Source organism: Lampris incognitus, chromosome 14 (genome assembly GCF_029633865.1).
Source record: "Lampris incognitus isolate fLamInc1 chromosome 14, fLamInc1.hap2, whole genome shotgun sequence".
Lineage (NCBI taxonomy): Eukaryota > Metazoa > Chordata > Actinopteri > Lampriformes > Lampridae > Lampris > Lampris incognitus.
In genome coordinates, this window is record NC_079224.1 from 11166558 (window position 1) to 11233319 (window position 66762).

General features: G+C 49.0%; 1 protein-coding gene across 1 annotated transcript; it reads left to right on the forward strand.

Moving 5' to 3' along the window:
• The first annotated feature begins 2847 nt into the window (after positions 1-2847).
• st6galnac5a (ST6 (alpha-N-acetyl-neuraminyl-2,3-beta-galactosyl-1,3)-N-acetylgalactosaminide alpha-2,6-sialyltransferase 5a) lies at positions 2848-57156 on the forward strand. Its single transcript, XM_056293782.1, has 5 exons — positions 2848-3046; positions 3792-3971; positions 25586-25998; positions 47612-47719; positions 56898-57156. The coding sequence occupies exons 1-5, from the start codon at positions 2894-2896 to the stop codon at positions 57154-57156; spliced, it is 1113 nt and encodes a 370-aa protein (XP_056149757.1). The 5' UTR covers positions 2848-2893.
• The last annotated feature ends 9606 nt before the right edge of the window (positions 57157-66762 follow it).

A 66762-nucleotide genomic window follows, 5' to 3' on the forward strand; every position in this document is an offset into this window, starting at 1 on the left:
TCTCACCTTCACACGGTAATACTTATACTCACCATTGTGGACCGATTTTCTAAACCGTACACTGTGACTCTCCATAAGCTTCCCACAGCCTTAAACAGCTGACCTCCAATGGCTTCCACCTCAATGGTACCCCCACAGACTCTGTATCCGACCAGGGTCCCCAATTTCTATCAAGTCTTGAAAGCCTTCTGCCAAGCTCTTGGAGCTACGGTGAGTCTGTCTTCTGATTATCAACCCCAGACTAATGGTCAAATAGAATGGGTCAACCAGAAGCTTGGAGCAGTGCTTCACTGTGTGGCCAAAATCCAGCCTCCTGGAGTACTCCCCTCGCCTGGATTGAGTATATGCTCACAACTCCCAGTCAAGCACAGCCTCTGGTATGTTACGCATTGAATGTGCCATGGGCTTTCAACCACCTCTATTCCCAGCAAAGAGGAGGAAGTCTCTTGTGTCCTTGGTTCAGGACCACCTTCGTCACTGTCAGAAGACTTGGAAGGATGCCCGTGCTGCTCCACTGACCACAACAGACACATTGCTGGGCCCCATATACCAACCAGGTCAAAAGGTTTGGCTATCTTCTAAAGATATTGATTTTGATATACTTTAATGATCCCCGTAGGGACATTTTTCTCTTCATTTAACCCATCCTAGCTGTGTAGCTAGGAGCAGTGGGCAGCCGCAGTGCAGCGATCGGGGACCAACTCCAGTTTGTCTTGTCATGCCTCGGTCAGAGGCACAGGCAGGAGTATTAACCCTAACGTTCTATCCCATTAGTCTCCTAAGAAACTCACACCCCATTATATTGGCCCCTTTGTAGTTCACGCTGTTATCAACCCCACGGCGTTTAGAATCAAGTTGCTGCCTCACATGAAGATTCATCCCACGTTTCATGTCTCCAAATTGAAACCCGTGTTGGCCAGTTGTGGCCCCCCTGCACTGCCGACGGCCATCGGGCCTACCCCGTCCGGCGGTTGCTGGATCTACGTTGCCAGGGCTACCAGTATTTAGTGGACTGGGAAGGCAATGCACTGGAATAATGCAGCTGGATTCCCCGCCGGCACATCCTGTGCCCATCCCTGGTCAGGGACTTTAATTGGGAGCACCAGACAAGTCCAGTGGGTCAAATGGAGGTGCCCGTTGGGGGGGGTGGGTACTGACTGTCTATTCTCAGTTCCGGCACTCATTTACCCGTTGTGTTTTGTTTTTTTTCTTCAATTTTATTGCCTTCCTGTTTGTATTTCAAAATTCTTATTGTTGTTTCCGTTCCTGCCCCTGCTTTTGCCACCAGTCAGCCCCATGTCTTCCACACCTGTTTCCTATTCCCTGAGTAGCTCCTGCTTACTCCCCCGGTTTCCTTGTGTCCTTGCCTGATTGTGTGTTCTGCTATATACCTAGCAGTCCAGCATTTTTCTCCTTGTGAACTTTTTTTTTTGCTTTTTGTCTGACCTGCCTGTGTTTTGGACTCCGTTTGCTACCTGCCCCTTGCCTGATCTCTCAGCCTGTTTTTGGACTGACTTCCCGGTAACCTGATGTGTATCTGAAATAGTTTATCCGCCTGTCTGCTCCTCGTCTGTTTGATGGCACATTATACTGATTCCCTGGTGTTCTGGCCTCTGCCTCCCTCTGCTCATTACACCACATTTTACCATATCAGCCTGCGTTTGGGTCCCCCCTGAGTTTGTAATGGTTAGAAAGGCTACAGCTTATCTACATTTACTTATACACCAACATTTGGATTCTGACTTTAATTACTATAAACCTGGGTTTATGTTAATCAAATTCATTCAGGACCCCCCCCCCCCAAAATAGCAGATTTCTAGCTCTAGTAGACAGGTCTTAACTGTAGACATCTCCCATTTTACTGTGTGCATGCAGAACTGCTGCAAAACCTAGTCCTCAACACAGTAGCAAGTGTTGGGCAAAATGCAGTTGTGCTCTGTTCTTCCTGCTTTGGGCATTGGATGAAATGGTCTGGGGAAAAGGATGGACATCAGAGTTTTGTATAATGTAATACTGTTATAGGTTTTCATAATTACGATCAGAATTGTCTGCAGAGCTTGTGCAAAATGCAATCGGGGAGAATGCATGAAAGCTATACATGACATACATGCCTGTGCATCTGCAGCCACCTATTGCCTCTGTTAAATCAAAAGTTGCACGTGTTTTCTCTCTCACACATAAAACGGACGCAGGCCTCGTTTACCCCTGGTAGTGTACTCGGTATGTTTACTTCAAAACGCTGCTTTGGTTTGAAACTGCTCTTCAATAGGCCTTCTGTAATCTACCTCATGGCGTGTTATTTCACATCATTCCCTTGTGACGTAGTGGATTACTGCTTCTAGGAAGTCTCTCTGGCCTCTCCCTCAGGAGGACTCTTTTCTTCTTCTGCCGTCAACAGATTATACACAATCACTGGCAATAGGGGGAAGCATTCAACAACCCCCGTCTCGATTTAAAGCGTTGTCAGAGCTGAAGGCACGTATGACGAGATACCAGGAGATACAACCGTTTACCAAAAAACGAACAGTGACTGTAGGTACACGTGCGCGCGCACGCGACGCACACATGCACCGCCTTGCGTTGGAGTTTGGGCTCCGCGGTCTGTTCGTACGTTAAATCCCAACTTGGTGCGAAAATACCCAGAAGAAGAACAACATCCTTATCACACTCTTGCAGGTAGTCGCTTTAATTAAGGCGACTCCCACCGCTTTTTGTTTTGTTTTGTTGTTTTTGCTGCTGCGCGTACCCCCAGACCTCAAACACGGGGGGCATTACGACCATGTGGAGAGAGCGCGCGAGAGATATAACAGTCAACATCTGTCGCCTCGGTCTCCGCTGTACCACTCGCGCTCGGGTTCTGAGTTTTTAAGACGCACGGGGCGGCAGTCTGTGCATGCTGCTGCAGGAAGCCGTGCGCGTGGATGGCGTGAAGCGGACCCGGACCCGGCGGGATGCGCACTGGCGATGCTCGGCGCAGGACAAAGTGGACCCGCACGTGCCGACCCGGAGAGATAAGACGGTCTGCCGCAAAATGAAGACACCTATGGTAAAAGCGCTCGTGCCAACATAACGCCTCTATTCGCAACTGTTTGCATTCGCTTTTTATAGGGGGGGGAGAGGGGGGGGGGGACAAAATCAACACGTCGTTTGTCAAAGTGCGCTCGCGTGGATAGTGTAACGCCGCGTGTTAACATGCCGGATCAAGAGATTATCGGATCTTAACAGCACGCGTCCAGATGTGCGGTCTCTTTTGTCGCGGGGCTGTGAATGTAAAGAAGAGCCCGTGCGCGCAACAGCCACGCGTGGAGCACCCCGACAGCGTTACATTGTATAGGCTGTCGTTTGGTTTCACGGTTAACTCGGATCAATCAGAATGGTAACAGCGGGTTAATTGCGCTGCTCAAATAGAAAATGCCGGCTCCGTCTCGGAGCACATCGATCCAATCAAGGCAGATTTTTTCTCTGTTTATTGGCTTCGGGAGAAACACGCGTTCCGCTTCTCCTCGGAGGTGCGCGAACTGAACCCAAAAAGTGTCCGAAGCCGACGGTCCACCTGTAACTTGACGGGGAATCGCACGGAGACCGTTCTCCTTATAAATAACTTCGCCTATCGGTAAACTTGAGCGCGTGGAATCTTGATAGCGTCATCGGTTTTCTTTTTTTGGGGGGGGGGGCTGTTAAGTTTCTGCGACGTGGGATGGATAAAGGTAATATACTTAGTTCCGTGCCAACGCGGCTTTTTCGTGGTCCCCTTGCCGGCTTCAGCCTCTTGTCCCTGTGCTTTGTTTCAGCGCCATGGAGCGGCCGTGGTGTTAGTCGTCACCCTGTGCGCCAGCTTGTTCCTCGTGTACAACGGCAGCTTCGGCAGCGCTTCGAGGGACGCCAACGACACCGCCAAAGCTTACGTCAAGGTGCCCACGAAGCCTCAGCCTCCGGTCCTCCAGGGATACAGCAGCATCATCGACCACACGGTACACACGCGCACGCACGCACGCACGCACACAGACACACGCGGAGATGCGTGTGCATCTCTCACGGGACCATAATGGATGTGCGCGCGGCTGGCGTGGCCCGCACCAGATTCAGACACAAAGCCCCTCCAGAAGTGATGCTTTTCCTCTCTCGCTCTGCAGAAAAACACGTTTGTCCTGCTAATTGTACCGCCACTCCCCCCCCCCACTCGCTCGCCCGCGGAGACGCACGAACGGCTCCCCCCCCCCCCCCATTTTCGTCTATCGAGCAGCAGTCATCTGCTCTGGCTCTGTAGGGAGAGACCCTCCCTTCTGCCATTCATCTCAGTTTCCCCCAGTGCAGCGTTGCGCCGCACTCGATACCCACCTGTCGTCCCCAATACAAACCCAGTGCACCTCTACTGAGTGACAGGCTCGGGAGACGCGTGTGCGTATAGGTAGATCCTGACGTCAGGGTATATCGACCACCATCAATTTACCAAGCCGGGGGGAGGGGGAGGGGGGGAGAACAGTGGGAATAAGCAGACTAATCATGATGAAAGATCACTTAAGGCTTCACACGTGAGAAGCGTTTCTATTTCCATCCCTCCTCCGTGCAGGTATTAAGACCCCTCTTTTTAAAAGTGAGTCACCGTGGGAGCAGAGATCGGCTCTGTGCAGAACTGTAGTCCAGTGACTTCCGGTTTCTACTGCGGCGGTCATACCAGTTTCCTGTTTGTTGGCGCGCGCTATGGACAGTGGCGTATTTTTCGCGATGCCTGCGAGATTTACCAGGGATAGATGTCAACCACATGCACACAACTAACTGTCCACACACTTTCACCTGCGGACGTAACTTGATCTGCACAACTTGACACTTGTCACACGTTTGCTGGTAGGTGCAGGTGAAAGTTTGTCGACAATTCTGTCCCAGATAGCAGACACATTTGGTCCTAATCTGGGGCACTTTTGGTACTTACAGTTCAGTTACGGCACTGGCAACTGTTGTGTGGGCCAGACGTGGCCCAAATGTAATGAACCGGGCTTGACTTGGGTTACAGCACATACTACGTGGGCCAGACGTGGCCCAAATGTAATGAACCGGGCTTGACTTGGGTTACAGCACATACTACGTGGGCCAGACGTGGCCCAAATGTAATGAACCGGGCTTGACTTGGGTTACAGCACATACTACGTGGGCCAGATGTGGCCCAAATGTAATGAACCGGGCTTGACTTGGGTTACAGCACATACTACGTGGCCCAATTGTGGCTGAGTTGAGGCAGCCACACTCACCCTGAGTCAACGCCGTCATTCAAGGCCAAATGTGGGCCGTAAGAGAAGTGCAGATGTGGGCCATGTCTGGGCCATTCTTTGCTATCTGGGGGGCATGTCGCTGACATCTATACACGGTTAAATATCGCAGGCCTCGCGAAAAATACGCCACCGTCAGTAGCGCACTCCAACAAACAGGAAACTGGTATGACCGCTGCAGCAGAAACCGGAAGTCAGTGGACTACGGTTCACTTTCACACCGTTAAATTCTTTAACGCGCGGATCTTCACGGCGAGAGTTTGCTCGGAGCCCGAGGAGTCGCGCTCCGCTAACGCGAGGGAGGAGCGCGGGCCCGGCGATGGATGGGGGAAGCGTCATATGGACGGGTAATTAAAATCTGCTCCACATTTGCATAGAGGTGGGCTCAGACCTGCATAAACTGGCTTGACTTATGGGCGCCCGTGGAGCGAGCCGGAATCAGCGCGCGGCTGCACTTCAGCTGGTGCTCGAGAGGCAAACAAATGGCTATGAAATGATTCAGGCATATATTAAGACAGCCGAGGAGGCGGGCAGCAGCTATTTTTTATTCCGCGCACTGCTTTAAACGCCAATAATCAGTGACCACGTACATTTTTATTCATTGAAGAGTCCTCCGTAATGCGCCGGTAAACCCAGCTCTGAATAGAAATTGGACTCTCCCTCCTCCTCCTCCTCCCTCACCCCCCCCCCCACACACACACACAGATGGGAGCAGCGAGGCATCAGAAGCAAATCACCAATTTATTCTGGGCTGTTTTTCTCTTGGCAATAAACTTATTGACATTTCGGCGACAAGGGACATCAATTAGGGGGCCACGGCGCCAATGAACAGCCCTTATTCTTCATCCAGCGCGATTACACCGCCATCACAGCCGCGCTGCGCGATCAATACTTTATGATGGAGACTCCCCCCGCCGCCACAATGCTTTGTCGGGGCCGTTATACAACAAACCCCTTTGACATGCCGAATACATCGCGCCGAGTTTTCCTGCCCCCCCCCCCCCCCCCCCCCCCAGAGCTTCACATCAACCGCAGCATAAAGGCCCTGAAAGGAAGCGCACTATGTGCCCTGCTAAAGATGCTGTTTGGTCTGCACTGTGGTCTTCTGCAGCATTCCCAAGTCAGCGTTTGTTTTTCTGCAGCTTCCCCCCCACCCCCATCCCTTTTCTCCCCAATTGTACCCGGCCAATTACCCCGCTCTTCCCAGCCGTCCCGGCGGTCGCTGCTCCACCTCCTCTGCAGATCCGGGGAGGGCTGCCTCCTCCGGTACGTGTGGAGTCGCCAGCCGCTTCTTTTCACCTGACAAGTGAGGAGGTTCGCCAGGGGGACGTAGCGCGTGGGAGGATCACGCCATTCCCCCCAGTCCCCCCCCCCTCCCCCGAACAGGTGCCCCAACCGACCAGAGGAGGCGCTAGTGCAGCGACCAGGACGCATACCCACATCCGGCTTCCCACACGGCCAACTGATACCATACAATTCCCAGACGGCAGACACCTCTGGGGCTAATCCGGGGCACTTTGGGTACTTACGGCTCAGTTACGGCACTGGCAAGTGTTGTGTGGGCCAGACATGGCCCAAATGTAACGAATCAGGCTTGACTTGGGTTGCAGCACATATTATGTGGGCCAGATGTGGGGCCATATAAGGTGGACCTGTGGCTGATTTGAGGCGGCCACACTCACCCCCGAGTCAACGCCGTCATTCAAGGCCGTAAGAGAAGTGCAGATGTGGGCCACGTTTGGGCCAAAGATTCTTTGCTATCCGGGTTGCGTCTGTAGGGACACCCAACCAAGCGGGAGGTAACAGGGGGATTTGAACTGGCGAGCCCCGTGTCGGTAGGCAACGGGCTGGACCGCTACACGACCTGGACGCCCGTCTCTCTGCGTCTTTACATAGCCGACCTTTCTCTCGCCTCGGTTTTTCCTCTGTGTCCGTGTACAGCGCCAGTTTAGTCCGGACCCAAGTCTTAAAACATGAGCACACTCTTCCAAGACAGAGTGCTGATTTTGTGCGTTATTGCCCTTTAATGACGCGTCCACGTGCAGTTCGCCAAATTCCTCTGAAAGTTGACCCTCCGCACCAAGTGTTCTCCGTGCAGCCCCTCAGACGCCGCTGGTTTGAAGGCTGATTCATGTGCCGGTACTGAGCAGAGAGTACCGGCTGAGGTGTGCTGCTGAGGAGACGAGGCAGATAAGAGGAGGAGGAAGATTGACAGAGATGAAAGTGGAAAGAAAGTTGGGAAAGGGTCAGGACGAAGAGAATGAGAGACTAGGAAAGGGTAAGGACACAGACACACAGGGACAGATTGAAATCCTGTTGAGCGCTGCTTTCTTCTGTGCACACACACACCCATAGATAGCTACACACACACACACACACACACACACACACACACAGATACACACACATGCATGCACACGAGATAGATACACATACACGCGCGCACACATGCATGCACACATAGATATAACCATGCACACACACACACACATGCATGCACAAATACACACACACACGCGCACACCCATACATGTATGATCACATAGATAGATACACACGCGCACATGCACACATAGATATACAGATAGATTGACACACAAATACATGCACAAACACACACATACACGCACACATATAGATAGATACACGTGCACACACACATATACACACACCCGCTCACACACACATGCACAGGTAGACACAAACATGCACACCCACACACGCATGCATAGAGATACACACACACACACACACACACACACACACACACACACACACACACACACACACACACCCTTCCTCTGTGAATTTTGTCAGTGTGAAGGAGGAAGGACCAGAGTGTCCTCTCCCGTGTGTCTCTGAGGAGACAGCCAAGGGAGAGACAGCGGCGCCTCTTCTCCCAGAATGCATCACACACATGGGAGTACTGCAGATGCCAGAACAGGACAGGTGCAGGAGCAGGAGCAGGAGCAGGAGCAGGAGCAGGAGCAGGAGCAGGAGCAGGAGCAGGAGCAGGAGCAGGAGCAGGAGCAGGAGCAGCGCTGGGGGAGAACTCCGCGCTCAGAGCAGCGGAGACCCTCACAGCAGTTACCGGGCTGCAGAGGGACGACCCCGTGTTGACCTTTACCGTCTCGCCCGAGCGGCGACGTGCTCGTCCACGCGTCACTGTCAGCACGTCGGCTCGTTACCCCCCACAAACACGGCGCCGTGCCTGCACGCCACCCCGCTGCGACGACACGAGAGATTTACTCAGCGGCTACGCCTTCACCCGAGAGCCGAACAACGGGCAAGCCTGGCTCGAGGTGCGGCTCCTCCGCCGGGGGGACTCTGTGACGAGCCCGGCCTCGGCCCGTTCGACGGCGCCGCCGACCAGAACGGAGCCATCCGCGCCCCGGCAACGCGAGGAGGCGCTCTCCCGTCACGCGCGGCCCCGGTAACAGCTGCAGCAGTGAGATGTTGGATATCTCGTCCCAGACAGCCAGGTCTTGGGCGGCGGGGCGGGGCCGTTGCTCCCTCTGCGTCAGGAGCTCGCCACGCCGTCAAGCAGCTGGACGTGGACGGAAACGTCCCCCAGTCAGGCCTTCATGGCCCCACTGTATGTTCCCATGCACAACAGTTGTGTTTGTGGAGAGTGTTTGTGTGTTTGTGGAGAGCATGTGTGTGTGTGTGTGTGTGTGTGCGTGCTCAGCCTCACGCGGTGCTAGCTAGGCCTCGTGCTGCTGCCTGCTCAGGTTTTAAAGGGATCTGAACTGCATGAGACATTAACAGTAAAATTCCATCATATATTTGTTCCGAGACCTTGTTGGACTACAACCCCCCCCCCCCCGTCTGAACCGAGGGGAGGTGGGGGAGGATCTTTGTTATGCCACAGCGTCCCGTCCCAGCCACAGTCTCCGAGTCCAACTTATCTCCGGTGCATTTTGCTTGCGCCAAACACAACACAGCTTCGGGCTCTTTTTACAGCAGGCCTGAAAAGCAATTATTGATGGGGGGGGGGGGGGTGTCTGTCTGGTGTGTCCGTGGAGGTGGGGGGGGCACGTTCCCCCTCGATAAGCATTCTCCCCCTCGGCGCCGTCTGGCTTCCTGTAGCTGGGCGGTAACTGCTGACGTCATACGTGTTGAACGCAGTAGGACATGTCTCGAGGCGGCCGTCCTAAGCTGAGGGACGATTTGACCACCAGGTACGCTGTGAACCGCGGGGGGGGCTGTGAGCCACGGGGGGGGGGGCTGTGAGCCACGGGGGGGGCTGTGAGCCACGGGGGGGGGGCTGTGAGCCGCGGGGGGGGGGCGCCCTCCTCTTACTCAGCCCCAGATAGAAGGCGGTGAGGGGTCTGAAAAGGATAAACTGTGATAAATGGGTGGTACCTTTTGGCAAGGCATCAGAGGCTACCTCACTGGTTCTGTCTCGATGGCGTCGAGACAGAAGACCGCTTGGCATCAAGTACTGCAATACAGCCTCGCTTCTCTCTCGCTGTCTGTCTCTCTCTCGCTGTCTGTCTCTCTCTCTCACACTCTCTCTCTCGCTGTCTGTCTCTCTCTCTCTCTCACACTCTCTCTCGCTCACTCACTCTGTCTCGCCGTCTCTCCCTCTCTCACTCAGTCTGTCTGTCTCCCTCTCCCTCGTTTTCTCACTTACTCTCACGCTCTCCGTCGGTCTCTCTCTTGTGCTCTCTCACACCCTCTTTCTCTCACTCTGTCTCGCTGTCTCTCGCTCACTGTCTGTCTGTCTGTCTCACACACTCACTCTCTCTCTGCCTGTCTCTTTCACTCTCTCTCTCGCTCTCTGTCTGTCTGTCTGTCTCTGTCTCTCCCTGTCTGTCTGTCAGTCTGTCTGTGTCAGTCTGTCTGTCTGTCTGTCTGTCTGTCTGTCTGTCTGTCTGTCTGTCTGTCTGTGTCGGTGTCTGTCTGTCTGTCTGTCTGTCTGTCTGTCTGTCTGTCTGTCTGTCTGTGTCTGCGGGTCGTGTACTCCTCGGCGGGTGCTGGGGGCAGGCTCCATTACTCAGCTCTTTAGGCGTGATTAATGAGCGTGTCCTTCATGGTGAGCGGGAGGAATGATCAAACTATTATTTGTGTTCTGCCGTCATCTCCTTCGGTATGCCGCGAGAGCTCCCCCCGACTACCGACACCACACTGGATGCCAATGTTATTAATTATGGAGAAATCAGTGAGCCTCCGAAGCCAGGAACACAGGAAATGGGATGTGCTTGGGAAGACAAAAAAATGGAAGTGTTTTTTTGAACTGGATCACAAACACCGGGGAGCCGAGACCAAAAATAACACGAGGAGAACGACGACTCGTGTAAGGGCAGGGTTTGAGTTGTGTCATGTGACTGACTGAAACTCGCCACGCTGCAGCACCGCCCGACGTCCCGCTGGGGAGAGGTCTGCAGCACCGCCCGACGTCCCGCTGGGGAGAGGTCTGCAGCACCGCCCGACGTCCCGCTGGGGAAAGGTCTGCAGCACCGCCCGACGTCCCGCTGGGGAGAGGTCTGCAGCACCGCCCGACGTCCCGCTGGGGAAAGGTCTGCAGCACCGCCCGACGTCCCGCTGGGGAAAGGTCTGCAGCACCGCCCGACGTCCCGCTGGGGAAAGGTCTGCAGCACCGCCCGACGTCCCGCTGGGGAGAGGTCTGCAGCACCGCCCGACGTCCCGCTGGGGAGAGGTCTGCAGCACCGCCCGACGTCCCGCTGGGGAGAGGTCTGCAGCACCGCCCGACGTCCCGCTGGGGAGAGGTCTGCAGCACCGCCCGACGTCCCGCTGGGGAGAGGTCTGCAGCACCGCCCGACGTCCCGCTGGGGAGAGGTCTGCAGCACCGCCCGACGTCCCTCTGGGGAGAGGTCTGCAGCACCGCCCGACGTCCCGCTGGGGAGAAGTCTGCAGCACCGCCCGAGGCTGACGTCTCTGTGGCCTCCCGCACTCGCCACAAACCCTCCTGATTTACACTCCTCCAGTCTGCTGAGGAGTCAGCACTTCTCTGCTGAGCTCAAGCACAGCCCACACACACACACTGCCCCCCCCACACACACACATATACACACACACACACTGCCCCCCCACACACACACATATACACACACACACACTGCCCCCCCCACACACACACATATACACACACACACACACACTGCCCCCCCACACACACACACATATACACACACACACACACACTGCCCCCCCCCACACACACACATATACACACACACACACTGCCCCCCACACACACACACATATACACACACACACATACACACACACACACACACTGCCCCCCCCCACACACACACATATACACACACACACACACTGCCCCCCACACACACACACATATACACACACACACACTGCCCCCCCCACACACACATATACACACACACACACTGCCCCCCCACACACACACACATATACACACACACACTGCCCCCCCCACACACACACACATATACACACACACACACTGCCCCCCCCACACACACACATATATACACACACACACAGCCCCCCCAGACACACACATATACACACACACACAGCCCCCCCCACACACACACATATACACACACACACACACACACAGCCCCCCCCCACACACACACATACACATACACACACACACACACACACACACACAGCCCCACCCCCCACACACATGCTCCCCTGAGGGGAGTGTGTGTCAGTTCGGGTGCAGCAGTGCCTTTACCCCCACATCAACAGTGGGCCGTGTGGTGGAACCCGCCGCCTGTGTAGTGTAAAACACACTTCCAGATAGAGGCGGTCAGTCTCCTCTTCCTCTTCCTCTTCCTCCTGAGGGGGCACATGAGGTCTGGATACGGACCTGCGTTCCCCCCCATGTTTTCATTTTTACTCATTTCACTGAACTTCCTCGGCCGGGCCTTCAGAACAAGAATTGCGGCGGCTCGGCTCTGCATAATTAGCGTCGTAATGAATACACAGGAAATGATGACCCGTGACTGGGCGTGAGTTCCTGTGGAAGGAGGGGCCGCCAGCCTTCATCAGCGGCGGAGGATGTGATGGATAAAGCTCGCTCTGACACCGCACAAGCAGCTCTATTTGGGCTTAATATCCTAAATTTGCTCGGAACAAATGAAGATGTGGTGCGGGTGAGATAATTCCACTTGTTTCCAAGGCAACTCGGATGGAAATGTGCATTCTGCCGAGTCAAGTAACCCCCGGAAACGTCTAGATGGCTCTGGATGATGGAAATAAAGACTCGCTCGTCTAAAAAGAGCGAGAGAGACACGCGAAGCTGCACGGTGTGACTACCTCTCCGCCGCCGTCACACCGTGGACTCGTTTGTGGAAGAAAAGGGAGGCTTTTAATGCACGATACCCAGTCTCCCCCACGGTGGGGTGAGGAAGAGCGGTGGGTGTGCGCTCGGTGTCGTCTCTGCACCTAAACACCATCGTGTGTATTTATGAGCCGAGACCTGGCTCCCGTTCTCCCGCCTCTTCATCACGGTGTTAATTTCGTCTTCCATCCTCATCATCTCGTTAATAATGCAACACAGGCCATGATGATGATGATGATGATGATGATGATGATGATGATGATGGCACCACGGGCCGGGCTAATACACGAGGGGGAGGTTTACTGACAGCACACAGTGACATGGCTCTGAAGCCTCCTGACCCCCGGCGGAGCTGCAGACGGCGTGTGACGCACCAGTCTCCACACCGAGCAGCCACGGACACCACCCGTCAGCCTCATCACAGGACGGAGAGGTGTGGGTGGGCTGTGTGTGTCTGTGTGTGTGTGTGTGTGTGTGTGTGGGGGGGGTCTACATGCACATTTTCTGAGTTTGTAGGTGTTTCTGTGTATCTACCATGCATGTTTTGTGTGTATGTGTGTCTGTCTCTACACATAACAATCTTTGTGTGTGTGTCTAATTGTGCACTGTGTATATCAGTGTGTGTGTGTCTAATTGTGCACTCTCTAGATGAGTGTGTGTGTCTATTTGTGCACGCTATATCAGTGTTCGTGTGTGTGTGTCCATTTGTGTATGTGTGATCATGTGTGTGTGTCACTTGTGCACTCTATATTAGTGTGTGTGTGTGTATTTGTGCACACTATGTGCGTGTGTCTATTTGTGCACTCTCTATGTGTGCGCGTGTGTGTATTTCTACACTCTATATGAGAGTGTGTGTCTATTTCTACACTATATCAGTGCTTGTGTGTGTTTATGTGTGTCAACCTGTATTTACATGTGTGTTATTGCCTATGTATGAGCAGACTGAAATAAACAGGGTGTGGGGAATTTGTGCGTATGTGTGTGAGTGCACATGTACACATAAACAATCTACGTGTGTATGTGTGTGTGTGTGTGTGTGTGCTTGTGTGTGTGTGTGTGTGTGTGGATTCCTGCTGGGGGGATACACCCAGGACCAGACTAATGAGTCCCAGGTGGGCCGGGAGCGCCTCACCTTGGCATAGTAAAGAAACACACATATGTACTGATGAGATCTGCGCTCCTGCAGAGCTGCTGGCCAGACTGGTCCCACTCACTGTGTAAACCAGTGTGTGGCGCGGCGCAGCGCTCCCCGGAGGCCGGTGTGGGACATGCATTCAGTACATGACAGGCCCCTCCTTGGCAGTGAGCATCAGCGCCGCTGTTTGTTTCATTAGCATCTTCCAACTAGAAGTTGTGACTGGAAGAAGAAGAGGAAGAGGAGGAGGAGGAGGAGGAGGAGGAGGAGGAAGAACAGGAAACTGGGTCTGCTCGGAGTTCTGCTGGGTTGAGTCGGGCATGTTTGTTTTCCCCACACGGAGCGGGGCAGTTGTGAGTCATTTCTGTTGTCTGATGTTGCTGCACACGTGTACACCATCATCAGCACACACACAGCATCACGTTATGGTTTCCTCTTTTAGCACATGCTTTCCTGCAAAGCCGCTCACGCTGTCTGCAACAACACAACACAACACGATGTCTGCAACAACACAACACAACACGCTGTCTGCAACAACACAACACGCCGTCTGCAACAACACAACATGCCGTCTACAACAACACAACACGCCGTCTGCAACAACACAACACGCCGTCTGCAACAACACAACACGCTGTCTGCAACAACACAACACGCCGTCTACAAGAACACAACACACTGTTGGCAAAAACACAACAGGCCATTTACAACAACACAACACGCTGTCTACAACAACACAACACACCGTCTACAACAACACAACACGTCGTCTACAACAACACAACACGCCGTCTACAACAACACAACGTTGGCAAAAACACAACACGCCGTCTACAACAACACAACACGCTGTCTACAACAACACAACACACCGTCTACAACAACACAACACGCCGTCTCCAAGAACACAACACGCTCTCTACAACAACACAACATGCCGTCTACAACAACACAACACGCCGTCTACAACACAACATGCCGTCTCCAAGAACACAACACGCTGTCTACAACAACACAACATGCTGTCTACAACAACACAACACACCGTCTACAACAACACAACACGCCGTCTCAAAGAACACAACACGCCGTCTACAACAACACAACACACCGTCTACAACAACACAACACACCGTCTACAACAATGCAACACGCTGTCTACAACAACATGTTGTTTACAACAACACAACACAACACACTGTCTACAACAACACAACATAACACGTTGTCTACAACAACACAACACCAGGGCTGCAACCACAAACCTCAAAGCTGCGATGCAAGCATAATTTCACCACGTCTATATATGATGCATGCACACATGCACGCACCACCTCCACACACACATACACACGCACCCTTTCACCCACACACATATATACACACACACACACCCCTTCATGCACACACATATATAAACACACACACACACACACATATAAACACACACACACACACACACACATATATACACACACACACATATACACAGACATGCACACACACACACACACAAACACACATGCACACACACACACGCACACACATAAATTCACAAAGCAGACACTACAGGCACATAAGCGCATTAAAAAAACACACACATACACATGCAGATATACTCACACGTACACTTATGCACACACACGCACACAAACCCCCACACCGAAACACACAAATGGGAACATGAACATAGGAGGGAAAACACACACAGATGCAAGACACCCACACGTGTCTGGCTTGCCAATATCAAATCTGTCGCTCCCCCAGGAGGCGCCTCCTGCTTAATGACTGTTGTCACTGGCAGCTGGTGTTTAATAGCAGCCTCCGCCTCCCGGTGCACCGCCCCTCCTCTACTGTCTTTAATTATAGCCCGCTCTAATGGCCGATCATGGAACTACTCTAACTACAGTAGTTAGCACAGAAACGGTTTTCCGGGTGGGGGGGGGGGGGGGGGGGCTGCGTTTCCTCTGATGGTCATCTCAGTAGCAGCTGCACATCATCACTTTCTTCCTCCTCTGGCGGTCCCCGGGCTCGCTGCTTTTCTGGGAGAGCACAACAGTAATTGTTCCACTGGGGGTTTGGTTAGGTGGAATTTATTACTCTCAGCCTCCGAGACTGAACAGCCCATCGCCAGTCGGGGGGGGGGGGGGGCAGAAGAAAAAAATGTTTTGCGTCACTGGGGGAAATAGCCAAGTTTGCCCTTGCCCTTATCAAACTTGTCATTCTGAGTTGGAGGGTGAGGCTTGGGTCGTGAGCCAAATTCAGAGCTCGTGGGCCATATTCAGAGCTCGTGAGCCACATTCAGAACTCGTGAGCCATATTCAGAACTCGTGAGCCACATTCAGAGCTCGTGAGCCACATTCAGAGGTCGTGAGCCATATTCACAACTCGTGAGCCACATTCAGAGCTCGTGAGCCACATTCAGAGATCGAGAGCCATATTCAGATCTGCCCCCGCCGTCCCTCACCATGCATATTCACCTCTGTACTGGAATGATGCTGCACCTTTTATCGTTCCATTTCATTTTCAACTCCCTGCATATTTGTTTAGAAACGGTTCTTTTTTTAAAATTTTTGGACCGTTTTCCCCCTTTTTCTCCCCAATTGTACCCAGCCAATTACCCCACTCTTCCGAGCCGTCCCGGTCGCTGCTTCACCCCTCTGCCGATCCGGGGAGGGCTGCAGACTACCACATGCCTCTTCTGATACATGTGGAGTCACCAGCCGCTTCTTTTCACCTGACAGTGAGGAGTTTTGCCAGGGGGACTTAGCGCATGGGAGGATCACACTATTCCCTCCCAGCCCCCCCCCCCCGAACAGGTGCCCTGACCGACCAGAGGAGGCGCTAGTGCAGCGACCAGAACACAAACCCACATCCGGCTTCCCACCCGCAGACACGGCCAACTGTGCCTGTAGGGATGCCCGACCAAGCCGGAGGTGACACTGGGATTTGAACCGGCGAGCCCCGTGTTGGTAGGCAACGGAAGAGACTGCTATGCTACCCGGACGCCCCTTTGTTAACGGTTCTTTTGCCAGAGCGCAGGGGTGGATGTGATGAGAAACTGAAGTTGCGATGTATAAACCGCAGGTTGCTCCTGACCAATCATCACTCTCAGCAGACTTCCCTAATGGGGACTCGTCTGCCGTTATTGATTCAACCCCATTTGTTGGACACGGAAGAATGGACAATTGGAGACAATTAAGGAGCAACACAAGGCATCGTCAATAAATAGTGTGGGTGATGACCGCAGAGATGCCTTCTGTCAGCTCGCCACCAAACGCATTTAGGCCTTTCTGAAAGCTCTACGTCATCCCATGACAGAGTCATCAGGTTCACTTTGCGCTGGGCTTTCTGGGTAATCTGATGATCTGACGCATTTAACTACAAAGGAAATACCACAGATGTTTAATGGCGAGGTTGTGGTACGATGCCGACCTAATGAACCATCATATGCTATATTAGCTGGCAGTGAAGGGAACGCGCCATTCCCAAGTTTTCTCATCAAAGAGTGCCACGAAACCCCCTCGTGTCTCTGCAAAGACCCTGCCCTACATTTCTAGGCCTCTGACAGCCACTCCTATCTCTTGCTCTTCTTTTTCATCTATCGGATTGCCTTTCATTTTCCTGCCCTTCTCAACCCGCCTCTCACTTCCACTGCGCTCTCTCTCTCTCTCTCTCTTGCTCCTTTCCCAAGCACTTGTTTACTCTCTACCTCCTCCACCGTCTTACCCTTATATATCTCCCGTTGGCTCCCTCTTTCTTGAACGTCCCCAACTATCTTCTCTTTTATATCCCCTGCTGCAATGCCAACTCAATAAACGAGAGATTTTTTTCTGAAAGAGTAAATTGTACCTCTTCTTTTGTATTTATGCCATCTCTCTCGCTCTCCATCTATTGCTCTCAATCTCTCCAACTCTCTCTCTCCATCTATCCATCTATCTATCTATCTATCTATTGCTCTCAATCTCTCCAACTCTCTCTCTCCATCCATCTATCTATCTATCTATCTATCTATCTATCTATCTATCTATCTATCTATCTGTCTATCTGTCTGTCTGTCTGTCTATCTATCTATCTATCTATCTATCTATCTATCGCTCTCCATCTTTCTATCTATGTATCTATCTATCTATCTATTGCTCTCAATCTCTCCAACTCTCTCTCTCCATCTATCTATCTATCTATCTATCTATCTATCTATCTATCTATCTATCTATCTATCTATCTATCTATTGCTCTCAATCTCTCCAACTCTCTCTCTCCATCTATCCATCTATCTATCTATCTATCTTTCTATCTATGTATCTATCTATCTATCTGGCACAAAGACCTACATGGAGCCAGTTACAGGAGAACAGTAGGGGTGGGAGTCACAGAGATCATCATGATATGATCATCGTTATCATCATGATAGCGATGGTATCATGATACGTTGCCCATGATCACGATGGTATCACGATACGTTGCCCACGGTAACGATGGTACCACGATACGTTGCCCACGGTAACGATGGTATCACGATAAGTTGCCCATGGTAACGATGGTATCACGATGCATTGCCCATGGTAACGATGGTATAAGATAGGTTGCCCATGGTAACGATGGTATCATGATACAGCTATTCTTCAGTACTCGATGTATTGCCAGACAATCATCTACGGTACATCATGATATCTGTGTAACCGAAGAAGAAAAAAATACCCCTAAAAAGGCACAAAGCAGGAATTCTGCATTTATTCCCTGCATTGTGGCGTCAGTTTCACAGGATTTGACAACTGAGATGAAACAACGTCCAACAAAGTGCACAGAGTCTTGGCTTAGTGCCTCTTTATCGCACACACATGCTGACCACAACTTGTCTACGTGTGCCATCGTTCAAATGTGAAATACACTTCCCTGGCTATTTGTTTCCTCCGTAGCTGTTGTTTGAGCTTGACTTGTCACTGAAGTTAGGATGTACTGCGGCATTGGCATTTTGTCCCACCCCCAGAGACGAGGCACGGCGTGTCTGTCTCTGCATCCCTGCACAATGTTGTCTGGGTCTGCACGTCCCCGTCTCACATAGGCTATGAATGCAAACTCAAACAGGACAGAAGGTGTTTGTTTCGTTCCTAGTGTCGCACATCGGACAAGGTGAGGACAGCAGAGTCGTGTGTGATGTTGAGAGAGAAGAGGCAGGTTCGCTCTATTTCTTCTTCTTCTCTTTTTTTTTTGCCCTCCGTTTGTGCGGTGGATGAATTGTGGTGTTACGGTTTCACGAGGTGACGCCCTTCCCGCAGGCCGGCGTGGGGCTGGGGATGAGCTCGGAGGGTGCTGGGTGTTATTTTTGAACGGGGTGTCATGACAGTGTGTGAAGGAGGAGAGGACGCCTTTGATTGTGGAGTGATTTCATTTCTAGACCTGGTTTGATGTCCTTAAAAGCGGTTACATCAGCCATCAGTGGCAGCGCTTTACATGCAGACAGACTTTTCCCTCACTCCCCCCCCCCCTCTCTCTCTCTTTCTGTCTCCCTCTCTCTCCCATCACACAACCAAACACACACACACACACACAGTAGAGAGCCCCTTTTCATTTTTACTGGCTTTGAAGATAAGAGCATCGTCATAAATCTCTCTATTTCCCACAGTGCCCCGCAACTGCCGCCGTGGGCTATGCGTTACAAATTGTGCTCGCTAACTCGCTCGCTCACTCACACTCGCTCACTCACACTCACTCACTCGCACTTGCTCACTCGCTCACTCACACTAGCTCGCTCGTTCACTCACTCACTCACTCGCTCACACTAGTTCACTCGCTCACTCACACTAGCTCGCTCGTTCACTCGCTCACTCACTCGCTCACACTAGCTCACTTGCTCACTCGCTCACTCACACTAGCTCACTCGCACTTCCTCACTCGCTCACTCACACTAGCTCGCTCGTTCACTCACTCACTCGCTCACACTCTCACTCACTTGTTCACACTCACTCACTCCCTCGTTCACTCACTTGCTCACTCACTCTTGCTCGCTTGCTCACTCACACTCACTCGTTCACACTCACTCACTCACTCACTCACTCATGGATGACCCGAGAGGAATGCTGTTAGTCTGTGATACACATTCAAAATTCCTCAGAATAATAATCTATTTTCTGTCTGTGTGTCTGCCTGTCTGTGTGTCTGCCTGTCTGTGTGTCTGCCTGTCTGTGTGTCTGCCTGCCTGTGTGTCTGCCTGTCTGTGTGTCTGCCTGTCTGTGTGTCTGTCTGCCTGTCTGTGTGTCTGCCTGTCTGTGTGTCTGTCTGCCTGTCTGTGTGTCTGCCTGTCTGTGTGTCTGCCTGTCTGCGTGTCTGCCTGTCTGTGTGTCTGCCTGTCTGTGTGTCTGCCTGTCTGTGTGTCTGTCTGCCTGTCTGTGTGTCTGCCTGTCTGTGTGTCTGTCTGCCTGTCTGTGTGTCTGCCTGTCTGTGTGTCTGCCTGTCTGTGTGTCTGCCTGTCTGCGTGTCTGCCTGTCTGTGTGTCTGCCTGTCTGTGTGTCTGCCTGTCTGTGTGTCTGTCTGCCTGTCTGTGTGTCTGCCTGTCTGTGTGTCTGTCTGCCTGTCTGTGTGTCTGTCTGCCTGTCTGTGTGTCTGCCTGTCTGTGTGTCTGTCTGCCTGTCTGTGTGTATGTCTGCCTGTCTGTGTGTCTGCCTGCCTGTCTGTGTGTATGTTTGTCCTTGGGGTTTTCTCGACATCCGTTCATCCGATCGGCTTCACACTTGGCGGGTGTGCCCGTGGGTCTGGACGGTTTCAGGTGTGCTACAAAGAAAGGCCCTGAATGACGGCGGTTCTTGTTTTACCCTCTAACAGGATCATCAGCCGGGCTCATGTCAGTTCTCCAGGATGCCCAGTCCCATCAACAAGTCCCCCCCCCCCAATCACCCCAGTCCCACCCCACCATCAACCCAACAAAGAAGCTTTCTCAACCTTCACCGATAAAGTTCTCTTCGACTTTTTGTAGGTCAGGTGAAGTTCTTTACTCGTTTATTTGAGGCAGATAATTGCCCTTCATCAAAGCCGTCTTTTTTTCCAAGGTGCTCGCAGAAGACTATTGCCCTAATTAAGACCGCAGCACCAGTACAGTGGGAGCTGTCATCCCGGGGTGTGACTGCAGACCGCCCGAATTCCTAATTGCCCCTGTTTCGATACTCTGACTCATACGCTCCTTTCACCTCTCTCCCTCTCTCCCTCCTCCTCCTCCTCCTCCCCGCTTGTCCTCTTTTCATTAACACTCAGTGGTGCTTCCTGCCCGAGTTTCTCCCGGACGACTGGTCGAACGCACCGCACTGGACAAACAAACTCCAAATTGGCCCGCCTCCATTGACTTTGCCCCGGAGTGGTCAAACGGTCTGTGTGCCCAGCTAATTGCTCTTTGACACCAGGGGGGCATGAGTTGGACTCCAGTCTAAACAGAGCTTTAAGGGCTGCAACTTAAGTTCTTTCTTCCTCGGCTCTTGCCTCCAGCTGCTGCGATCAATGCTAATTGGAAATTCGATCTGTGCCCGTGCCGACCCTCCCAGTTCATCCTCCTCTGGCACTATTTCGCCCTAATTGGCATCTCTCTCTCTCTCTCTCCCTCTCTCTCCCTCTCTCACGTTTGCTTTCTTTTCATCTCATATCAGACTTTGCTCATTTTTAATCTCGCAGCGGGAGCCCTCCCGCTCAGGTTGTAATGACCGAGGATATGAAAACAGAATGCATCTTTGGGGGGGAGTGGGCCGGGGTGCGGTGAGTGGGAGGGAGGGGGAGGGGGGTTTAAAGGCCAACCTGGGAGCGCTTCACAGTGTTGTAACGTTGCCATCCCTGGTTTGTTGCCGCGAGAGTCGGGCAGCAATGCGGCGCCCTGCTGGGTGGGATGATTTCACCCTCTCAGCGCTCGCATTTACCGGCCATATCCTCCATTTCACTATCATCCCCGCTTCCCAGACGACCCGTAGTCCTCGCTAAGCCCCCTGCTCAATCCCCCCCCCCATCCCCCCTACCTCAACCACCATATTCCACATTTGCCTGCACAAAATCAATAACGACAACACTAGAATACAATTTCTCTGCTCTGCGGGGGGAGCGGCATACAACCGTCCACCGTCATGGCCCCATTGCATTGTAAGTTTCCCTTTTCCTCAGGAGAGTCGAGGGGGGGAAAAAGAGGAATTAAATCTGATTTCATGCCTTCCAAAGACCCGTGGCAATTTCAGCCACCAATTACTGCTCACTTGGTTACCCGTGGGCAGAGAGGGGCTCTGAGCTGACCGCTATGCTAACCAGGCTGTCCAATCTGCATAATCTTCTCTCAGCCACAATCACAGAGTAATCACAGTGATTATAGGACTCTTTCTATGGCTTTTGTTTCTTCGCCACTGTTTAATTACACTCTCCTGTGAATGGGCCCCAAATGTCATTTTAATAAGCCCACGGTTCTGGCTCACTTCAGAGCTCCTCCATTAGCAAGCGAGGCACTCTCGTACGCAATGCTGAACTCCTTGTTGATTTGCGACCCGATGCGGTTTGAGTAACGCCTCGCTTGCCCTGTTTGATCCGACCCCCCCATCTCCCCCGTGATCTCAAGGATACCGCCTCCCCAGGTGGTCCGTTTCCGTGCTTTGTTTTCTTCCAGTCCCCTTTTTCGACCCGCTGAAGGTTAATCCCTGAAGTTCTGGCAGCCATGCTTTTCTCCACACGCAGAAGCAGAAGAAAGGAGGCCAGACGGAGCGAGCGATGGGCAGACGTGTGATGTCTCACACATGGCCGGGTGAAGGACAGGCTCAGTGAGAATTGAGGAGGATTCAGATGCCCACGGAATAAGAAAAAGTGTTAACCCCCCCCCACCACCACCACCTTCTTCAGCCCCCGCCACCTAGGTTGTTCTTCGGACAGACAGACTTGAGGATGAGACAGATTCTGTTCTGTCTGCCTCGTTGTCTCTCAGTACCTCTTACTGGGCCACCCTGAACGGATTGGCCTTTAATGAAACCGGGACAGTTAGCCGTGTCTGCCACAAGTGGAACAAGGTTACTCCTCCTCCCTCTGTCTCAAATCCTCTCTGTCATGCTGAACAGGGACTCTGAAAGCACCGTCGGTGTATTTTTCCCATATAAAGTGTTTTTCACCATCACAAATGGTGGAGAACAAAGTTTAGGGTATTCAAAATCCATCATCCAACCGTCCATTATCCAAGCTGCTCATCCAAAGTTGGGTGGCGGGATGCTGGAGCCTATCCCTGCAGTCACTGGGCAGCAGGCGGGGAGACACCCTGGACAGGCCGCCAGTCCATCCCAGGGCCAACACATTCACACCTAGGGACAATTTAGTGTGGCCGATTCCAAAACCGGAGCACCCGGAGGAAACCCATGCAGACATGGGGAGAACATGCAAACTCCACACGGAGAACGACCTGGGACGACCCCCAAGGTTGGACTACCCCGGGGATCAAACCCAGGACCTTCTTGCTGTGAGGCGACTGCGCTAACCACTGCGCCACTGTGCTGCCCCAAAATGCAACAGTGATAGACAAATTATGGCTATTTATTACATGACCCATTGAGCCATGTCCATTATGCACAAGGGAGTCTGATGAGCAGTATTTCAATGTGAATGACGTTTCTGGGCTCCGGGAGTCACTTTAAAAGGCGGAATTTTCTTCATTTTCAGAAACTTTGCTACGTCGGCAAGGAGCTCACAGCCGGCTCAAAATTGAGAGAAGTGATGCAAACGGTAAATTAGCCCCACCCCACCCCACCCCAGCAAACGCACCCGCCTTAGCACCAGCAATTCCCCGTCGCATTCAACCACCACACTGGAAGGATCACATAATTCCAGCTGAAATGGAGCAGCCTTGTCCAGACCGTCAAGCCTGTTTCGCCCTAATAGCCTAACCAGGTTCCCTGAAGAGCACAATCTGGTCAGCGAGGCCCACTTAAATTCCCACTGAGAAAGAAGAGGAGAGACAGAGAGACAAAGAGAGAGAGAGAGAGAGAGAGAGAGAGAGAGAGAGAGAGAGAGAGAGAGAGAGAGAGAGAGAGAGAGAGAGAGAGAGAGAGAGAGAGAGGGGGAGAGGACCACAGACCCACTTAAAAAGCCCCTAGGTGAAAATGGGATTTCTGACCTGCTCTGCTGGCGCTGTGCACTCTACAGGCAGATTGGCTGTCAGGTTTCCACTTGGTGAGAGGGGGAAGGATGGGGGAAGATAGGAATGGGAGGCGACTGGATGGATGTGGACCACTAGGAGCTCATTAGCTCAACATTTCATCGAACCCAAAGGCACCCCTCACCTCCATACATCTGTCTTTGTCTGTCTTTTGTTTCTGGGCCATCTCTCTCTCTCTCTCTCTCTCTCTCTCTCTCTCTCTCTCTCTCTCTCTCTGTCATTATTATCATTATTGTTATTTTTCCCTGGTTTGTCACTTTGTCCTCAGACTGTGCCCTTCCTCTCCCTCTCGTCTCTTCTTGCTCTCTCCCTCATTTACACTTCTTTTCTCAAATCTTTCTTGTCATGCTTTCCCCTTCTCTCTCTCTCCATTTATCTCTCTATTTGTCTATCTATCAATCTCTCTCTCCTCCCTCTCTCCGTCTCTGCCCCCCTCTCTTTCTCTCTGGCTGCTCCTGCCTCAGTCTTTGCTCTTTCTTTATCTCACTTTTCTCTTTTAGCTCCCCTCCCTCCCCTCCCTCTTTATCTTTCCCCCTCCCTCTCACCCCCTCCTTCCCTCAGTGCTTCTTTCACTCTCTGTTTTTTGCCCTCTCTGTCACTCTTACCCGCCGTAGATCCCATTAGCTAGATGAGCCTTTTTCCAGTCCTTTTAGTAATCTGGTACTAAGTCAAAGTCACTTACTGGCTTTAAAGGAAAATAGAATATAAAAGAAAGAAAAAAAACCCGTCTGCTTTAAGGACATTTGTTATGGCTTTAGGATTGTTAAGAACTGTCATACTGCTGCTTGGGAGATATTTCAGGGTATATTAGAGGGCTCTATAGACCGGGGATGCATATCATTGATTTTAGGTGCAGCGGAGCTGCAAGATGGCTGAAATGGAACACCTCCAGAGAGACGACATGGACTCACACACACACACACACACACACACACACACACACACACACACGCTCGCACACATTACAGGACAGTCATCTACTGTATAGCAGTCTTGCACACACACACACACACACACACACACACTGAGTCCTTTGTCCTTTCTACCTACAAGAGGGAATGGCTTAGCACCAGTGAATCACAATGGGACTTCTGCACGTGGAGCATAACTCAGTAGACTATTACAAGTATGCCACGCATCTTCAAGTGTATCTATGGAGGCACACAAAGAAAAGTGTGACTGGCCCATCTGTGCATGGGAGGAAGATCAGTGGCAAGCCTTTTTTTTTTGTGTGTAAGAGCCAAAGGTTTCTGCACACGGCAAGGCACTATGTCAAGCTATACTATACACCCCCTGTGGACTGTCGCTACCTATCTGTCGACGGCACGTTTTCTCCACTCAAACATATTGTGAAGCTTTTCACCCGAAGTTCTCCCAAGGTGCGCATTTCTGTCTGCTTTGCATATCGCTGGATGAACCGGGGGCTGAGCAGATCGTTTCTGACTGCCGCAGAAAAGTATCTGGGCTTCATAGCAAACACAGGGCGAAGCAAGCCTCTATGAAAACATAGCTGTGCCGAGGGTGCATCCGCCGGGGACACGGAGGCCAAACATTTTCACCGACACAGTAAATATTTGCAGGGGAAAGTTTTGCTTCGTTCCCTCCAACAGTCTGTTTACTTGCTTCCACATTTTTGTCTCTCCCCGTTCTTTTTTTGTTTCTTTCTATCTTCCTCCTCTCATCTATCTATCCGTCTATCCATCTCTATCTGTCCCGCCTGTCAGCCTCTCAAGATGCACTGCCAAACCTGTGCGCTGGTGACAAGTTCGGGTCACCTGATCGGAGGCGGGCGGGGGGAGCAGATCGACCGGGCCGAGTGTGTCATCCGTATGAACGACGCCCCGACCACCCGCGGCTACGCCCGCGACGTGGGCCGCCGCACCTCGCTGCGCGTCATTGCCCACTCCAGCATGCAGAGGGTGCTGCGGAGCCGACACGAGTTGCTCAACGCCAGCCAGGACACGGTGTTCATCTTCTGGGGGCCGAGCAACTACATGCGGCGCGACGGGAAGGGCCTGGTCTACAACAACCTGAGACTGATGAACCAGGTGCTACCCAGACTCAAGGTCTACATCATCTCCTGGCAGAAAATGTTGCAGTTTGACGAGCTCTTCAAGAAGGAGACCGGCAAGGACAGGTGAGGCAGGCTCTCTCCGGGCGCCAATCCAAATCTCTCTGACAGCCGTGAACGATAGAAATATGAAATTCACTACAAATCTCTTAAGATCTTTTGTCATCCTCAAGAACGCTCCATATGAGGACATTCTGATTGGGACTGTGCTTTGTGCTTATTATGGTGAAGAGCACTGAACACATCCCTACTAGTGTAGACACCAGCGGTGCCAACTAGTAAAACGATGGTGGGTGCTCATCTAAAGACATAAAGGCACAAATGGCTTGTATTTTCCCTAACAATACATTTTAATTAAAATGGGGATTTTTATACATGAATGACTCTTTCACAAGCCAAAGCTCTAGACCAACTTGTCCTCTGTTTTTTTATAACCACCTATGAAAAAAAATGCAGCATAGTTTTGCACGTTACTGATGTTCACCGTGGGCGGCACGGTGCTGCAGTGGTTAGCGCGGTTGCCTCACAGCAAGAAGGTCCTGGATTCGAGGCCCCGGGGTGGTCCAACCTTGGGGGTCGTCCCGGGTCGTCCTCTGTGTGGAGTTTGCGTGTTCTCCCCGTGTCTGTGTGGGTTTCCTCCGGGGGTCCGGTTTCCTCCCACAGTCCAAAGACATGTAGGTCAGGTGAATCGGCCGTACTACCTTGTCCCTAGGTGTGAATGTGTGTGTGTGTGTGTGTGTGTGTGTGTGTGTGTGTGTGTGTGTGTGGGCCCTGTGATGGCCCGGCGGCCTGTCCAGGATGTCTCCCCACCTGCTGCCCAATGACTGCTGGGATAGGCTCCAGCATCCCTGTCACCCTGAGAGCAGGATAAGTGGTTTGGATAATGGATGGATGGATGATGTTCACTGCACCCAAGTAATTAATGAAAGGCGGCGGCGGCGGCGGTCTGACATTTATCAAATCTTTAGGCAAAACTGGGAGATGCAAATAGTTTATAGCTTTGGTTAAATTCACGTATCTGAATCACACCTCACGTGTTCTGCTGATTGTGCCGGTTGGTAATATAGCCAACCTTGTTTCAGGGCTAGCGATGAATGCCCGGCGTAGTGGGGGTGCTCGGCTCCTCAGCAGCCACGGAGCCGGTGTCTGTGGCTGAGGCCCGTGTGCTGATACAGCAGAACAGCCACAGAGCCGGTGTCTGTGGCTGAGACCCGTGTGCTGATACAGCAGAACAGCCACAGAGCCGGTGTCTGTGGCTGAGACCCGTGTGCTGATACAGCAGCTTGGCCACAGCCGAATCCCAGCAGCAGCCTCTCTCCTGTCTTCCTCTAGCTCGCGTCTCCACGTCAACCCCGTCTGGATAAAGTAAACACGCCTGCTGCACCGGGCCGCCTCCTTATCCCCGTGATCGAAACAAACAGTCTGATGACTTTCAGTGACTGTGAGAGGGCTTCGGGGAGCATCTATTTGGCTGCACTACAGACCATTAATAGCAGGCGTGACGGGCGTCCGGATGGCGTGGCGGTCTATTCCGTTGCCTACCAACACGGGGGATCGCCGGTTTGAATCCCCGTGTTACACCTGGCTTGGTCGGGCGTCCCTACTGACACAATTGGCCGTGCCTGCGGGTGGGAAACCAGATGTGGGTGTGTGTTCTGGTCGCTGCACTAGCAGGTCAGGATGCTTGTTCGGGGGGGGAGGGGGATCTGAGGGGGAATAGCGTGATCCTCCCACGCGCTCCGTCCCCCTGGTGAAACTCCTCACTGTCGGGTGAAAAGAGGCGGCTGGCGACTCCACATGTATGGGAGGAGGCATGTGGTAGTCTGCAGCCCCCCCCCCCCACCGGATCGGCAGAGGGGGTGGAGCAGCAACCGGTACGGCTCGGGAGAGTGGGGTAATTGCCAAGAGCAATTGGGGAGAAAGGGGGGGGGTCCAAAAAGAAAAATAAATAATAGCAGGTATGAAGCAACACTGACGCTCCCAGAGGGAAGTGCAGATGGATTCGTCAGCCGACCCGCTACTTCCTTCTTCAGGCCTTACAATTTCTGTCGCGCTTGCTTTTCGGTCCGGCCGCACGGGGCGATGATTAAACTTCACATACATTCGAATTAAAATACGTTTTATCACTAAGAAGAAAATGTACTCGTCAGCGCCTTTCTTTCTTTCACTCGGAGAAGCCCATTTCCACTCGACTCCTGCAACACCCAATCTCAAGTTGAGCGGAGTTCGATGACTCTAATTTAGAAAGCCCAGGCCCAGTTCTCAGTCCCGGGGCCATTTATGCCTAATGAAAACCCCGCCATACACACTCTCTCTCTGCCTCGCTCAGCGCCTTCGCCCTGGGATGTCAGTGGGCATGAAATCCAGGCTTCGGCTCAAGACGTGTGTCACGGGGGAAATTACTGGAGAAGGATTTTGGCGAACAACTTCGACACCCCGAGCAGGCAATCACAGTCGATGACTTAGTGCAAATGGTGAGCGAGTGCTGGCCTTTTGCACTGTGAGTGATAGTTCTCTCGCCCCGTACCCCCCCCACCCTCCCCCCTCACGTTATCACGCATTAGCATTTCTGAAGCTTATTTAAGGGCGAAGAAATGCCTTGCCTCGTGCCGCGGGGAGGCAGAGGACACAGATAGGAGAGGGACATACAGCGCAGCGTGCGGCAAACGGCTATGGGCACAGTTGTTGCCTCGGCACAGTTTGAGAGATGTGATTCAGATAACATTTAACGAGTCTGCATCGCCCAGCGTCCCCGCTTGGCCTGAAAACGCCTCTTATGCGTCTCTCGTGGCCGCATTTATTTCACTTATTTCACCCTCGCCATCTCTTCACATTGTTTACATACGTATATCCATCCATTATTCAAACCGCGTACCCTTACTCAGGGTGGCGGGGATGCTGGAGCCTATCCCAGCAGTCATTGGACAGCAGGCGGGGAGACTCGCTGGACAGGCCGCCAGACCATCACAGGGCCCACACATTCACACCTGGGGACAATTTAGTACGGCCGAGTCACCTGACCTACATGTCTTTGGACTGTGGGAGGGAACCGGAGCCCCCGGAGGAAACCCACGCAGACACGGGGAGAACATGCAAACTCCACACAGAGGACGACCCCCAAGATTGGACCACCCCGGGGCTCGAACCCAGGACCTTCTTGCTGTGAGGCGACCGCGCTAACCACTGGGCCACTGTGCCGCCATGACATAATATATTGGAGAAAAATAACACAACAAGTCGCTTCTTTAAATCGTACAACCAGAAGACGTCCGACAGCTTGCACGTGAGATGCCCTCTGCATCTGGAGCGTAGGTTTCAGAGAAACATCCTGTTCGCCAAATTCTCCTGCTGGTCTTTACATCAGGACACTTGATATTTTCTGACCATTTTCTGTGCAGCGATACTACAGAACTTGGTGACCTGGACTTGGTTTGCTGCCATGTGTGCACACTGTCATGTTCACGTCAGAACTTAAAACACACACACATTAAATATATATATATATATATATATATATATATATATATATATATATATATATATATGCAGTGAGGCCGCCTCACAGCATGTGGAATTCAGTCAAAGGCGCCAGCTGATGTTTCCTGCATCTGGTTTTCAAAAAGAATGGCAACGGTAGCAAAATGTTATTCGTATGACATCACACGGGTCACTTGTGTCGCCTCGGTGTGATTGAATGGAAAAGTGTCACTTTCATACCACAAGAGCAAGCATATCATCCAAAAAAAAAAAAGAAAAAAGAAAGCCCTTACACCTAGACTCAAAGCCATAACATCACAGGCAACCGGTAATGGCATTAAGTGCTTAATTTGTGAATCATGAGGTCGGGGAACTCATCATTAAATCAGTGCTCCAAACATGTCAGACACCGCAGTGGTGCTTCATTATCACGATGTAGATACAATATTACCAAACAACTATGTTATACCACTGGCCAGTTGAAATGATCTAACTTTGATCATGAAGCTATTCTGCATCCTTTAAACACAACCATCTATCTCTTCACAGCCACGCATGGCAGGCATATTACACAAGACAACTCACAAGAGAACAGCCATCGCTCACATGGACCGGCAAATCATTTACGAGCAAATACACAAATATTCATTCACAGATGCGTTTCTGGGGGGCGTCCGGGCAGCGTGGCGGTCTATTCCATTGCCTACCAACACGGAGATCGCCGGTTCGAATCCCCGTGTTACCTCTGGATTGGTCGAGCGTCCCTACAGACACAACTGGCCGTGTCTGCGGGTGGGAAGCCGGATGTGGGTATGTGTCCTGGTCGCTGCACTAGCGCCTCCTCTGGTAGGTCGGGGCGCCTGTTCAGGGGGGAATAGCGTGATCCTCCCACATGCTACGTCCCCCTGGTGAAACTCCTCACTGTCAGGAGAAAAGAAGCGGCTGGCGACTCCACATGTATCGGAGGAGGCATGTGGTAGTCTGCAGCCCTCCCCGGATCAGCAGAGGGGGTGGAGCAGCGACCAGGACGGCTCGGAGGAGTGGGGTAATTGGCCGGGTACAGTTGAGGAGAAAAAGGGAGGAAAATCCAAAAAACAAATGCCTTTTTAGCCCGCACTGAATTTCAGTTTATAGATTCACAGACGTGTGTGGTGTGAAACCTACAAACGCAACACTCGCTACCACCAAGTTCATCAGCTGTCTTCGTAGCAAGACAAGCCAATTAAGCGCTTTGGAGGGGAAGAATGAGAAAAAACCCAGCAACTGCCCCTTTTTCTCGAATAAAACAGCAATTATCTTTTCTCACCACAAGAGATGTGGGATCCTTGCAGATAGGCAGCGTGCCGGATCCTTCCATCCTTCCATCCACCCATTATCCAAACCGCTTATCCTGCTCTCAGGGTCGCGGGGATGCTGCAGCCTATTCCAGCAGTCATTGGACGGCGGATAGGGAGACACCCTGGACAGGCCACCAGGCCATCACAGGGCCCCACACACACATTCACACCTAGGGGCAATTTAGTACGGCCGGTTCACCTGACCTACATGTCTTTGGACTGTGGGAGGAAACCGGAGCCCCCGGAGGAAACCCACCCAGACACGGGGAGAACATGCAAACTCCACACAGAGGACGACCCGGGACGACCCACCAAGGTTGGACTACCCCAGGGCTCGAATCCAGGACCTTCTTGCTGTGAGGCGACGGTGCTAACCACTGCGGCACTGTGCCGCCAGTGCCGGATCCTGTCATGGCAAATTACACAAAGGCATTTTTGCAGCCTGTGTCACGAGGCGCTGACATTCATTACATCGGTGTGTAAATGTGTGTTTGGAACAAAGTTTAATTACAAACCACTAATCAGCACTGTTTGCTGTACTTTAAACTATAGCTTGTTAACCTGAATGATAAGACTAATCTCGTTGTCTTCGGTGACTGAGCGCAGGGTGTCGAGATGATCAGCGATGGGCCCGCGCAACACTGCAAGTCTGTAATTGCTGATTAGGTGTGTGCCTTTTCAGTCAAGGTAATTAAGATGGTATGGGATGCTGCCACATTTACCCATTTTGATGATATCAACAGAGGAGCAGTGTGAAAACTGGTGTCCCTCAGCATCCCTCAGACTTAATTGCCAACCCACCCAGTGATTAATGGCAAATTAGTTTTTGAAATAACATTTCCTCCCCGTTCTGTTTTTTAATAGTCATATAATGCTACATTATAATCACTGACAGCTCTGTTGGCCTGTTGGCCTCTGACAATTGTGGTAAATGGGACCTAAATTGGTTCCAATAGTAATACTTTGCAGGTGCGTAAAGCAATTTCTGGTTTATAGGGTGTCTTGACTGTTGTTTCACAGCAAGAGGGTCCCCGGCTTCATCCCGAGCACGCTTTGTGGATTTTCCTTATTTCACCCGCGTCGGTGTGTCCAAACACACGCATGTTCTGTTAATTAGAGAATTTCAATTATCCAAATATGTGTGCGTGTGAGACCTCTTCATGACTGTACGACCCGTGCAGGGTGTCTGGCGCTGCCTCCTATGCAGACTGCCGAGATGGCGTCCAGCTGCACTAGATATGGCTGCCATTGTGGATGAACGTGGGCATTGATACTTTACATGTAATACTTGTGTGACCACACTGTGTGAGCATAAAGACACGGGTTTTAACCCTGCAGGAGCTAACCCAGATAGCAAAATTGCTGTGGCCCGGACCCGTCCCACACCGACACTTTCATCCGGCCCACATACCGCGTGGAATGATGGCACTTGGGCTCCTGTTTGCCAGATCTGGGCCAACACCAAGCCATAGCAATGCTGCATGTGCCACATATTTGCCAAAGGTGGTCCATATCTGTTTTGTGATATTTGGGCCATATTCACCATTTACCACACGGGCCACTTCAGGGTCACATCCAGATTACATGTTGCCGAGAGCGCCGCATCTTTGCCAAAAAAAAGCCCATATTTGATTTGGCAGATTTGGGCCGTATTTGCTATGGGGAGGGCTGCAGACTACCACATGCCTCCTCCGAAACATGTGGAGTCACCAGCCGCTTCTTTTCACCTGACAGTGAGGAGTTTCACCAGGTAAACGTAGCACATGGGAGGATCACGCTATTCCCTCTAGTTCCCCCTCCGCACTGAACAGGTGCCCCGACCGACCTGAGGAGGCGCTAGTGCAGCAACCAGGACACATACCCACATCCGGCTTCCCACCCGCAGACATGACCAATTGTGTCTGTAGGGACGCCCGACCATACCGGAGGTAACACGGGGATTTGAACCGGCGATTACTGTGTTGGTAGGCAACGGAATAGACCGCCATGCCACCCAGATGCTCCCTCCCCACTCATTGTTAAGTCGGTCATGATACTGTCAGGATTTAGCAGACTTAGAATGGAGGGGGGGCACCTCGGTACTAGAAAAGCTAATGAACTACAACCAAATGAAAAAATATGCACTCCCTCCCACACATAAACTATATGAAATATCTCACCGATGTTATTCAGCTGTAGCACTTCATCAGCGTGAGATAATATTGACAGTTCAACAAGACCTTACATAATTGCATGAGGAGCCACAATCTTGAACAACCAGTCACGACACCCCCACTACAGCTGAATCTATATAATAACAGAAACATCCCTCAGGATGCAATATCACACCATTACACTCGACAATGGAGAGCAATGCCCCTCCTTAAATTACGGCGAAGCGTCGATAACAACTATTACAATTCAACACACTGTATGAGACGAGAGCTGCTCCATAGAACTCGCTGAGCGGCTGTGGAGAACTGGGACTCAACCTCCAGTGTCGGCAAACAACTGCCCTGCTGAAGTGTCCCTGAGCTAAAAAAAACGATGGCTTTCAGTCTCAAGGGGGCACTTTGCTGTAGCTGGCCTCGTGTGACCTCGCTGTGGCTAAGGGGGGAAATCATGAAGAAGTATTTATAGCGGTGTGTACTGCTAAAGAGATATCTAACTGTGAGTCTTCCACCACCGATGAGAAAAGTGGAAAGTCTGACGTTAGGGTGGACAACATTTTACTTGTTTCCAAAGGTATTCAAGTTGATTCAAGAATTGTTGGGGGTCCGGTGTCATTTTCTGATACTAGTGGAGCATTTTTTTTGTTTATTTTTTGGACCCCCCCTGCCCCTTCCTCCCCAATTGTACTTGGCCAATTACCCCACTCTTCCGAGCTGTCCTCCACCCCCTCTGCCGATCCAGGGAGGGCTGCAGACTACCACATGCCTCCTCCCATACATGTGGAGTCACCAGCCGCTTCTTTTCACCTGACAGTGAGGAGTTTCGCCAGGGGGATGTAGCGAGTGGGAGGATCACACTATTCCCCCAAGCCCCCCCCCGAACAGGCGCCCAGACCGACCAGAGGAGGCGCTAGTGCAGCGACCAGGACACATACCCACATCCAGCTTCCCACCCGCAGACACGGCCAATTGTTTCTGTAGGGACACCCGACCAAGTTGGAGGAAACATCGGGATTCGAACCCGCGATCCCCGTATTGGTAGGCAACGGAATAGACCGCTACACTACCCGGACGCCCACTAGTGGGGTGTATTGCCTTGTTTCACCATATCGCCGATGTTTTGTTGTGTGTGAAACAAATGACATTGCATTGGAACCAAGTACATCTCCCTTACCAGATTGGATGTTCCTTTTTTAATCATAAGCAAGATAAGATTTGACAGATATTTCTGCAGCAAACAGCTGATTCATCATCCATCCAACCATTATCTACACCCACAGGAGACAGGGAGGGCTCTCTGGACAGGTTGCCTGTCCATCATACACATAGTCGCTCAAACACAATTCACACCTATGGGCATGTTTGAGACTCACATTCAGCTAACACGCGTGTCTTTTGACTGTGGGAGGAAACCCACACAAACACACGGAGGACAAGCAGACCCCACACACATGCACTGGCACTGAACACTTTCACATCTCATTCTGTTTAAACAGATTAGCCTATTTCTTTCCACTAAAACCCACACTGCAAGAAAAAGATAATTTTGATGTTACTTAATTAAGTATTAAACCTCGGATCTGAGTGTTCTCAAATCCAGTTAAAGAAATTTACCAAACGGGGGGAGATAATTTCACTCTTGTGCAACCCAAATCGGCCCGTTTGAAGCGTTGTCCTGTTGAAACGAGACAGGCTGCACAGGAACAACGACAACATATGCAGGGTTTTTCATATTTTGAGAAAATCAAGAAATTCAGGTTAAGCAGATTGTGGGGGTGAGGGTGGGGGGGATACATCCTCGCAATGCTCAACACTATACAGACAATTTGAATTTCACACCTGTCTTGCTACTCACAGTTAGTCTCTCCTTCATCCAGGCGCAGCTGCAGAGGCAGGAGCTTGACATTCACACTACATTATTCGTCAACGTTTTCATAAACAAGGAAATGAGGAGTGGTTCTGGGCTGAGATTAGACGCGTGCCCCTTGGTGAAGACCTCCCGCAGCACAGATTGCTTGATGACACAATTCTGTCCCTTGAACTTTGAAACTTTTCCAATTTACTAGAGAAGTGTGACTTGCTGTTTACATTTGTGTATGTGCGCATGTGTGTACGTGCATGTGTGTATGTGTGTATGAGTTCGGGTGGAGGAGGCCAGTCGGCATAATAAAAACCCGCACTGTGCTGTGTTTGCATATTAACAAATCAACATGTGCCATTTTCTCATTAAACGGAAGCGCTTGTGTCTCGGCCCCTGATGGCGTCATGTTGAATCAACAGCACTGGTTGCAGTGCGAACGGATGATAATAAAGGTGGCTATGGTGGGGACGACGCACATTGTCCCTATTGATCAAACTGTGCCCGGTCTGTGTGGACTGGCCGACGGACATCTATTAATTTGAGATGTCCTCCACCAAAAAACGACCCCATAGGTCGTTTGTACAAGCAGCTTATTACGAACTACAATTACATTTTAGGCTACTTCCTGGCGGTCCTCTGTAATTATAATACTGTGGCGGACACTAGGGGGCTATGCCTCTCACCCAGCAGGGCTGTGAGCTGGGGGCATGGTTTACGTTCCTCTCTGGTGCAAGGTTGTTCCTGTTTCAGTTTGGTTTTGGAGCAGAGGAATAAAGTTCCAACTCGCCTTCGTCTCCTGTGTTTTTCCTCATCCTGCCACAATACGTTACTTTCCCTGTAACAACAAGCGATCTCCTTCCACAAGCTGTCGCGAGAACGAATATTAATAAAAGCAAAGTTTAACGTCACATAGCGGTTATAATGTCCACGCTAGCTGACTTTCTAAGTTTTGGCTAACGTTACCCGCGACTTTAAAGCAGGATAAGCGGTTCGATGGATGGGTGGCTAACGTTAAGTTAGCTCTCATAACGTTTAGTGCTGCGACTAACGACTATTTTGATAGTCGACTAGTCGTCGATTATTGAACCGATTAATCGACTAGTCAGATAATGAATCGCACAAAAGAATACCTCATGTCGTTGACCATCATGTTTGGTATTGACTCGGTGAGGGCAGTCGCTTGCTGCGGTGTACACGTCTGCTTCTTTTGCATGAAGCCATCCATGGTAGCTTTACTCTTCTTCGGAGTCGGACCACATAAATTTGATTAAAGAAGACATTTGTCAGGCAAAAGGGTAACATCACTCTTTTAAACTCTTAGATGCTTTACGTTAACGTTAAAAGCCAAGAAACTCCGTCTTCACATAGCTAGCTAGCTAGCTAGCTAACAAGCTAACTATCTTACCGAGGCGCGTCCGCATCGTCCAGATGTCCAACGTGCCTCCTCTTCACACGTCCGTGCATTACCGAGGTGCTCCCATGATAAGCAAGGTCCACCTTACAGATCTGGCAGGTCATCCTTTTCCTTGCCAGGTTGAGGGTGAAAGGCTCCCAGACTTTAGATGTTTTACGACGCGATGTTGCTGAATCGGCCGCCGCCATTTTGCTGTTTTGCTTATCTGTCCGGTCGCTCCACAGCGGTCATTCCCGGTCGCTTTTGCGCATGTGCAACTCTCCGGAGAAACGACGTTTAGTTCAGTTCCACAGCGTGAAATACACGCGCGATGACGTAACCGACGAACTGTCAACAATTCCGTTCGCTGGCAACAAATTACGCCCATAGCGAATTAAAATAGCATCTTAGTTACTATACAAGACGGCGAAACAACGCAAAAACGCACTCACTGCATATTCCGTTGTTCTCAACTTGTTTTAAAAACCCACAATGCGCAAGAGGCGAAAAGTATCGGTGACATATCTCCTGCCGCCGGCAGGGGCGCTAAGTTAGTGTAAACTACTAATAAGACACGTTAGCCCCTAGCAAACGGGTCTGACCCTTTAGCCGAGCGGTTAGCGATGTCGCCTTGTGGTGCGGCACACCCCGTATCGAATCCCGTCCCGGGCAAGAAAATAACCGGTTACATTAGGAACCGCTCCTGCGGGTCGTATTAGAGGACAAACGACCTATGCGGTCGTATTGGAGGACTTGTTGATACGTTTTCGAGCAGCTGTTTAAAAAGAAATGAGAGATTGTGTGTGTGTGTGTGTGTGTCGGGGTGGGGGGCAGACGAAGTATAATCTTGTTTTCTGCACAGCGGCGTGGCATATAAACACAGAACACGTGGAGGGGGAGACGTGGGGAGACAAAGCCTTGCACGACGAGTAACCTCAGACAGCCGCAGCTTGTCTTCCATCTGCGCCGTGGGGTCCCGTGTTGCAGCGCGGAAGACAACGACTGGGAACATGCTTTCCCTCCCCTAAGGCTCTTCAGAAAGACTTTCCTAGACATTTTTTCGCTGCTCTCTCTCTCTCTCTCACCCCCCCCCCAAGGGGAGGAAGCGTTGAAGATGCAAATGCTAAACAAGACTTTTTATTTCAGCATATTTTTGCCAGACACTTATCTCCCCCTCCCCATTCCCCACACACTGTTCACTCTGAGAAAGGGAGGGAGGGAGAGAGAGAGAGAGAGAGAGAGAGAGAGAGAGAGAGAGAGAGAGAGAGAGAGAGAGAGAGAGAGAGAGAGAGAGAGAGAGAGAGAGAGAGAGAGAGAGAGCCTTTTCAAACAGCTCTAGCAAGCCTCCACTCTCCACGTGTCGTTCCTGTCAGGCAGAACTGAGCAGGGCTTCAAGGTGCCTGCCTAGTTGCTCTTGTCAAGGCTTTCCTGTCAGCTTTGTGTGTTTCTGTTTTTCCAAAGAAAAGGGGGGGAAAAAGCCATGTGCATCCCGGGGTATAACTGTGGGAGAATAGCCAAGTAACACGTTGTACATTTTGAAAGCGTCGGGGGTGACACATTGGCATCGTGGTAAGGAGGGATTATCCTGAATGTAATTCACCCACCTTTTTATTCGGGGACTAGAGCTCAACCACCTTGTAGGAGTGACACGAGCTCACCCTGAATGCATGGCGCACATCCCAGCCAACGCACCTGATATGCTTCAGTTGTGCAAAATGGGCAGAGTAATCCCTGGCCCCTAGTTATTTCTTACTCCTACTGTCAAAAAGAAGGGGGGGGGGACATCCTTGTGTCTTCACATTGAGCATCCCACCAAGACGTGGTGTCCCTAATATGAAGATATGTGACCTGCCAGTGATTTATTTTAGATGATAGTGTGGCGAATTCAGGGGGCAGCTGGGAACCGCCGCAGCCGGGACGCGAACCCGGGTCGCCTGCACTAACCAGTCGACTAAAGGGTCCGACCAGTTAGACAACGGGCTAGTGAGTCTAATCATTCATGATTGTTACACTGCCCCCCACCCCCTTCGGGAAGCGCATCCCCACGCTTCAACATACACTTCTGGGCGCACGCATTTCTGAAGGCCTCACCATCCCACTTCTGACATGAATGTAGCGAATTCGGGGGGCAGCCAGGAACCACCGCAGCCGGGACGTGAACCCGGGTCGCCCGCGCCACGGGCGACTGCGCTAACCAGTCAACTAAAGGGTCTGACCCGTTAGCCAACGGGCTAGTGAGTCTAGTCATCTGTGATCGTTACAATAGGTTATCTGCCACAGGCGATGCCAGTTTGAGGTCATGGGGCCCCCATGAGTCCACTCAGCTAACTGCTCACTAGTTCAAACTCACTCGGGATAACAAGAGCGTCTTCTCAACTTACAACAGTTTAGATTTTAACACGTTAAATTATCGATGAGCTTCACTGAGCTCAAAGGGATCTGTAAAGAGAGGGGGGGGGGAACAGAAAACCACTGTTGGAAATTAGTTTGAAAACAACCGTTAGAAAAACCATTGACTGCAAAATTGCAAAAAAAAGTAGCATTATCTTCTTTAATCTCACACGACTAAATGGAGAGGTTCGGGGAATAATTACGTTCAGAATGGATGCAATGAGTTGTGAGATTGTGCTGTGAATAGATCTTTCTTTTCCCTTTCTCAGCGTTACCTCGCTGCGCCTTTTGCTTTTCATGTTTTTTTTTATAATGTCAGAAATGACAATGACGAGGGAAACAGCATTTTCATATTCATACCTGGAGTATTATTCCGTCTTAATGGTCACACTATATTCTAGGCTGTGTGGGGCTTTTTTTTAATATTCCACCAGTAGCCTCGCCATCTACCTCGGTTAATCAGGAAATGTGCACGCGCGCACACACCTGGCAACTGATGTGCCTCCACCAGTCAGAAACCCGGTGAAAATGAGGCTCATTTGAGCAGCAGGGGAATCATGATGGGAATGTTCACAGCTCTGTCTGTTTCAATTTAACAGGAATCCGTTTTTACACCTACCTCGCTTTGCCTTGTAAGCCGACGACTTGCCAGCCAGACTCGTGTGAAATTCCTCACGTTGGTTTTGTGGGGCTACTGGAGACGGAGGATTTAGAATCGGCTGTGGTAAAGTTTTTCCACTGCTAAGCTATAACTGGGTTGGGCATCGTTTGGATTTTAACGATTCTGATTCTGATTTTCGATTCCGGTTCTTAACGATTCTCGATTCCGGTCCTTTGAGAGGCGGGGTCACAACAGCTCACATGCTTATTTCACAGAAGAAAAATGTATTAAAAAAAAACTTTATACAAGCCATTCTGTTTTAAGAATGGATCACTCATGTGAATGTTTCTTTCTTATATTTACATTTACAACAACTGTCTTCATACATGAAGATGAAGAAACAAAGACACAGTCGCACCCTGGTCTGGACTACCAGGTGTTAAACTCCTTAAATTAGAAACAGTTCTTGATTGGAACAATGAGCATATCTGCCTTCTCAGACGCGAGCGTTCAGGGTTGTGTCCTGTAATGTTTATCTTGTACCGCCGCTAGGAGGCACTGCTGGGTAATGAAATGTGTGTTCTACGTTAATCCAGTAAGAAGAAGAGACTATAAAATGGCGGCTACCCAGGTAACATTGAATGCTTAGCGATCTCAGTAAGCCTTTTCTTAACATCACCTGCGGTCGTTACTGAAATCTACTACGATACCACAACCTGACGACGAGGATCTCCAGCGCTTTACTGCCGACTGGCCGACAAAATGCCACGTTTCAGTATAAGACAAACCTTATTCATGTTCACCTACCCAGTTGCGACGAGGTGCTGCTGGCTGTTAGCTCAGGGCTGCTGAAGAGGAGGCCGAGGCAGGAGACGGAGACCGGCGCAACGTGTCAGACACGGTACGCCGGTTAATCTGTACACCGTGCAGGCGAAGGTGTTTGGCCATACTAGCTGTGCGTCCTCCCTTGCGCGAAATAAATTTGCCACCGTTCATTTTCACGCTTTCGGTCGCCGCTCGGTCTGTTCCACGACGGCGCACATTTAATTCACGGAGGCGGAAACTACGGAAGCCGCATGCCGCCACCGCGGCAACTGACACGAATTCGGAGAACGCCAGGATGGCTGCCGAGTAACTCGTGGTTGCTGAGCTCCTGCACAATAAACGATTTATCTGGTGAAAAACGAAGACGTCGTCGTTTAAATAACTTTAACAACAACCGGAAGAACTTCTTCAACGACTGAAAGCAGCTTAATGTCGAGTCGAGACAGGAAAAGATCGCAAAAGAGCAAAGTCCCCTGATACATGCTGATATCCTCATGCCACGATTACGCCCGCTCCGTAGAAGCAGTAACGCTCACTATGGCAGAAGAAGAATCTCTACTCCGCTCACTATGGCAGAAGAAGAATCTCCTCCGCTCACTGTGGCAGAAGAAGAATCTCCTCCGCTCACTATGGCAGAAGAAGAATCTCCTCCGCTACCTGTGACTCCATGCAAGTCCCCTACTGCCAAAAAAGCTCTTTATGAGACTAAAGAGTCCACATCCCAAGATAACACCGTCATCTCCGTACTCTCCAAACTCATAAATGAGCGAGCCGACTGTATTGAAAGGCTGGTGAGTGAAAACACTAACAAAAAAGACGAAAATACACGGAAGATAGAAGGGATAAAAAAAAAACAATAGACTTTGCATGCAGTGAAGTAAAAGACACACAGAAGAAAGTGTCAAATGTTGAAGCTCGTCTTAAAGAGGAAGAGCGCAAAGCTGCCAGTCTTCAAACACGTGCGTGGGAGCTGGAGTCCTACTCAAGACGGTGGAACCTGAAGCTTTATGGCGTTGCTGAAAATTCAACCAAAAATGTGAAAGAAAAAGCTTTAGAGGTTTGCCAGAATATCCTTCCAGAGGAAAAGAACAAGCTCTCAGATGTCGTCGATGTTGCCCATCGTCTTGGAAAACCATCACAAAGCCGCTCCACTCCAAGAGCCATCATCATCATCCGATTCTCCCTGAGGTCCTACAGAGATGCTGTGTGGAAGTCAGCAAAAAAATCATTCCTTCCTGCGTGACAACAGGCTTCGTTTTGCTGAAGATCTCTCTCAACTCGTCAGGGAGGCCAGGCTGAAGATGTGGCCCATGGTACAGAAGGCACGAAGTGAGGGGAAACCTGCATATTATGTAGGTGCACGAGCCTTCATCAATGGACAGGAAATGACCTGAGGTAAACATGACTGATTTCAACTGAGTCTTTTTCATGGCTTACAGGTCCAACAAAGCTCAGTCTCCTGACTCTCTAAACTGGTGTGCTGTTAAGACTTTTCATCACAGGGAGAACTGAGCCTACTTGAACTCTCATTTAGCTTGCATTCTTTTCTTACAATATTTCTTACAATGTTTTATCCTACTGATTTTTTTATAGACAACAGCTTGAAAAACTAAGTGGTTTAAAACATGTAGGACACCCTTATTTTGCTCAATTTATATTATATTGTCACCTACTATGTTGACTGTTCCAAGTGCAACTAATGCTCAGCGTACCAGGTCATAACTACTTGTTCAGTATTATTTCGTAAGTTTTCTTATCTTAAGAATTTCTTTGTCTATAGTTTCCCTAAACGCCAGGGGGTTAAGGAATGTTGCAAAACGTAAAGCATTATTTTTATTTTCGAAACAGTTTGATGCAGATTTTTGTTTCTGTCAAGAATCTCACTCAATCGCAAGTGATGTGAATTTTTGGAGAGCCCAATGGGGTAACGATTTATGGTTTTCTCACAGCTCAGAAAGGTCAGCGGGTGTCTTAACCATGAAAAATAGATATAACGGTGACATCCTACACGCAGACACAGATCCTAAAGGACATTTTCTCTGTCAAATTGTCAGTTATGATACAATTATTTTGATTATTGTTAATGTGTATGGATACAACTCTAATTTAGAAAATTCTCAATTATTTACTGTCATAGAGAATAGACTTAAACATTGGCTCACTAAATTTCCAAATTCCCAAATAATAATTGGAGGAGACTTTAATGTAACTTTGAATCCATTTATAGATAGATGGCCACCTACACAAGATAATAAGAAACTATTTTATTAAATCTTTTATAGAAAGATATGATTTAGTAGACATATGGAGAGTCAAATCCCCAGATACAGTAACGTTCACTTGGAAGAACAAAGGAAACACAAGGCTTTCTCGTTTAGATTTTTGGTTAGTTTCCAAACATTTTAACGAACAAGATATCACAGTAAATGTTATCCCTTGTCCCTTAAGTGATCATAAGGCTATCTACATATCAATTAATCTGTTTCCCTCTGATAAAAGCTGCAAAGCCAAATATTGGAAATTGAACAACTCTCTTCTTAAATATGAGGATGTTAAAATGAAAATTTCACAATTGATAACGCTTTACTTTGATAAGGCAAAAATAAATAATTCATTCAGATTAAACTGGGAGCTATTTAAGTATGAATCAGCGAAATATTTTAGGACTTACGGAAGTAATCTTGCCAAAATTAGGAAATTAGAAGAACAGAACATTATCATAGATATTTCTTTACTCTCTCAAATTTCACCAGACGCCTTAACAAAAGAGGACAAAATTAAATTGTATGAGTCACAAGAGAAACTTGATGTGATCTATAAAAGAAGGGCAGAAGGAGCGTTTATTAGATCGCGGACACAATGGCTAGAAAAGGGTGAACAGAACTCTGCATATTTTTTCAAACTAGAAAAATATTGTGCAAAAATTAATACCATTAATGAACTAAAAATTAATGATAATATAACAGATGACCCAAAACTAATATCTGATTTTTGTTCTACTTTTTATAAAAACCTGTACACATCTGAATACTCTGAAGATAATACTCAAACGTTCCTGAATTCACTACAGCATACCTCTCGACTTAAAGACTCTGAAAGAGATCTTTGTGATCTCCCCTTATCACTAACAGAGGTTAGCAACTGTATTATTTATTTAAAGGAGAACAAATCTCCGGGAACAGATGGCTTATCTTCTGAATTCTATAAATTGTTTTCACAGCAGATGGCACCATTTCTTCTACAAGTGTTTAATGAAAGCCTATCATCCAGTTGTTTACCTGCAAGTATGACTCAAGGTTTAATTACATTAATCCCTAAACCACGCAAAGATCCGCTTTATATTGACAACTGGCGCCCAATCTCTCTTCTAAATAATGACTATAAAATATTGGCCATGATTCTTGCTAGAAGAATCAAGAAAGTTCTAGATTCCATAATTGATTAAGCATAATCAGGATTCATGCCTAATAGACACATCACCAACAATATTAGACTAGTTTTAGATGTACTTGATTACTCACACCTCATTTCTGATAACAGCTTTTTGCTCTTCTTAGACTTCTTTAAAGCCTTTGACACGGTGGAACATACTTTTCTCTTTCATTCATTAAAGACATTTGGTTTTGGAGACTTTTTTTTTGCAATACAATTAAAACCCTTCACAATAATGCCAACTGTTCAATCAAGCTTAAATATGGGTCATCTTCCAGGTTTGAGGTCAAACGTGGCGTTCGTCAAGGTTGCCCGATATCGCCATATTTATTTCTACTCGCTGCCCAACTTTTATGTGACCATATTAAGTGTAGTAATCTGAAAGGTGTTTCTATTGCTGATAGAACTGTTGTAATTAGTCAACTAGCGGATGACACCACTTTATTTCTAAAAGACAGCCCCCAAGTACCTTTAGCTATTAATATTATAGAACAATTTACTAAAGCTTCGGGCCTTCATTTAAATCTTAAAAAATGTGAATTATTAGCTATCAAAGATTGTTGTGTTGATTCAATTTCCAATATTCAAGTTAAAAATTCGGTTACTTATTTAGGTATCATTATAGATAAAAATGAATCCCAAAGATGTAACACTAACTTCAATCCAATAATTAACGAAGCTAAACAAAAATTCAATCTGTGGCTCTTACGTGACTTATCTTTAAGGGGCCGAATTCTCCTCTCAAAGGCTGAAGGAATATCAAGATTAACATATGCCGCACTGTCATTTGGTATAGATGGTCATATATGCAAAACAATAGATAAAATATTATTTGATTTTGTATGGAAAAACCGCACCCATTATCTTCGGAAATCTGTTCTGATGAGCGAATACAATAATGGTGGCCTTAATTTTTTAGACTTTGCCACACTAAATTACACCTTTAAAATAAATTGGATCAGACGTTACCTTATATGTCCATCTTCTCTTTGGAATTTCATTCCCCATTTTGTCTTTTCTTCAATTGGTGGTCTTAAATTTTTGCTTCTATGTAACTAACATTGACAAAATCCCCCTCAAACTTTCTTCGTTCCGCAAACAAATGTTACTGGCATGGTGTCTAATTTACAAACACAACTTTTCTCCTCACAGGTTTTTTATTTGGAATAATAGATATTTGCTGTATAAAAACAAATCTATCTTTTTCAAAAAGTGGTTTGACAACAATATTCTTTTGATTAGTCCGTTGTTTAACCAACATGGGCAACTTTACAATTATGTTGAATTCATTCAACATTATAGATTCCCTGTTACACCTTAAGAATTTTCTGTTGTTTTTGATGCTGTTCCCTCTGGTATTGTTTCAATTTTCAAAGGTGTTAATGTGAATGTTAATCTCCCTATATCAGTAGATGTAACTGAAACAACTGTTGGGAAAGCATGCTTTTCATGGAACACCAAGAACAAAAACAAGATTATTCGTCAACTGTTTCAACAAGATATTATTAGCTCACCCTCTGCCTTATCTTATTGGTCTGCCTTTGTTGGTGAAAAAATTGTTTGGGAAAAAATTTGGCTTTTACCTCATAAGTTCCTCTTGACTAATAAAGTAAAAGAAATATCTTTCAAAATTATTCATAGATTCTATCCAACTAACTAATCATTATTTGCAGAGACTTAAGAAGGACATTGATGTGAGTTGTTCTCTCTGTGGTTTGTTTAATGAAACATTGGTTCATTTATTTTGGTCTTGCCCACACACTAAACAACTGTGGAGTAGGTTGTCTCGTTTGATTATTGATCATATTTACCCTCATTTCACCCTGAGTTGGAAAAATGTATTGTTTGGATATACTGAATTTGATAGGAACCTCGATTCTCAGCATTATTTAATCAATTTGCTAATTATCTTAACAAAATTTTATATTCACAGATCTAAATTCTCTAGCAAGAAACCTAATTTTCCTGAGCTGTCTGCGCATATCAAACAATATATTTCATCAATAACTGATAGTGAAAATAAAAAAGCTGTAAAAACATATAAGCACTTTATGATTTACAAAATATTTAGTTAATTATGTAATTTATTTGTTTTACTTTATACAATCCCCCCTGGCATATTTATGTTAATGTGTATGATAATATATGTGTTAATGTTGTATACATTTAATAATGTGACTATTGTTGATTGACATTGTTGTATACTATTTTTGTTCGGACCCGTTTGCCCTTGGCGAACGGGTCCGAATTCGCATCCCGGCTGTGACGGTCCGGCCGAGCTGAGCCCGAATTCGCAACAGTATATTCACTGATTACGGGGCTCCGGCACAGGTAGTGAGCTCCAGCAGCTAAACCCGAGGTGCTGACGGGAGAACTTTAAGAATTCCTTATGTTGGTCCCAGTGGCGGATCTAGAGATTTTTTCCTGGGGTGGCATGAGGTTCAATGAGGGGGGCAATGGACATTATTCTAAGCGTATTATTATTCAAAACTCGGATTTCATCGAATGTATTTTGTTCTCTACTGTTTGAGATGAGTTTGGTGCGGGTCTCATTGACCTCCACCATGCATGTACATAAAATATAATTTAAAAACATATCTGATTTATAAATGGGGTGGCAACAGGGGTGGCAAGACTGAGTCCCAGAGGTGGCAGCTGCCACCCCTTTTCCCAGACACGTGGTTATATGCAGTGTGTGTGTGGACACAGGGAGGTCCTGGGAGGTGTCAGCGTGTTGAGACGAGGGGTTGTCCAGCGGCTGTCCAGCAGCAGAGGCGGCTCTCTCCGGGTGTAGATTCAAATCCTCTTTCCACGCGGTATGAATATCATACGGCTTCCTTCACATATTTCAGTCAGCTCGTATCAGCGCTCGTGCATTTGCTGGTTAGATTTGAAAATGCTACGCTCATTTCACCCTGTCACGCGGACCCCGCCCTGGCTTCTGATTAAGGCTTCGATTATTTGACAAGATCCATTAGTGTCCGTCAATACGTGGCACGGGTTTGTATTTCAGTGAAGCTGTGAGGGAACATGAATGGTCTCACAGTCAGCAAATCCAACTCTGGGTTTGAATAAATCTTTATTCTCCCCATATCACACTGACATGGAATATTCTCACACGCGAGGACTCAAACCCAGGTAGCATCCAGATGTGGGCCACTTCAGGCACTGATGCGGCACTGACGGTCTTCTTCTGGCCCTGACAAAATGGATGTGAGCCTGAAGTGGCCCACATGTATAATAGCAAATATGGCCCAAATATGCCAAATCAAATGTGGGCCTGTTTTGGCAGAGATGCGGCGCTCTCGGCAACATGTGATCCGGATGTGACCCTGAAGTGGCCCGTGTGGTAAAGGGGGAATATGGCCCAAGTATCACAAAAGACATATGGGCCCATCCATCCATTATCCAAACCACTTATCCTGCTCAGGGTCTCGGGGATGCTGGAGCCTATCCCAGCAGTCATAGGGCAGCAGGCGGGGAGAAACCCCCTTTGGCAAATATGTGGCACATGCGGCATTGCTATGCTTTGGTTCTGGCCCAGATCTGGCAAACGGGAGCGGACGCCCAAGTGCCATCATTCCACGCAGTATGTGGGCCGGATGAAGTGTCGGGTGTGGGACGGGTCCGGGCCGATGAAGTGTCGGGTGTGGGATGGGTCCGGGCTGTGTTGGTGTTGTTCCTACGACATCATAATTAATGTTGCTCGAGCACCATCATTGCAACGGACCAATCGCGTTGTTGTGCTGTCGTGGCTTTGTGACATGGGGAACCCACAACCGATAGCTAACCTTAACCTAACCGATAGCTCACCTTAACCTAACTGATAGCCAGCCTATCAATAGCTCACCTAACAGTTAGGTTAAGGTGAGCTATCGGTTAAGGTTAGGGTAAGGTAAGTGTTAGGTTAAGATTAAGGTTAGGTTAGGGTTATATGAGGTTAGCTTTGGTATTTTTCCAGTCATGTCCCCCGTGTTGCAAAGGCATGACATCACAATAACGTGATGGGTCCGTTGCAATAATGGTCCTGAAGCAACATTAATTATGATGTTGTGGAAACTACTCACACATGGCGATATCAGATTGTGCCTCCTCAAGGCCTCCCACATATTAAATCCTTCTCTCTCTTTTCTCATTACCCCTTCCTCCCTTTCCATGTCTTTCTCTCTCCTACTCCGTCTCTCTATCTCTCTTTCCCTCTGTCATCCACAGGAGGATATCTAACTCGTGGTTGAGCACAGGCTGGTTCACTATGACCATAGCCCTGGAGCTGTGCGATAGGATCAATGTGTACGGCATGGTCGCCCCTGACTTCTGCAGGTGAGTAACATGACCTGAATATGAAACATGAATGTCCCCTCATCATCTGCATAATAGGTAACATTGAACATTCCAATGCAAAGCCTTCCACCTCTCTCTCTGCTGCCTTGTATTACTCCGCTAAGTCAGGTCATGTCAAGTCAATTTTATTTGTATAGCGCATTATCACAAAAAACAAATTCGCCTCAGGGGGCTTTTACAGCAACACAACATCCTGCCCTTAGACCCTCGCACTGGATAAGGAACCAACTCCCTAAGAAAAAATAGGAAGAAAGCTCAGGGAGAGCAACAGAGGAGGGATCTCTCCCAAGACGGACAACGTGCAAAGGATGTTGTGTTTACGCAATTTACAGAATACAACATCAAAAGAGGATAACAGAATTATAATGGAATTATAAGATGTATGAACAATATGATGAGGAGAATGCCAAGCAGTGTCCAGATGTCACCGGAACAGCATCAGTTGAAGCAAGAAGAAGAAAGTCACTTTATTTTGTCATTGTACAGTTGTTTTGGTTACAACGACATTTGTCTTCGACATTTAACCCATCCTATTGTATAGGAGCAGTGGGCAGCTGCAGCGCCAGCTCCAGTTCTTCTTTCCATTACCTTGGTCAGGGGCACAGGCAGGAGTATTAACCCTATCATTCATGTCTTTTTGATGGTGGGAAAAAACCAGAGCATCCAGAGGAAACCCATGCAGACACGGGGAGAACATGCAAACTCCACACAGAACGGACCTGGGACAGCCCGGGGTTCAAACCCAGGACCTTCTTGCTGTGAGGCAACAGTGCTAACCACTGGGCCACTGTCCCCATGCACCATGAGACTGAAGAGGTCACTTAGATGAGCAATGAAATGTTTCTCTCAATAAACATTGTGTTCAGATGAACTGGTTCAACTTTATGTGATTTCCTTACCTGGATTACTGAGCATGCATAAAGACACTGGTATCCAAAGTAACACCAAGATTTTTGGCTGCCACACATTCTGACATCACAGAGTTGTTGAGCGTTACTGTTCCTTGATCAAATCTTGGTGTCTGTGTCTAGCAGGGCTAATGACCAGCATCTCAGTTTCATCCGAATTTAAAAGCAGGAAATATAGGGACATCCAAGTTTTCACAACAGCCAAGCAGATCTCTAAATTAGTCATTCGAGTACGATCATCAGCCTTTATAGGCACATACAGCTGAGTATCATCAGCTGAGCATCATCCTCAAGGAATAGCAATGCAAATGTATTTCATGACTGCATATCATTTGGCCAAGAAGCAAAATATAGAGAGAGAAAAGTAGAGGGCCAGGAACTGAGTCCTAGGGTATGCTATATTTAAAATCAGAGCATTTCGATGTACCTAATATTATTATGGCAGACACACTGTGTTCTCCCAGATAAATTGGATTTAAGCCAAGAGAGAGCTAACCCAGAGACACCAAAATTACAATTTATTCTGTCTAATAGTATACAGTGATCAATGGTGTCAAAGGTTGCACTGAGGTCCAGTAATAGAAGCACAGAAGTGGAATCAGAGTCCATAGCTAGTAGACAATCGTTCATCACTCTGGTCAGAGCAGTTTCAGTGGAGTGACAGGCCCTGAAACTTGGTTGAAAAGGTTCATGTAGATAGTTTTCTTTTAAATGGGTCGAAAGTTGTTCATACACAACTCTCTCTAGTACTTTAGAAAAGAACGGAAGATTAGAGAGTGGTTGAAAGTTAAGAGACCCTGGATCAAGCTGTGGTTTCTTAAGTAGAGGTTTGACCACAGCTGTCTTAAAACTGCTGGGAACAATGCCAGTAGTACGTGATAAATTAACAATGTCTAGCATTGTTGGTAACAGGAAAGGCCAGGGTCTTTAAAAAGTTTTGCTGGTAGAGGGTCAAGTAGGCAAGTAGTTGGTTTAGAAGCTGACATGAGCTTAGTCAAATTATCAACAGCGATAGTCTCAAGTCTCCAGGTAGTGTGGTAGTCTATTCCGTTGCCTACCAACACAGGGATCACCAGATCAAATCGCTGTGTTACCTCTGGCTTAGTCGGGCGTCCCTACAGACACAATTGGCCGTGTCTGTGCGTGGGAAGACGGATGTGGGTATGTGTCCTGGTCGCTGCACTAGTGCCTCCTCTCTAGTCAGTCGAGACGCCTTTTCGGGGGGGGGGGGGGGGACTGTGGGGAATAGCGTGATCCTCCCACGTGCTACGCCCCCCTGGTGAAACTCCTCACTGTCAGGTGAAAATAAGCGGCTGGCGACTTCACATGTATTGGAGGAGACATGTCTGCAGCCCTCCCTGGATTGGCAGAGGGGGTGGAGCAGCGACCAGGACGGCTTGAAAGAGTGGGCTAATTGTCCAGATACAATTAGGGAGTAAAAGAGAGGGGGGGGGAAAGCAACAAAAAAAAAGCATGATAGTCTCAAAAACTGTAATAACAGGCACTATCAGTGACTCACTGTATAGATATGAATTTGATAAGACAGGATCTGCAGGAGTAGCTGGAGTTGAAGAACTGACTTTGTTTATGATCTCAACCTTATTGCAGAAAAAGTCTAGAAATTCATGGACCCTGAGTGGTGAGGAGCTAATAGACAGCTGCTTTTTAGTAAATTTAGCTACAGTGTCAAAGACAAATCTGGGATGCATCCCTTATCCGAGCCGCTTAGCCCAATCAGGGTCGTGGAATGCTGGAGTTTATCCCAGCAGTCATTGGGCGGCAGGCGGGGATACACCCTGGACAGGCCACTAGACCATCACAGGGCCGACACATTCACACCTAGGGACAATTTAGTATGGCCGATTCAACCGATCTACATGTCTTTGGACTGTGGGAGGAAACTGGAGCACCCGCAGGAAACCCACACAGACACAGGGAGAACATGCAAACTCCACACAGAGGATGATCTGGGATGAATTCCAAGGTTGGGCAACCCCTGGGTTCAAACCCAGGACCTTGCTGTGAGGCAACTGCGCTAACTACTGTGCCACCATGCCGCCCGAAATCTGGGATTATCTTTATTAATATTGATTAAGTGAGAGAGATACGCTTGCTTTCGCAGCAGATAAAGCACGCATGTTTTTCAATAAATACTCATGCCAAGACAGGTTAAAAAAAAAACTTCCAATTTTGATTTTCACCATTTATGTTCCAGTCTCCTGCAGGCCCACTTAAGAGCATGCCTCGTCATTAAACCAGGGTGTAGGCCTCTTTAGTCGCCTAGCTCTGGTAGTAAGAGGTGAAACTGAATTGAGGAGACTAGAGAGGGCCATATTTAAGTCACTAGTGAAATTTTCCACAGTCGAACACTACAGTGAAAGGAGCCAAGACTTCAGGCAGCTGCTGGCCAAATGCAGCTACAGTGGATGGACCAATTTTCCGAGTGCCAATTACATCTTTGCCGACATTAACTGGACAGGGCAATGATGCTTCAAATTTAATGAGAAAATGATCTGACACAGCAGATGTGGTTGGCAAGACAGTCAGATCAGAAAAAGCTATCACTTTAGATAAAAACCAAATCAAGGGCGTTACCACTGCAAGAGCTGACTCTTGGAACAAACTGAGCAAAGCCAAAAGCATCAACAAGCACTAGAAAGGCTTTACTTAAAGGATCACCGGCCATATTCAGACGGTTATTGAAATTGCCAAGAATTAGAATCTCATCAGAATGAGTAACAAGACCTGAGATTAATTCTCCAAATTCTTGAAGAATTAGTGAGTAAGGGCCAGGAAGTCGATAGAGTATCACAATGTGGACTGAGCTGAATGTATTCATGGCTGAGGGAGATGGACTTGGAATAAGTCTCAAAACATCATCCCCACCAAATGACCTCCGCATCGCTCTTCAACCCTTTCACTTGTGTACAACCAGGAAATGTGAAAGAGAGACTTGGGAATCTTCTATTGTAGTTGATAATCTATCCTTTAAAAATTTATTTTTTTCAGTGAATCTCTTAATTACACTAATATTGTTCATGAGAAGCAGCCATTTCGAGTTGGCCTTGTTGTATTTTAGGGTTAGGGTTACAGCCACAAGCCATGCCCAAACAGTGCACCAGCTAATCAAAGAGAGAAGGACAACAGCTGCCTAAGTGTAAACCAGTGGTGATTCTTTATGTGGCAGGAGTGTCAGAAAAGCTGAGACGCGTATTTTCCAAACACCGCGTCTCGGTTGCTTTCAAACCCCCAAACTTGCTGCGCCAGAAGTTCATCCATCCCAAGGATCGGGTCCCCTGGCACAAACAGAACAATATATTGTACACTGTTAGCAGCCAGGAGGACTGCTGTGACTTATGTATGCATTGGGGAAACTAAACAGACGCTAGCCAAAAGAATGGCACAACACAGGAGAGCTAATACATCAGGCCAGGACTCTGCAGTCTACACCCATCTACAGGCCAATGGCCACTCTTTCAAGGATGAGGATGTGCACATCCTTGATAGAAAGGAACACTGGTTTGAACGGGGAGTCAAAGAGGCCATCTATGTTAAGAGGGAAAGACCATCCCTGAACCGGGGGGCAGGGGGGGGGGGCTAAGCGCACATCTGTCACTGTCTTGCAATGCTGCGATTGCAAACATTCCCAAATCCTCTGTGCACATGGCCATCGAAACTCTAGTTAATGGCCACATCCATATTTGCACATGAAACTGGTTGTTGGTTTCAGTCGTTATACATCTGTCGCCATCTTACAATGCTGTGATTGCAACATCCCCTAATGCTCTGTGAATACTGCACGTGGCCATTGAAACTCTAGTTAATGGTCACACCCATATTTCCATTGTCTCGGTCGTTATGCAAATGTATTGTTCTGTATTGTTTATAAGGGGTGGGGATACCTGTAGTCAGTTTAGACTGAAGATGTCACTTAGTTGAGCGATGAAACGTATCTGTCAATAAACGTTGTATCCAGTTGAATCGATTCAACCTTCTTTGTTATTATGGAAATTTGCCCCATGACGCCATAAAAAAATTACCTACCCCAGCTTTAACTTGGAGCCACCAAGTGGAGAAGTTATTCAGGCAGCTCGTTGTACCTCTTATTGTAAATGAAACCATTGCAATCATCAGGGTAGGGGAGACGAACACTGGGGAACATATGCAGGAGGTTGATGAATCAAATGTCACCGTGGCTGGAGATGTTTTTGAACCACTTGAAGGGAAAATTCTCCGATTTTGATCCTTATCTCTGTCTATGTGCGACAGGGATAGCACATGAAAAACGCCTGCAGTTGGCTCCGATTGTTTCTGCATCTCTGCAGCAGCTGTCAAACCGATTTTTTTCCTAACCGCCAAGTGACGTAACATGACGTATTGTGACGTCAGTTGGTGGCAGGAAAAAACTAAAGCTTAGCAGGGTTAATCTACTCTAAACACGCTGTTCAGTTCAAGAACATCCTCATTCTCTTGGCTAAACTACATTTCCGATAGTGGAAATGACGTCTCGCAACACGAGCGCAGAAGATTTCATGGACGGCAATAGGCCCTTTTCACATGACGTCAGAGAACTTCCGTTCTGACTCCTTGCAGGGTACGCTAACTTCTGGACGGACTATGGAGTTTACACAGTCGCTCACAAACCTGCCTGAAATACGGCTCGATGATGTACCACGGACTGCCGAAACATTTGCATTAACCAAACGGTCCAAACTCGACAAAGGCTACAAATTCTTAATCGAACGGTACCTGTTTGATTATGCTAAATAACTAATGTTAAAGGCAATAACTTTAAATCATAGTCAGAAAAAAGCGAGGTCTTGAGAGAGAGGGGGGGGGATCTTGAGAGAGAGAGGGAGAGAGAGAGAGCTCTTGAGAGAGAGCTCTTGAGAGAGGGAGACATCTTGAGAGAGGGAGACAGATCTTGAGAGAGAGCTCTTGAGAGAGGGAGACAGATCTCGAGAGAGCTACTGAATTCAACTAAATAACTTATGGAAAGATCGCGCCATCTCAGCCAATCTGAAAATGAAGATACTACAAACAGTCGTATGGCCAGTCATGATATACGGAAGTGAAGGATGGACTTTGCCTAAAATAGGTGAAAAGAAAATCAGTGCTGCCGAAATGTGGTTTTGCCGTTTGCTGAGAATAGGTTGGATAGAAAAACGAACAAATGAAAGTGTGCCACAGCAACTTGGAACAAATATGATCCTTCTGTCGACAATTCAGAGACAAAAACTAAAATATGTCAGCCATGATATGTGTCATAAGACCTGCAGTATTATGAAAAATAGATAGACAGATAGATAGATAGATAGATAGCTAGATAGATGGATAGATAGATAGATGGATAGATAGATAGATAGTCAGAAAAAATTACTTTAAAGAAAGACAGACAGAATCATAGTCATAATCATATGACTATGATTAGCTAGTCTTAACGTTACCTTTCGAAATTACTTCAGGTTGAGCATTCCTGCATTTTCAGAAGTCGTCTCTACAGCCATGAGTCGTCTACGGCGTAAACGGAAGTGAAGATAACCTGCTTCGTGGAAAGGCGGAAGTTAATTGACGTCATTGTGAAAAGGGCCCATTCAGAGGCTTATGGACGGCAATACAGAGGCGCAATGCATTCTGGCACATATAGGCGTTGTGGGTGAGAAGGACAACACCGATTTTCTCCATCAGTACACTACACAATGAGGACTTTATTGCTTCAATCCACTAAATTACTCATCAGTACTGATTGTACATACATAAGACCATTGGTGAAATTTCCCTTTAAATTAGTAGACATGGTCCTGAACTTGCCTGAATCAGCGACCCCATAGGCATTGATTTTAAAATCTCACACTCAAGCCTTTTATTTTGCTTAAGTCATGTGAGAAGTTGTAAGATAAGTCCTGTTGTTCCAGATATTTTTTTTTAGACATTCCACTTGATATGGACGACCATGACATCCTTTTAAATCGCCTGGAAAACTATGTTGGCATTAAGGATACTGCTCTGGCCTGGTTCTAATCCTACCTAGTTGACAGATCTTTTTCGGTTATAATGAGAGAATTTTCCTCATTCCCAGCCCCCTCTCACATGCGGTGTCCCCCAGGGATCAATTCTTGGTCCATTATTATATTCCATTTACATGCTCCCCCTGGGTCAGTTCATCTGTCATCATAATATTAATTTTCACTGTTATGCGGATGACACCCAGCTTTATGTACCGCATACTGGTAATAACACACATGATCTTTCTCGTTTTATGGCTTGTCTCGCTGATATTAAGTGCTGGATGTCACAAAACTTCCTCCGGCTCAATGAGTCCAAATCTGTGGTCCTTTTATTCGGCTCCCTAACCTAACTGGTGAGCTGGAAAGGAGTCTAGGGAACCTTTACTCCAATGTGCAATTTTGGGTGTCTTTTTTGACTCCCAGCTCTGTTTTGACACACAAATCACTAGGGTAATACAGTCTTGCTTTCTCCAAATTGGGAACATCGCAAAAGTTAAAAATTTTCTATCTCAAACAGACCTTGAAAAAGTCATCCATGCATTCATCTCATCATGTCTGTGTTATTTTAACTCCTTGTATTCAGGGCTCAGTCAAAAGTCCATCTCCCGCCTCCAGCTCATCCAAAGCTCAGCTGCCGGACTGTTAACAAATTCCAAGAGACATGAACACATCACTCCCATTCTTGCAACGCTTCACTGGCTACCTGTTAGGTATAGGATTGATTTTACGCTTTTACTAATTACTTTTAAATCCTTAATGGCCTGCTTCTACATATCTCACTGATTTACTCACACCCCGTGGGCCTGGTCGCTGCTTGCGCTCCTCAGGCAGGTCCTTTTTAACTGTTCCCTCAACCAGTGTCGTTTCTAAAGGCGACCGGGGATTTTCTGTAAGAGCCCCACAGCTATGCAACTCCCTACCTGAGGAAATTAGGCTAGCAAACTCACTGCCCTCTTTGAAATCACTTCATAAAACTTACTTTTAAAGGAAGAATTTTTATAGTAAATCCATTGCTGCCCAATTTTTATTTATTTTTTCATATTGTTTATATCTTATACTTTAATAATTCTTTATATTTTTCTTTTATCGCCTTATTTTAATTGTTTTCATCATAATCCTTGTTTTATGGGCTCCAATTCTCTTCGTTTTAATTGTGCTCTTGTGCTTTTATCCTGATCGTGTTTTACCTTGTTCTGTGGAGTGGATCAGGCATTATGTCCTATGTTTTTTATTGTATTTTGTTGTTTTATCTTGACTATGTGCATTATTTTATCTTGTTGTGTAAGGCACCGTGTAACATTCTTTAGCAAGGTGCGATATAGGTCAAGTTTATTATTATAAAAAACTAATAACAACAATGATTTTGATAACGATACAGACTGTAAAATTTATGTTTAACTTGCAAGTCTAAAAATCTTTCTGTGATTATTCAATTTTGGAAATGTGCACGAATCAGAAGTTTGGGCCAATGGGTCGACCTTGCTCTTGGTTTAAATTGACTGGAGATCCATTTTAAATTTGTGGTCCAGGTATAGATTCAATCATGGATCTCAACACAGAGAGGGGTACCAGATCAATTTTCTCTTGAAAGGAATTTTCATCCGTAAGTTTCAACTTGATCATCCTAAGGTATCAAGTAAGATTGTACCTTCCTTGTGGTTGTGAGGTGAATTGGGAAGCTGTTTCTCTTCAGCTGTATGTTTAATTACCATAGAAAGACCGGAACCTGTATCGAGAAAGTACCATAGCACCCATATATAGGTAACCTCATCGTTGTTAACAAAAAAAGGCCTGCAATAAATAAGCAGGAACACTTCATCAGCAGTAATATAGGGAAAAAAATGTGTTTTTACTGTTGATAATATACTTGCTTTCTCTCCCCCTTTAATTCCATCGTTCTTTCTCTCTACATTTCTTCTCTAACACAACTTGTGTACCTTAATCAAGCGCAAAAAATATATATTTTTGTGATATTTGGGATTTTCTATTTTTTTTTTCAAAATGTTATCTTTTCAGTCAGATTCCTTTTTTCCACAACTTTGCATCAAAGCATGATGAAAACATATCGATAGACTTCAGCAGTAGGTCAGTAACTTAAATTACATTACAGCGAATAAGAACGACTCAACTGCAGCAATGAAACAATTGTTCTTCCCCCTCTGACTCTCTCTCTCTCTCTCTCTCTCTCTCTCTCTCTCTCTCTCTCTCTCTCTCTCTCTGTTCATCTCTACTCCAACCCAGGGAGCCCCAGCATCACTCTGTCCCCTACCACTACTACGAGCCCCACGGCCCGGACGAGTGTGTCATGTACATCTCCCATGAGCGTGGGCGGCGAGGCAGCCATCACCGCTTCATCACAGAGAAGCGGGTCTTCGCCAACTGGGCGCGGACGTTCGACATCCATTTCTACCAGCCTGACTGGAGCCCCCCGCCCCTTCCCACCAACAGGACAGCTGAGGACATGGTCCCGGCAGGACCCCCCGTCACCCCAAAGACGTGACTGCCGAGGGTTGGGGGCCAGACATGAAGCAATTAATCTCAGAGGGACTTGGGACCGAGGGACCCCCGCCGGACCTTCTGATCTGGAGGTTACCAGACCCTCCCTATCTGAGTTAGTGGACATGACTTGTGACAGACGAGAGGTTGACGTGCTAGGAGTTATGGATGACACGGACAGTGTTGCTGCTGGACCTCTGGCCAATTCCAAAGGCTTGGAAAACTGTTGAATTCTGAGGAATTCCGCTCTCAACACATGCGCCGTTTCACCGGGGAGCTCCCTGGTTTGTGTGCGCGAACGTGTATTTGCATGTACGTTTACCAGAGGGACATCAGAGTCACCACAGAGCATGCGGACATGAATTGGGGCCATTTCAACACGAACTGTTCTCAGCTCACCGAGGCTAAAAGACTACTGTTGCCATCCTCTCCACAGCACAGCTACACTTCATTGCTGGATACGACCCGCTGAACACCGAGGCTTCAATTTGGTTCCGACATCATCTTAGTTCAAACCATCTGTTGGAAAATGTACAAATGATCCATGCTTAGACTTCACAGGGGTCTGCAGGCCTCTGTGCAGCGGCGGCACATCAGCCGACCGACTCTTGTCAAAAGGCCGAGCTTGTATGAATCACTCACCCGGCCCTCAACGCGTAGCACTTGTCGGCTGTTCGTTCCTTGTGTTCACACCAGCGTCGCCTGACTCGAGCTCCGCCAGGCAGCCCCGCCGGCGGAAACGACAGGCGTGTCATTCACCGGGACGTCTCACGTGTGTGTGTGTATTCCCACATCGGCCTTTCTGCACCTTGATATAGCATGTGTATGCACCGTGTGGCTTTTGTCAGCCCCTGTCACCACTTAATAGGGCAATTTCTGCAGCCAGCAGCCTGATTGTCATGTAAATGCAGAGCCATGTCACACGAGACAAGTGGGAGATTAAGATGGAAGGCTGAGATATACAAGCCGGGGGGGGGGGGGGCATCCATCCGGCTAGACTCATCCTATTCTGCTTCCATGTTTTTTTGGACTGTCTAGCCGGGTGACTGTTTGTAAGGAATGCTGGGATTTCTACAGATTTATGGTAATAGCGCCAGTCTGTACACCGTCCGTCCTGCTTGATAAATCATCGTGTTCTGTGTGCTCCATACATATCTGCCTCCATCTTCCCCTCTCTTCCTCTGCTGGTGATGAATACTTTACAGGCAGGCAGGCAGGCAGGCAGGCAGGCAGCCCCCCACCCCCACCCCACCCCTCCACCTCTCCGTCTCAATGAATAAGAATCAGGTGTCAGTCAGGAGGAGGAAGGGGATAAGAAGTGTCGTTATCTTAAAGACATTTCCCGCTGCTGCGTCCCCGTCGATTTTGCCTTCGTCTCCGTAATGTGAGTAACGAGAGCCGAGATGCTTCGGGGTCGGGTCAGAGATACAGGCGCTTAAAAAAACAGCAACCTGTTCCACATCACACGCCCTCTCTGGAGATGACAACGTGATGGGCAGCCCATACGTCACCGCGAGCCGTGAGTGTGCTTCCGGAGGGAGTGGGCCGGTTTGACCGCGAGGCCGTGCCGAGGCCGCCGACAGGATGTGCCTGCTCGCCGACAGGATGTGCCTGCTCGCCACGGAGATGTCGCCTCTCCTGCAACGCAGCGATTTGCATGGCCCAACAAACTTAAGGCGTTATTGTGTTTTGTCTTGTTTTTTCACGGTCTGGGTCCTGTTGTCGTGGTTTTTGCCGTTGCGCGTATCGGTTGATGTCGTTTCCCTCACCCGCTTCATGGTGGAGCTCTTGGACTCGGAACCACCACCAGACACAGCTTTACGGGGTCTTACAGGGCGACTGAACATGAGCGTCAGATATGTCAGTCCAGTTTAACCCAAATAGTGAAACCAGGGGTCCCCAATTAGTTTTCCCCAAGGGGCAAATCATGTCACGCATGCCAAGCCGAGAGCCAAAACACCAATTTTATTTATTTATTTATTTGCATTGCGCCAGGAAAAGGTGTTTTATATGCAGATGTTGTTGCTGCTATTACGATTATCAGTATTATTATTATTAGTAGTAGTAGCAGTAGTAGGAGTAGTATTTGTTGTAGTAGTGGTAGTAGTAGTAGTAGTAGCAGGAGTGGTAGTAGTAGTTGTTGTAGTTGTTGTGATGGTACTTGTGGTAGTAGTAGTAGTAGTAATAATTTAGGCCTGGGATTCTCAAAGCTGTGTTGAAGTTCACACAAGAAAAAAAAATGCACTCTTGAAACAAAATAAGTCCAAAACCAACCACTTAATTATGGACAAACGGACAAAAATAAATGGATGTTCATTCAGCGGTCCTTCCGATGTCGGGCCTGTGTGCTGCTGTGGCAGCCTGAGGGACTGGCCAGGCTGTGCATTGGAGAGTCTGCTTCTTTGCTGGTCTTGACCGAGTTCATTGAAGAAAACGGTGACTCACATGTTCGTGGACGGGAACATCGTGAGTAGGAGCACTGCAATAGCGCTCACGTTTTTGAATCGAGCTTGGGGAACCACGTTGATCCAAAAGTCACTCACCCCAATGTCCTTGTGTTGTGCTTTGAGCAAATCAGATGTTCCCATCTCCAAGACCTCCATCTGAAGAGTTGCCTCATCTATGGAAGGTACCAACCAGCCTTTTGGCCTGTGCAGTCCACTGGCCATCAGCCAAAACGGTGAACGGCCGTCTCAGGAAGAGGAGGATGTTACCTGAGAGTTTAGGGGAGCTTTCAAATCGTTCCTTGAAGTTTTCTGCCAGGCTCGTCACTAAATCCTTCATCGCTGGATCCATTTCGTTCTTCTCACAAGGCTCCTGCAGACACGGAAAGTGCAGCTCTCTCCCGTCAACGTCTCTCCAAAACGTTCAGCTTTGACCGGAAAGCTTCCACCGCCTTGTACATGTGTGCAACAGTGTGGTTCTTGCCTTGTAATTGCAGATGAAGTCCTGGTGGCCTGTCCAGGGTGTCTCCCCGCCTGCCGCCCAATGACTGCAGGGACAGGCTCCAGCATCCCCGCCACCCTGAGAGCAGGATAAGTGGTTCGGATAATGGATGGATGGATCGATGGATGATGTCACACAAAAATATCATATGCCATCACCTTATTGTCACTTACAAACCTCTGATATTCTTGGGCTTTTTGGCTCCGCAGTCCGGCCACAAGCTCATCGTGCAGGTCGCACACCCTCTCCAACACACGGCCTTCGCTCAGCCAGCGAACATCATTATGCAGCAAAACATCCTTGTGTTGTCCCACCACTGACGGCACCCCATCGGTGACAAGGGACACAGTTTTGCTCATCATTCTTCTCAAACAACTGTGTTAACTCATGAAAGATGATTTCCCCAGTTGTGCACCCAGGCAGAGAAAGCAAAAAAAAAAAGAAAAAAAAGCAGCTCTTCCTGAAAGGTCTTCCCTTCAAAACATCTTGCGACCACAGACAGCTGTTCCATGTCAGTTCGGTCACAGGACGAGTCGATGGCTCGTCATATGGCCTCGGCTTTCTTCGGATCAGTGGGTAGATTGGAGAAGCGCTCCTCCGCTGAAGGTTCTACTGCTCTTGTTGCCGTGTTAGCCGACGGTGGCACCGGCTTTAATAGCTCCACAACCGCTTTCTTGTTTTTCCCATCATGACTTAAAACCTGGCCAGCCATATCAACGGCGCAGGTTTTAATCGACTCAGCATCAGCGGATGGCTTCTTGGGTTTAGCAAGGCTCCACGAAGCACGCAGCTGCTGCGCTCTCTCGTGCCGGTGTTGATTTACAGATAGTAGAAACGGAGTGCTTGTATGATGTTATCATATTTGAGTAGAAACGGAGTGCTTGTATGATGTTATCTTATTTACTATTTTTTGTTTGTGGTGATCTGATTTTGCAGGGGAGTTGGCATTAAAACTGGCAGCAGGCCTCGTGTTGAAGTGCCTCTTGAGATCATCTGCTGTGCAGACAGCTGCGGTCTGCATGCATATCAAGCATGTGGGTTTGGCATTGGCGTGGTCCAGCAAAATAAAACAAAACTGATCAGTCGAGTGGCAGCAGGGTGGCCCAGTGGTCAGCACTGTCGCCTCACAGCAACAAGGTCCTGGGTTCGAACCCCAGGCCGTCCCAGGTCCTTTCTGTGTGGCGTTTGCATGTTCTCCCTGTGTCTGCGTGGGTTTCCTCCGGGTGCTCCGGTTTCCTCCCACCATCAAAAAGACATGCATGCTAGGGTTAATACTCCTGCCTGTGCCCTTGAGCAAGGCAAGGGAAAGAAGAACTGGAGTTGGTCCCCAAGGTCAAGGTCAAGGTCAAAATTAAGTAGAGCAGCATGCACTTTATTTCACATGTTGCACACTATATTTCACATGATATGACAGGTGGGTTAGTGCCAGGTGGTCGGCGTGGGCCAGACATTAGGTTCTCGCTGGGCGGACCTGGCCTGTGGGCCACTTATTTGGTTTCAGGGAGCTAAATCCTGTATTTGGAAGTGAATGTAATAGTTAAACTCTGAAATGTGGGGCGTCCGTGTGGCGTAGCGGTCTATTCCGTTGCCTACCAACACGGGGATCGCCGCCGGTTCGAGTCCCGATGTTACCTCTGGCTTGGTCGGACGTCCGTACAGACACAATTGGCCGTGTCTGTGGGTAGGAAGCCGGATGTAGGTATGTGTCCTGGTCACTGCACTAGCACCTCCTCTGGTCGGTTGGGGCGCCTGCTCGGGGGGGGACTGGGAGGAATTGCATGATCCTCCCACATGCTACACCCCCTGGCGAAACTCCTCACTGTCAGGTGAAAAGAAGTGGCTGGTGACACCAAATGTGTCGGAGGAGGCATGTGGTAGTCTGCAGCCCTCCCCAGATTGGAAGGGGGGGGGTGGAGCAGTGACCGGAGTGGCTCGGAAGAGTGGGGGTAATTGGCCGGGTCTAACTGGGGGGAAAAGGGGGGGGGTTAAGTAGAGCAGCGTGCACTTTATTTCACGTTATGACAGATTAGTGCCAATTGGTCGGCGCAGGCCAGACATTTGGCTCTCGCGGGCCGGACGTGGCCCGCGGGCCGCTCATTGGGATTCAGGGAGCTAAACCCTGTATTTGGACGTGAAAGCGGTGGTAATAGTTAAGATCTGAAATGCGTCTTATTATGAATGGTCAGTCCCATTGCCGAGTAACTTCCTGGATCAGCTTGCAGAATGACCCTCTTACTTACCCTAGGTAGTTGTAACCATCAGTTAACTACCTGCCCAGGGCAACTGAGAAGTCATATAGATAATAGAAAATAATGTACACAGTCCAACTGAGGGACTAGGTTTTATTGTTGTTGCTATTGAAAAGATGGGTTTAAGGTTGGTATTCAGATGCCCCATAAGACGCCTTTGTAAAGCTGTGTCCAGTAGTGGTCCCATGTCCAAAATCTCCAAAAAGAAGCCTGCGAGTAAATCATCACAACCAATATGCACTGTATCACTTCAAACGGGGGCGTCCGTAGCGGTCCGTTCCGTTGCCTACCAACACGGGGTTCGAATCCCCGTGTTACCTCCAGCTTGGTCGGGCATCCCTACAGACAGTCTGCGGGTGGGAAGCCGGATGAGGGTATGTGTCCTGGTCGCTGCACTAGCGCCTCCTCTGGTCGGTCGGGCGCCTGTTGGGGTGGAATCGCCTGATCCTCCCACGCGCTACGTCCCCCTGGTGAAACTCCTCACCGTCAGGTGAAAAGAAGCGGCTGGCGACTCCGCATGTATCGGAGGAGGCATGTGGTAGTCTGCAGCCCCCCCCCCCCGGATCGTTAGAGGGGGCGGAGCAGCGACCGGGACGGCTCAAAAGAGTGAGGTGATCGGACAATTGGGGAGGAAAAGGGGGGAGGGGGTCTTCAAACTAAAGACCCGGCTTGTAAAATAAATAAATAATGACTTCAGCAACATTGTACAGGGTCATGTTGAGCTGTTGTTTGTTTTCCTGTTTTTGCACTTTGGACATAATGGGGGGGGGGGCACTAAATAAAATGTTCTTTGTCAAAGGGACTCGACCGGTTCACTTCTACATTTAGAGGCACGGAAATAACGCAGCAAGTGTAAAAGCAGCACGCGGAGAAACGAGGCCTCCAGCTTCACGGACCGTTTTCACGAGTACTTGAGCCTCACGAGGTGAGGATCCAGCGTTCGGTGGAAAGCGGCGAGGCCGGCGGCGAGGCCGGCGGCGAGGCCGGCGGCGAGGCCGGCGGCGAGGCCGGCGGCGAGGCCGGCGGCGAGGCCGGCGGCGAGGCCGGCGGCGAGGCCGGCGGCGAGGCCGGCGGCGAGGCCGGCGACACGCCCCGGCCCGGACCACTGAACCGCCAGCAGCACTTCATGCCGTTCTCCTTCTCAGGTGCCGTCAAGCTGCCTCACGCTGAAATAATGATGGAGGAGAGTCAGGGCAACGAGGGCTTCTCATCACCCCCCCCCGGAGCTAAAAATAGGTCTCCTGAAGGTGCCGGATCGAACCAGTTCTGCAGCAGCCCTCCAGCAACAGCAGCCGGCTGTGTTTGGGAGTGGTGGCGCCATATCGCCTCCAGATTATGCACATAAATCAGGGAAACAATATGGAGCAGGAGAAAGGGAAATGATGTACTGGGGGTGGTGGGCGGTGGCGGGACGAGATTATGAGGACATCAATCATAAAGTTGGAGCCCTTTTCTGGCCTCGTCACAGCTGTGACGTGTGCCGCGTTGACTTTTTAAAAGGTCCGTTAAACATTATGTGTCAGACATGCGCCATGTTTTGTCGTTCTCGTCGTCTGTGGAGACCATATCTTGCCGCCTCAGTGTAAAACGCCATTTGGCAGAAGGTCGACAACGGAGACACCGTCGACAGCAAAGTCTGGGGACGAGAAGACACGTTTACCCAAGCAGTGTCCACGTAAACAACCACGAGCTGAGGGTGCAGGAGGGGTCGCTCCTGGGGGGGGGGGGGGGCAAAACTAGGTGCATGAGATTTGGTGAGATTGCCGTCCTCATTATGAAGGATGACTGACATAATAAAGACTCGCCAGAAGTTTCCATGGATACTGGTCTTCTGTGTCAGCAAAAGCGATCTGCCAAAACATTAAAACCACTGACAGGTAAGTGAGTAACACTGATTACAGCGAGATAATCGATCTGTTAGATATCTGTAAGACATAAGATGTCTGCGTGGGCTTCCCCCGGGTGCTCTGGTTTCCCCCCACAGTCCAAAGGCATGTAGGTCAGGTGAATCGGCCGTACTAAATTGTCCCTAGGTGTGAACGTGTGTGTGTGTGTGTGTTGGCCCTGTGATGGACTGGCGGCCTGTCCAGGGTGTCTTCCCGCCTGCTGCCCAATAACTGCTGGGACAGGCTCCAGCATCCCCGCGACCCTGAGAGCAGGATAAGCGGGTTGGATAATGGATGGATGGATGGATCTTGCTACAGTGGCACCAGTCAAGGGGTGGGATATTTTAGGCAGCAAGTGAACAGTCAGTACTTGAAGTGGATGTGTTGGAAGCAGGAAAAATGAGCAAGCGTAAGGATCTGAGCCACTTTGACAAAGGCCAAATTGTGATGGCTAGACGACTGGGTCAGAACATCTCCAAAACAGGTCTTGTGGGGTGTTCCCAGTACGCAGTGGTCAGCACCTACCAAAAAGTGGTCCAAGGAAGGACGACCGGTGAACCTGCGACAGGGTCATGGGTGCCCAAGGCTCACTGATGTGTGCGGGGAGCGAAGGCTAGCCCTTCTGGTCCGATCCCACAGAAGAGCTACTGTGGCTCAAATTGGTGAAAAAGTGAATGCTGGCTATGATAGACAGGTCAGGGCATCACAGCTTGCTGCGTATGGGGCTGTGTAGCCACAGACTGGTCAGAGTGCCCACGATGACCCCTGTCCACCACTGAAAGCACTTACAATGTGCACGTGAGCACCAGAACTGGACCATGGAGCAGTGGAAGAAGGCAAGCCGGCAGAGGCAGTGTGATGCTCTGGGCAATGTTCTGCTGGGAAACCTTGGGGGTCCTGGCATCCATGTGGATGTTACTTTGACAGGTACCACCTACCTAAACGTCGTTGCAGCCCAGGTACACCCCTTCATGACAACGGTATGAAGGTAATGAACCCTGCCCCACTGCACACGTTGTTCAGGAATGGTTTGAGGAACATGACAAAGAGTTCAAGGCGTTGCCTCGGCCTCCAAATCCCCCAGATCTCAATCCGATCCAGCATCTGTGGGATGTGCTGGAAAAACAAGTCCGATCCCTGCTGCTAACGTCTGGTGCTAGATACCGGAGGACACCTTCACAGGTCTTGTGGAGTCCACGCCTCGATGGGTCCCAGCTGTTCTGGGTGCACGAGGGGGACCTACACAATATTAGGCAGGTGGTTTTAATGTTTTGGCTTATCGGGGGTGTATAAAGGGTTTATCCTAATAAAAATAGCATATGAAATATATTGTTGTACATTGTGGGTAAACTCCAACAAGCTGATACATCAAACTAGCAGATCGATTCACTCCTCCACCTCACGCGATTGTTCCCCAGAAACTCTGTGGCAGCACGCACAATAGAAACGATACACAGCTACACACAGTTCCTACCCAGGGTGTCTAATGTGTCTCTGAAGCCCGCCGGCTCTCGTTCCCCCGTTAGATGCCTACTGATACAGCTAAGTTTGTGTTTTGCTGTGTGGTTGAAGCTCCCCATCTGGAAAACAGACACCGATTAGCACGGTGGGGAGGGGGGTCCACATGGTGATGGGGGACCAAAGCACGCCACGACACCCAGAAGCGCGGCGTACACTCAGCTCTGGCTGTGTGCGCCAAAGCGTGGGGACGAGAGGCACCCAGGAGACGGCGTCGTTACTGAAGCGGCCTTTTGAACAAACCGACCCGTCCCAGACGAGGCATTCCGGGCGCGTGTCTACCGCCGGCTCGGTACACGGAGGCCCGGCTTTAAAGGCGGTGACGAGGGGGCTTTGATGGCAGCGCTGCGGCTGCCTCAGACGTGGAAGACGAGAACGGGATAAAACAGCGCAGCGGTAACCCCGACTAGATGATCTGAAGTACGTCTGCGAAGGGAGCCGAGAGAGCGGGTGTTTAAGTCACACCCGTTAGAAGGGCGTCTGCCATACAAAACGAGATTAGAGGATCAGCTTCACGAGGAGCGACTTCTAAAGGTTTCCAAAGTTAAAGGGGCCTTAGTATCCTCAAACAGCTGCTGGATGGGCGATTACAGGAACTCAAACATCTTGGGGTTTTTTTTTGTGGATTTTTCCCAAAATCAGGCGGCACGGTGGCGCAGTGGTTAGTGCGGTCACCTCGCAGCAAGAAGGTCCCGGGTTCGAGCCCCGGGATAGTCCAGTCTTGGGGGTCGTCCCGGGTCGTCCTCTGTGTGGAGTTTGCATGTTCTCCCTGTGTCTGCGTGGGTTTCCTCCGGAGGCTCCGGTTTCCTCCCACAGTCCAAAGACATGTAGGTCAGGTGAACCGGCCCGACTAAATTGTCCCTAGGAGTGTGTGTGTGGGCCCTGTGATGGCCTGGCAGCCTGTCCAGGGTGTCTCCCCGCCTGCCGCCCAATGACTGCTGGGATAGGCTCCAGCATCCCCGCGACCCTGAAAGCAGGATAAGCAGTTTGGATAATGGATACATTTTTTTC

What these genes read in the sequence shown, in the direction of transcription:
- st6galnac5a (XM_056293782.1), top strand. Translation starts at nt 2,894, where the DNA reads ATGCTGCTGCAGGAAGCCGTGCGCGTGGATGGCGTGAAGCGGACCCGG. An exon ending in AAGGAGACCGGCAAGGACAG is followed by an intron (nt 25,999 to 47,611) that starts GTGAGGCAGGCT and finishes TGTCATCCACAG; the next exon opens with GAGGATATCTAACTCGTGGT. An exon ending in GTCGCCCCTGACTTCTGCAG is followed by an intron (nt 47,720 to 56,897) that starts GTGAGTAACATG and finishes ACTCCAACCCAG; the next exon opens with GGAGCCCCAGCATCACTCTG.